The sequence below is a fragment of the Nicotiana tomentosiformis genome, chromosome 12, assembly GCF_000390325.3.
Source record: "Nicotiana tomentosiformis chromosome 12, ASM39032v3, whole genome shotgun sequence".
NCBI classification, from domain to species: domain Eukaryota; kingdom Viridiplantae; phylum Streptophyta; class Magnoliopsida; order Solanales; family Solanaceae; genus Nicotiana; species Nicotiana tomentosiformis.
In genome coordinates, this window is record NC_090823.1 from 105,158,889 (window position 1) to 105,230,977 (window position 72,089).

The 72,089-nt window shown below is 37.2% G+C and overlaps 4 protein-coding genes across 12 annotated transcripts; 3 read left to right on the forward strand and 1 right to left on the reverse strand.

Annotated features, from left to right (window-relative positions):
• Positions 1-20,867: 20,867 nt before the first annotated feature.
• LOC104105645 (uncharacterized) lies at positions 20,868-23,770 on the forward strand. Its single transcript, XM_009613994.3, has 2 exons — positions 20,868-21,157; positions 23,149-23,770. The coding sequence occupies exons 1-2, from the start codon at positions 20,990-20,992 to the stop codon at positions 23,692-23,694; spliced, it is 714 nt and encodes a 237-aa protein (XP_009612289.1). The 5' UTR covers positions 20,868-20,989; the 3' UTR covers positions 23,695-23,770.
• Positions 23,771-26,399: 2,629 nt separating this feature from the next.
• On the forward strand, positions 26,400-29,188 carry LOC104105646 (gamma-glutamylcyclotransferase 2-1-like). 4 transcript variants are annotated; one of them, XM_009613999.4, is made up of 9 exons: positions 26,406-26,556; positions 26,680-26,774; positions 26,998-27,138; positions 27,223-27,299; positions 27,848-27,904; positions 28,026-28,082; positions 28,276-28,316; positions 28,466-28,537; positions 28,628-29,188. In XM_009613999.4, exons 3-9 carry the CDS (start codon positions 27,030-27,032, stop codon positions 28,890-28,892), a joined length of 678 nt encoding a protein of 225 aa, XP_009612294.1. In that variant the 5' UTR covers positions 26,406-26,556; positions 26,680-26,774; positions 26,998-27,029; the 3' UTR covers positions 28,893-29,188. The 4 variants fall into 4 exon arrangements, with proteins under 4 accessions (XP_009612290.1, XP_009612291.1, XP_009612294.1 ...); XM_018773961.3 differs by having other exon boundaries at positions 27,003-27,138; XM_009613995.4 differs by lacking the exon at positions 26,680-26,774 and having other exon boundaries at positions 26,400-26,556.
• Positions 29,189-32,790: 3,602 nt separating this feature from the next.
• LOC138903165 (nuclear matrix constituent protein 1b-like) lies at positions 32,791-33,893 on the forward strand. The gene is made up of 2 exons (XM_070191088.1): positions 32,791-32,976; positions 33,051-33,893. The coding sequence occupies exons 1-2, from the start codon at positions 32,791-32,793 to the stop codon at positions 33,891-33,893; spliced, it is 1,029 nt and encodes a 342-aa protein (XP_070047189.1).
• Positions 33,894-46,919: 13,026 nt separating this feature from the next.
• On the reverse strand, positions 46,920-51,761 carry LOC138903582 (putative RNA methyltransferase At5g10620). 6 transcript variants are annotated; one of them, XM_070191961.1, is made up of 8 exons: positions 51,618-51,761; positions 51,503-51,537; positions 51,149-51,291; positions 50,240-50,306; positions 49,010-49,087; positions 48,644-48,789; positions 48,076-48,149; positions 46,920-47,457 (listed from the first exon to the last, which is right to left on the reverse strand). In XM_070191961.1, exons 1-7 carry the CDS (start codon positions 51,664-51,666, stop codon positions 48,110-48,112), a joined length of 558 nt encoding a protein of 185 aa, XP_070048062.1. In that variant the 5' UTR covers positions 51,667-51,761; the 3' UTR covers positions 46,920-47,457; positions 48,076-48,109. The 6 variants fall into 6 exon arrangements, with proteins under 6 accessions (XP_070048062.1, XP_070048059.1, XP_070048060.1 ...); XM_070191958.1 differs by having other exon boundaries at positions 46,920-47,772; XM_070191959.1 differs by having other exon boundaries at positions 46,920-47,799.
• Between the last annotated feature and the right edge of the window lie 20,328 nt (positions 51,762-72,089).

The window sequence follows — 72,089 nt, forward strand, 5'->3', positions numbered from 1 at the left end:
CTTGATACTTACCGGGCACCGCTGTGGTGTACTCACCCTACATTTTTGCACATTTTTGTGCAGAGCCAGGTATTGGAGTTATTGGACTTGAGAAGAATTATAGCGGGATCGTAAGGATTCAAAGTAGAGCTGCTTGATCGTCGCAGTCCCTTGGAGTTTTTCCATTTCACTGTACTGTTAATTTTTAATCAAACAGTATTGTATATTCGGTCCTCGTGATCAATCTATGTATTCAGTTAGAGTTCGTGACTCATTACTACCAGTCTTGGGAGGTTGCATATTGTAATTATTTCCACTGTTAATTTTGATTACTTATTTAATTAAAAAAGATGGCTGAAAAAATGCAATGGAAATCGGCTTACCTAATCTTAGAGACTAGGTGCCATCACGACTCCTTTGGTGGAATTTTGGGTCGTGACACCAACTCCACATTTGTTGATATATTTCTTTTACCCACTTCTCTTCAACTTTTACATAAGATTTTCTTCCTCTTATGCCACATTTTCAGACCCTCTTTAATTTCTTTTTCTCAATCATTCTCAGTAAGATTGTTTGTCAAGCATATATTATCGGTCCGCATTATATAATTATTGGCTAGATGGACAGCATACTTTGGCTAGCACCAACTGCCGACAAAGCGAACTATTTGATTCTCTATCAAGATCGTAGCTCACATACCAATATAAAGCAAAAATAATTTATTCAAAAATAATAGTTCTCTTCAAGTTCTCTACATTTTGTCACACATAAAATAGCTAGCAATACCCTTATTTATAATAGTATGACAACTATTTTAACTCAAAACATAAAAACCTATTCCTATGTGAATTTGTCTACAAATCTCACTTACCCACGAATTAAATAAACTAATAAATATGAAATCCTAAACAATTTAGGTTTCTCACTATAACTTTAAATTAGTTCTCTAACAATGTAAAATTCGGTAACCTAAAGGGACTAGAATTTTGAACCCATAAATTTCAAATCTTGATTCTGCCCCTAATCGTGTGCCAAACCAATTTAATACTCAAATTTTGGTGTCACCAATATAAATGTAAAGCTTATCCCACATTCAAAAGCTTAACTATCCACTTCAAAGCTTTTTCTTGTTTTTATTCAATAACTAGTTAATTTGCCCGCGCTTCGCGCGATCTTTAAGATTGATTACATATAATTTTATCGATATCCTTATATTTATATCAAATAATATCATATTTGTATCTCAAGAGCATTCAATGAATTATCAGGGAAATAGTACCCTTTAAACAATCTTATCTTTTGTATATTCTGCAACTCCAACATTATTATTGTACCTTACTAATCTAATTAACTGAGATCTGTATTGGATAAGCCCTTAATAAAACCCTCCCTATCAACTACCAAGAAACTTTTCACTGCAAATAAAAATTAAACGCAACTTTTCGTTTTATATATAGATGGGATATAATTTTGTATTTTATGATATTACATTAATTTTAAGAATACTATTTATAAAAAGAAATCTATTAACATGTGTTTTGGTACTGGTTGCATGAAATGTTGGAGATAAGTTTATACTAAGAAACGAATTGACCAATGATTTACCTCAAAGACAAAGTGAAACGTAGAAACAATTATATACTCAAACTACTCGTATAATAGTAAAAGACAAATATAATTTTTTTCCTCAGATTTTCAATAACAAAGTTAAAAGTTCCTTTCTCAACTCTCGCCATAAATAATACCCCAAACATGGCAAGCAAGTAACTAGAAAATTTGTAACATTAAAATACAAAACTTAAAATAGTGTGCATCACCAAGTTAATTTCTTTTGCCGTTTCCATGCATATCCTATGTTTCAGCTCCAACACATTTAATAATTTTCATAGAAATCATATTCTCAAAAACATCAGTCAGAATGAAGGAATATCTTGAAATTGATTTGATCTTTGTAAAAGCCATATGTCAATTTGAGATTAGACGACGTTTACATAAATGAGAGATAGAGGAAATACACAGTAATGAAAAGACGGAGAAGATCATGGGATGATAGGAAAGGCTACGACCGTCGATACATCAACTTTCATATTACTACATATTGTAAGATCAAAACTAAATAATTGCAGTGAATAGTTACCTGTTAGACAAATCCATAAGCTATAATATCTGCAAGAAGACAAAATAAAGCAAAAGCAAAAAGTAATTAACAAACATTTAATTGTCTTTTGCAGAAAGTATATGATGAGGTATGAAATGAAATATAAATTACTTTACTTACTACCATTATTTTTAAAATAATTACAATCGTTGCATAAGCTTACATTTTTATGGTTGAACTATCACATTCTTCCTCAACATTTTATTTTTTTAAAGGCCATAACCTCTAAATAAAGAGACGTGAGCTTTTGGATGTGGACTTTTTAAAATAAGTGAAATGAAAAAATGTAAGAAAATAGTTAAAAGATAGAGATAAAAGATAAATAGTATTTTTACACTATGGAACTGACATATCACCAATCATATTCCCAGTATATCCAGCACTATAAAATATGCAAGGATGTAGAGAACACTTGCTCAACATTTCTCTTCCGAGAAAGAAAAAATGACTATGTCCATGAGTCAGAAATGAAAGAAATAGATTCAACATTAATAAATCAAACATGTATACGATATTACTTATTTGATCATCATCTCAAATGCATCATAATTCACTCTAAAAAATATCTAAATAAACCATCACCTACGAAACTTAACAATTACACTAAACAAAATATAATTAACCAAAAAACTTTGGTGAAAAAGCAAAGCAGCCTCATAATTTTAAAACATATTTGAGAGAATTAGAGAAAATATAAAAGAGGGTGAAAAGATTGGCAGCGTATTTCCATTCTTCACATGTGTAGGAGGAAACTAAATATTAAAGGATAATTTTACCTTTAAATGTGGTAATTGAAAAGTCAAAAGATTTGGGTATAAAATTTTGAAACCATGCGTTTCTCTTTCCTAATTATTACTATGAAACTGCAATTAAATTTTGTTTTCCAAACTGCCTGACTTTTCATTTCTTAACCGTACAGAGTTATGTGTAATTAAGATTTTCAATGAAGGGGTGTGACTTTGAGTTTTTAACTATTAAAATAGGAGAAAACCTCAAAAAAAAAAAGGAGGAAAAAGATAAATCTAATTCCTAGCATTTGAGACATGTCACATCAACTTTCTCATTCCCACAATTATATATGTGATTCTAAATATTAGTTACCACACCAGTATATAGTAGTCATGCACCTCTTTTGTAAGACTTTATTTCTAGCTATTTGGTAAATCACCAAAATTTATTTTTCTAATATTCAAATTATTTTGATAGTTCCAAGATAAGTTGCATTTTTCTCTAATGAACTAGTCTTAGGGTGCGCGCGTTGCGCGTGTTCCTCATGTCAATAAGTAAATAATTTTAAAAAACTCACATGTGTAATATATTAAATAATATCTTTGATTTATAATAAAAATAAAATGTATAAATTTCTAATATATATATATATATATATATTGATCCCAAATCCAACCCAATGAAAGTCCTTAAGTTTTGTAAGAATATCTTACGAAAATTATTGCTATTTTTATGCCTTAATATAGAACAGACAAGTAAAAGCCAATTATTTTTATCACGATGATGTTGGCATGTAACTCCTATAAAATTTAATAAGTAAAAATATAAGTTTTAAAAATGACTAATGTTGAGTCAATGATTTATAATAATAAATTAATATATAGAAAATATAGGGAGTTATCATTTGTTCGAATATTTATTTTTTTAAAAAAAAAGAAAAAGAAAAAGAAAAATAATTAAAAATAACTCATTTAGATTATATGTCACGACCCCAAATTTCCACCTTCGAGACCGTGACGGCGCCTAACATTTCACTTGCTATGCAAGCCAACGTTAGAATATAATTAGTCATCTTAACAAAATTTTATTAATTAATAACAAAGAAACAAATGCGAAAGTAAAGTCTGAAATATAGTGAATAATCCATAATAATAGCGATGTCTAAATACCATCCCATAATTGGTGTCACAAGTGCACCGGCTTCTAGAATAATACAAATAAAGTTCTGAATAAAATTCAAGTTGTTTGAAATATAATACACAGCTGAGATAATATAGAAGAGGATTTCAGAACTACAAATGATGTGCAGTTATATCTCAAGTCTCCACTGGTACTTGTATCCGGGCAAATCTACAGTATGTCCCTGGGACCAACTCTGAAATCTGCACAAGAAGTGCAGAGTGTAGTATCAGTACAACTGACCCCATGTACTGGTAAGTGCTGAGCCTAACCTCGACGAAGTAGTGACGAGGCTAAGGCGGGTCACTTACATTAACCTGTACGCAATAATAATAACACGAATATTAGTAAGACTAGTAAATAATATTAATAATTAAAATCAACTCAGCAGTCACAATCCCTCAATATATTTCCATTGCGGCGTGCAACCCGTTCTCCCAATATAAACTTTAAATAAGTCTGTTGCGGCGTGCAACCCGATCCCGCAATATAAACTTTTAAATAAGTCTGTTGCGGCGTGCAATCCGACCCCCCAATATATTTTAACAACCCATAATTGTAACAAAGATTACTCCAATAAATATCACGTTCAATGAGAAATTATTAAGCATCGAGGCATACAATAATTATAATTCATTTATGAAACAAACAATGACAAGTAGCAATTAATTGTGAAAATCAGGGAGAAAGTAGGCAGTTTAATATTTAATATGCTAAAAGTCAAATAGAAATTAAGACACATAAGTCAAATAAGCATGTAACAATTATTGCAGGAATTCAAGAATTAATTTGTGACAAGGATATGAGTGAAATAATTATTATAACGATTAATTTGTGTCTTAAAGCAATTTAAGATGTTTAAATAATTAAGTAAATAATTAATTTGATAAAGTATAGGCACCCATCACCTTGCCTATATATCGTAATTCAAGGGTTCTATTCCCTCAAGTCAAGGTTAACCACGATACTTACCTCGCTTTGCAACCAATATTCAAGAATCCAATAAACCTTTGCCTCGCAAATTCGTGTCTGAAATCCATAAATCTAGTCATAAACAATTCAATATACTCAATATAAATCGTAGGAATTAATTCCATATGAATTTACTATTTTTTCGGATTAAAATTTGAACTTTTTCTCAAAAATCGACAGTGGGGCCCGCATTTCGAATCTCGAAAAACTTACGAAATCCGAACACTCATTCCGAGACGAGTCCAACCATACAAAAATTACCAAATTTCGATGTCAAATGGACCTTCAAATCTAAATTTTTTGTTTTTGAAAAGTTTTACCAAATTTTCAATTTCTTCCATTTAAATCCGAAATAAATTATGAATATATATATATATATATATATATATATATATATATATATATATATATATATATAGAGAGAGAGAGAGAGAGAGAGAGAGAGAGAGAGAGAGAGAGAGATTTATGAAATATAATCACTTTTGGTTATAGAACACTTACCTAATTCAAAGTCGTGAAAATCTCCTTTGAAATCGCCCAAATACGAGACTTAAAACTCAAAAATGAGTAAAAATGTTGACTTACGAATTTATGGGCTCTACCCAGTTTTTTTCGCATTTGCGGTGGACTTGACCGCGCCTGCGGTCTCGCTTCTGAGGAAGTAAATGCGCATCTGCGCTGCCTTCCACTTCTGCGATCGAAGGGTCTGCTTCTGCGATCGAATGGTCCGTTTCTGCGGACGCGCGGGTACGTTCGGGTTCCCGCACCTGCTGCTCTTTGCCCAGCTTACCCATGCCACTTATGCGAGGGATTTCTCTCTTCTGCGGCCAAGGCTTTGCAGAAGCGAAGGCACCAGAAGCAGCAAAATTTTAGATTTTGCTTAAGTCCAATTTTTGTTCCGATTTCAATTCGAATCACTCGGGGTACTCGGGACCCCGTCCGAATATACCAACAAGCTCCATAACATAATACGGGATTACTCGGGGTCTCATATCACGTCAAACAACGTTGAAATTACAATTCACACCTCGATTCGAACTTTTGAGTTTTCAAACTTTTCAATTTACAAATCTTGTGCCGAAACATGTTAAATGAATCCGGAATGACTTCAAATTTGGCACACAAGTCATAAATGACATAAACGGAGCTATTCCAATTTTTATAATCGGATTCCGGCCCCGATATCAAAAAGTCAACTCCGTGGTCAAACTTGGAAATCTTTAGCCTTTAAATTTCTAGTTTCCGTTAAATGGTCATAACATGAGTTAGGGACCTCCAAATTAAATTTCGGGCATACGCCCAAGTCTCAAATTACGATACGGACCTACCGGAACTGTCAAAACACTGATCCAGATCTGTTTGCTCAAAATATTGACCAAAGTCAACTCAGTTGAGTTTTAAGGCTCTATTTCACATTTTAATCAATTTTTCATATAAAAACTTTTCGAAAAATTATACGGACTGTGCACGCAAGTCGAAAAATGATGAATAGTACTTTTTGGGGTCTTAGAATACATAATTAATTATTAAATTTAAAGATGACATTTTGGGTCATCACAATATATTTTATTTTCTATTATTTCATCCTAATTGTTTCAAGTTTACATACGTTAATAGAAAAATAATTATTGAGTAAATTCTGTACATTTAAAAATATATTTTCAAGTCAAAATAATTATTGCGTGTAGCTTTAAATATTATATAAAATATTATTTATTTTAAAGTTCTAAATATTAAATAAAATTAACATGGAAGGTATTATAATTATGGTACAAACTTCGTATAGGTAAATAGTTTATTTAAACTAAAATCTTAATTGATTTAAAATTTAAAATATTAGAATTTTCTATATAATTCAAATAGAGAGTTGTTTAATATTAAAATTTTAGTTGATTTAAAACATTTAATATTAAAAAAATAATTAAATATCATGAACAAAATTTGTATCCAAAAATATAAAATAATTAATAAAGGAGATAAATTAAACTAACGTTGATATACGTAGAATGGGGGGGAGGGGGCTATAAACAATTGATTTTGATGCCCTAATATATAGGGTAATTTAATTGATTTTGATGCCCTAATATATTAAGATTTCCCGTGTAATCACGCAAAGAAAAAAACTGTAATAAGTAAAGTTTTAGTTGACTTCAAAGTACTAAATATTAGGAAAATAATTAAATAATTATTTTATCTAGTGTAAATTCTATTTTAAAAGGGTTAAAAAAATAAACGATATTTCGCTAATGGCCTTCGTATTTTTAATATAGACGAACATTATTTTGTTTAGTGTAAACTTTAGTCTTAGCATACACGCTTTGTACATGTACCCAATATTAATATGTACATAACTTTTATGAATTACAAGAATATTTTTACATGATGTATTTCGGTTATAAAATAATTTTTTTTTAATATAATGATGAATATTGATCTCATTTAGTTAGTTCATTATGAAAAAACCGTGCCGTAGAACTCCTCATATGCCTTATAATGATTTCTGAGAATTCTTTGGCAATATCTAATAAAAATTATTGCTATTTTGTAACTTAATACTCGAAATAAACAAGTGACACAAAAATAATTTATTACAGCTCTCCAAAGATTTGTCAAATAACGTAAATTAAAAAATTAAATCTTTTGGTCTTTTAGACATTTGGGAATGTAGATGTTGGCTCTATAGCTACTAGGGAAAGAAAAGTGACAATGTAAAGTTTAAAGTGACCAATATTAAGTTAATATTTTATAATAAATAACTTAATAAATAAAAAATATAGGAACTTATTATTTGTTGGACAAAATGCAAAGGAAAAAAAAATTAATAATCACTCGTTTAGAATATATTTTGTCTTTTACTATTTCATCCTTATTACTTTAAGTTTATATTTTTATCAACTTAACTCTCAATACTATATTGTAACTACTTTTATTTTTTTATTATTTCATTTACCATCAATACTATTATGTACCCTACAAGTTTTGCAATTACTTGTATGATGAATTTGTAAAATAATTGAATTGGATTTTCTAACTAATTAGTTGATTCAAAAACTTATTTTGTCAAATTAACTTTAAAAACTTAATTATTCATTCTGAAAATTAGAGAAAATAATTTTTCTTTATTCAAATTCTTAATATTAGCTCATCCTAAGTTTAATAGTTAACTATAATTATATTATTATCCAATAAGAATTCTATGTTCAAAGGATTAAAATATCTTCACATAGAGAATTTTAGTTATTTTTAAAACTTTAATTATTTGAGAGATAATTAAACTATAGTGGGTAAAAATATTGACCAACATATGATTATAATAAATTCTAAAATTTAATTATTTTTAACCACTCTATTAGAGTGTAAAAATCCAAACCCCACCCCACTCGTTTAAGTAAAATACCCAAATAAACAAGTGACTACAACTTTGAGTCATAATGTTAACACGTTTAAGACAAAAAAAAGTTAGGGTGGGATTAATCTACATAATTAAAATAAGAAACAATTTATTAATAAGTCAAGTTTTAGTTGATTTCAAAGTCTTAGATATTAAGAAGTTAATTAAATGATTATTCCTAAATAAATTAGGGACTTAAATGAATATTCCTAAAAATTAGAAAAATAATTAAATGACTATTTTGTCTAGTGTAAACTTTTATTTTGAAGGGTAAAAAAGGCGAACGATATTTCGCTAAGGTTTTCGTGCTTTTAATATAGCACGTATAGATTAAGCGGGAAAAAACTAAAAACTTGTTGCTTCTGCCTTTCACGGTCAAGGTGATGGGTTCTGTAGCACCCCCTTTCCCTCCCCATGTAATAATTTTTTTTAAAAATAAGAGCTGAGGGGATCTTTTATGATTTTTCAAGTCCACCTTTTATGGACAACCACACTATGGAGTATTTAACTTTATAATATTTAAAACTGAAATGATGGATGTTATCTTTACCTAATTTGATTAACCGTGCATAGAACGTGGATGATCCTTGTAATGTGTTTTCAATTTGCTCTAGTTTGTGTTAGCAGAATCCTTTATCTGCTTCATCTTGAAGTTATCAAGACGTGAGGTACTCTATTATGATTACTTTCTACCAGCTAGCTAGATTATATTTGTGAATGATTGTTTGCGTTCTTTCCATTCTTTTGTCAATTTGTTTAATTAAAAAACGGTGATTTAATCTTGTCAAATTTCACTATTGTCTTCTTTACAAAAGGGAGAACAAGACAAAGGCAAGAATTTTTTTTTAGGCATCAAATTTTTGTTAAAAAACCAAGCCAAAACAGAGTTAATATACCAATCAATTATACTATTTGCAATCACAAATTTAAAACTTGAGGGCCGTTTTGTTTGACGAAAAGGAAGAACAAGAAAAATGAATATGGTGGGAAGATTGTGTTTTTTAATTTTCTATAAAAATAATTATGTATAATTTAATGTGTCCTCTAGTGGGGATGGGTGTGGTGTATATGTTATGGATTCATTCGAACCTAACTCTATCCTTTAGTCTCTAACTTATTCGAATCCAAATCGTTAAAAGTTTGAATCCCAAAAAAAGGTAGGTTTAGAGAAAAGATGAGTGAACCATTAAAGATTGTGATGGGATGAATATGATTCAAATTTTGATCAATTCGAGCTTTAACAATGAAAAATTTATGATAGAAGATACTTCCATTTTCATAAACTTTACGCGGCACAAATTTAAATTAATTGAGACCTCAAAACAATCACAGAGACACTTACCAGAAATAAAGAAAAGAGAGGTGAGTGATAAGTTAAAAGGCAAATAGGAAAATATGAGAAGGTGCGCAATTCCAAAGACATTTAAAGGTGGGAGTAGAGTGAGACTCCAACAAGGAAAACTGTGTCCGGCAAAAAAGAGAGATAATGTGAGAGATAACAAAGGTGGCCAACCACGTATTGCACACCTCATATCCCTCTCTCTCTCTTCATGGTATTGATTGGGAAAAAGAAATGGAACTTAACGCAACACACAATGCCACAAACGCAACACACTGCTTACAACGTTGTCTCCTTTCGGTTTCTTTTGATAAACTGAATCATCAAGGCATGGTTACGTATTGACCTAATACGACGCTACCTACTCACCCGTTTAGCGATTCATTTCATATTCACATTCATTGATTCGACTAATTCAAATTTGCTTCGAATAAACTAGTAATTAAGAGGAATAAAGCACACTCTATCGAAAAGTTTTTATTACTAAAAGTCTATAATTTAAATTCGAGACTCAAATAGAGTTGAGAGTGGAAGGCGGGATGATTCAAGTTGTATCAGATTGTGGTGAACAGTGACGAAACCACCATAGGTTAAGGGGTGTCAGACAGCCCTTCGTCGAAAAATTACGTAGTAGAGCAACAACAATAACATATCGAGTGTAATTTTATAAAGTGAGATCTCTGGAGGGTAAAATGTACATGGACCTTACCCATATCTTGTGAAGGTAGATGGACGGTTTCCGATAGACTCAAGGTAAAAGTAAAAAAGAAGCATAAAATTATATTGTGTAGCTTAGTCAAAAAAATATTTTTATGCATATATACCATATGTTGACTTTTCTTAGCTTATTCGTGTGTTTACATTTATATATTTTGATATCCTTTAGTAAAATTTTTAGTGATAAAGTTTTTTGTATGTTCCCATCATTGGGTTTGGAATTGGGTTTAACTTATTTATAAAAGATTTTTTAGTTGTACTTCAACCGATTAAAAGCAAGTTAATCTCCAAAAATTAGCACAATTGCACGTTAGAATCTTTTTTCAATGGTGGGATATATGAGGATTTAAGAGGGAAGTTTGGGAAGAGGTGTCTAGAGAATTGAACTGACAGAATGTGAAGTAGGTAGAGGCGAGCTAATATGTTGGTTATGGGTGTGTCCGAACCCGATAATTTAATTTAGTTTAAACTTTATATTTGTCTTACAAAATTCATTGAATATTTATAAAATATTAATTTAAAATTTAATAACCAAAAAAAGTTAAAACTCTAAAATCAAAAACTTCAAATCCTAGCTCTGTTTCTAAAAATACGGCTGAGAAATCGGCTTTACATTAAGACATATGAAATGGAAACATCAAAATGTCATCCACTTTGACACACTCCAAACTTAAAAGTTATCGGCTTTACATTAACACATAGAAATCTGAAATCCTCCTTAGATAAATTTCTTTTGTTTCCTTCTCATTCTACTTGATAAGACAAGTAATTTCTACTTTCTAATTCCATTTCTCAAAAAGTTTAAACAGCCTTACTTTCAAAGTAAACACATATGAAATGCACTTCATAAAGTTCTCGATCGCTTCCTCTTTCTACTTCAAGATTATTCTGTATGGTTTTATCTTCATTAGTTTTTTGACCTTTTCCGCTAAACTATGTGAAGTAATTACTAACACAGTTAATAGCAAAGATACATTAATATATTTCCTCTTTTGTGGAAGTACAAGAGGAGAGGTAAATTGCCGATTTTTTATTTTCTATCCTAATTAGTTGACTAGTTTACTAATTAGTCGACTAAATTAAAGATAGAGTATAACTGAAAGCAGAAATAAAGTGTAAGAATTAAAGACACACAAATTTTTATATTGGTTCGGATTCAATGTGAATCTTACTCCAGTCCCCTTGGGTTGCAAGTGTATTCTCTCTTCAAAGCTCCTTAAAAGTTTCGTACAATTGTGTTGATATTATCTCCGAATACTAACTCACTTTTGAATCTAAATACGCTCATGATATTTTGGATACAATGCCTCACCGATATTTCTCTCTCTTTCTTCTCTCTACTGATTACACAATAAACTTTGCTAAGATTACAATTCTTGATTAGAGTATAACAAAGAGTATGAAATTGGTACGATCAAAGTATATGATTCTACCTTGACAGGCTTCATTGTATACTTGAGCGTGGCTTGACATATCTTTGGCAGACCGTAGATATTTGCGATCCCAAGAAAATTGATCCTTGGAATTGAATCTGTTATGATTCATTCCAAGAATAAGTGTGGAGCCTCTATAGATAGTTCATGATTGCCGGTCTTTTCCTTCTTCGAAAGAGGATCCCCTATAATTGGTCCTTAAGTTATTCCTTAATCCATGGGATTGATAGTCTTCCTTTTCGACACATATCTTGAGCAATCAGGGTAGGCATAATTTTAGTTCAGATCTCTGTGAATCTTGGGCCTTCCTTCTTTCCACCAATTATCCTGGTTGTCATATTGCTTTAATCTTGGACCTTCTTTTCTTGCTTCTGTTGACATCTTTTGCCTTGGTTCTTTTACTCCTTACTTTCTTGTCTTCATCCGTATATTATTAATAGATTTGCTCGCATCCTTCTTTATATCTCAAGTGATCATGCATACAATAATATGTCATTTTCATCATTGAAATTTACATCTAACAATCTCTCCATTTTTTATGATAACAAAATAACATATAAAAGTAATTTACTTCTCTGTTGTAGTCGACTCCCGTCATGCTGTAGTTGACTCCCCCTAAGCAAAACTCCCCCTCAACAGCCTCAACAAAACAGTATTTGCTAAATACTTGTAGTCGACTCCCCGTCAACAGGACAATTATAAATAGTTGTAGTTGACTCCGTAGGTGACAAAAAAATTGGCGCTACTTGTTTACCTGCACTATAAACTCATTTCTCCCCCTTTTGGCATCAACTAAAAGGATTATATAAACATAGAACAACAACAAAACATTACAGACATAAGTATTGCAAGCAAACTAGGCAACCATAAATGCAGTGATAGGCATGCAAAGATAGTAAGAGTTCAACAAAAAACAAAAAAAACATCCAATGATTGGTGAACCAGTCCAAAACAGCAAAAATAATTATCTTAAACATCCACCAATTCACAACAAAGGACGCATGAAGTAAGTGAGAGTGTTGTAAATAGCCTCCTTCAGACGATCAAAGCTAGCATTTAGTGAAATAGACACCCCATCGATCTTGTCATGCATCTCTTTGAAAGCTTTGACTGCAATTTCTGTTAATTTGAGAATCTTGACCCCTATCTTTGATATATTGGATCCTGTCTCCTTGGATATGGCATGAATATCCCCAATGGTTGATTGGATTGAGGCAAGAAGGTCCTTGATAATTGTCAGCTTGTTGTCAATGGCAGTCAATTTCTCTACAAGTCCGGGATTACTCATACCAATATGAGAACCAGAAGCTTTGGCCTTCGATTTAGTCTGAACAGTCTTGATTTCTCCTTCCTGCTTCTTCACCCAGGTACCCTTAACACACACATACCCCATACTGGCAAAAGCTCTAAAATTGTAAGATTTGGTGACAGAGACAAATGGGTAATAGGAAATAGAGATGTTATGGGCTCCTAGGCGATGAGTGATAACCATACCATAAGGAAGACTAGTAGGGTCATCAGCACTTTCAACCAAAATATTTATGACCCAGGAGGACAATTTGATTTTAAGCTTGGTCACTAGATAATAAACAAGAAAAGTATTTCGTTGAGAGAAAGTGGAGAATGAACCAGTGCGAGGGAGAAGGGTTATTGCTACAATGTGAGCGAGAACCCTAGTTTCAAAACTAACATCACTAGGACCTAACTGGTTAGGAAGAAAATCAGAGGGAGACTCAGCTATGCAGTGCTTTTCTTGATCAAAGATAATTTTAAAATCTTCAGGACATGTATTTTTGAAAAAGCATGGAAAAATCAAAACACTTACATTGAAAATTTGAGTCAAATAGGGCACAATCTAGAATAATGCGCTTCCCTAGAATTAAAGATTCTAACTTATCATGCTTATTAGAACAAATATTAGTATAGAACATCCTAACTAGGGATTCATAGACTTTAGGAGGAGGTAGAGAAAGGAAATTTGACCAACCTTGGAATTCAAAAAGTTCTTTTACCTTATAGTTGAGGGCTTCCATGTCATTCAGATCAATCACTCTGTTATGGGCAATGGGCTTCTCTTTGAGGATAATGAAGGAGTCCCTATATGGAGTATCCCATAAATTGAGTTTTGGCTCTAGAGAGCTTGAGAGGTCTATTTTGGATTTCTTAGGGGGTTCCATGGGTTGCTTTCCAAAGTCTTTCTCGTTCATTCGGTGAGTATAGTTAGATGGCTCTGCCTGGTAGGAGGCAAAACTTTCAAAATGATCGGAACCTAAATCTGCTGGTCCATGGAACGGGTACCCTTACGGGTGGAGGCAGAGCGATTTTCTGAGTGTTTCTCCATTGAAGAATTTAGGAGAATGGTTTCTGAGCGATATAACCAATGAATGAAGAAGGGGAGTGATTGAGAAGGTTAAAAAGAGGAGATTTGACAGTTGAGTACAGAAAAGGAAAAGGCGTCAATGAAAAGACACGATGATTGATTTTCCTTCCTAGAGAGTTGTGACTGATGGGAAAAGAGAGGAAAAACGGAGGCGCACAATTAATGAACTCTTACACATAAAAGCAAACATTAGCCATACAAAGAATTAAAATTAACACATAAGTCCTAATTTTTGAGATTAAGTAGAACAATGCCAAGTAATTCTCTCAAAGTGCAGAATCTATCTTCAAGCAAGGGCTTTGTAAAAAATATCTGCTAATTGATCAATAGTGCTAACAAACGATAATTCTATATCTCCCTTAATGACATGATCTCTGATGAAGTGATGCTTAATATCTATATGCTTAGCTCTAGAATGATGCACATGATTTTTTGAAAGGCATATAGCACTAGAATTATCATAAAATATTTGAATAGGTTTAAAAGATAATTCATAGTCACCAAATTAATGAGACATCCAAAGTAATTGTGCATAATACTATCCAATGGCAATGTACTCTGCCTCAGTTATGGACAGTGCAACTGAGCCTTATTTCTTGTTGTTCCAGGATATTAATACCTTTCCCAATAATTAACATGTTCCACTGGTGCTTCCTATCTTTTTGATCCCTTGCAAGATCAGCATCTGAAAAAACTTCAAGCTTAAAATTATTAGATTGTGGATACCATAGTCCGTAAGAAATAGTTCTGATAAGATAATGATTTATCCGCTTTACTGTTATCAGATGCGGTTCCTTAGGAGCTGATTAAAACCTGGCACACTTAAACACACTAAACATGATATCTAGTCGACTAGCAGTTAAATAAAATAAAGAGCCAATCATCCCACGATATTTTGTTCCATCCATTGAATTTCCCTTATCGTCTTTGTTAAGACTTGTTGATGGACTCATTGGTGTACCAATTTCTTTAGCATAGCTCATGCAAAATTTTTGAATCAATTCTTTTGTGTACTTGGTCTGACAGATAAAAGTTCCCTTCTCAAATTGTTGAATTTAAAGTCCAAGAAAAAATATGAGTTCTCCTATCATACTCATTTCGAACTCACTCCACATGAGATTAGAAAACTCCTTGCACTGGAGAGAGTTAGCACTTCCAAAAATAATATCATCAAAATAGACCTGGATAATGAGATTATCTTCAAATAATCTTTTGATAAATAACATAGTATCTACTTTACCTTTTGTCAATCCATGATCAATTAGGAATGAACTGATCATTTCGTACTATGCTCGAGGAGCTTGTTTGAGTCCATACAAGGCTTTAGTCAACTTATACACATGGTAAGGAACGTGTGAGTTTTCAAAACCATGAGGTTGTTTTACATATACCTTCTCGTCAATAAATCCATTTAGGAAAGTACTTTTAACATCTATTTGAAAAAGTTTAAAACCTTTAAAGGATGTATATGCAAGAAGAATACGAATTGATTCTAACCGAGTTACCGGAGTAAAGGTTTCATTATAGTCGACTCCTTCTTGTTGTGAATAGCATTGAGATACTAATTTGGCTTTGTTTCTGACTACCTTTCCATCCTCATTTAACTTGTTTCTGAACACCCATCTGGTTCCAACAACAATAGCATTTGCTGGCTTAGGTGATAGTTCCAAGACTTGATTCTTGCCAAATTAATCGAGTTCATCTTGCATAGCTTGTACTCAGCTAGAGTCTTTTAAGGCTTCATCAACTTTCTTTGGCTCGATTTGAGAAATGAGTGCAATGTTTGCCTTCTTCTTGAGAGCTCCCTTGGTTTTCATTCCTTCGCTTGGATCGCCTATGATAAACTTTTAAGGATATTCTGATTCGCTTCTCTATTCATTTGGTCGCGTTCCAACTATAGGAGTAGTTGACTCTTTTTGTAGTTCAGTATGGTTGCTAACAGGTTCACTAGTCGACTCTGTGACAATGTCTGTACTATCAGTCGACTTTTGTGACTTGTTTGTCTGTGATGCTTCTTGACTGACATCTTCATCACCTGCAATGATTCCTTTATCGACCATAGTGTTATTGTCATCAAATATAACATACACTGATTCCTCTACAAAGAAAATATGTTTGTTGTAAACTCTAATGGATCTACTATTAATAGAATAACTAAGTAAAATACATTCATCACTCCTTGGATCAAACTTTTCAAGACTTTACCATTATTGTGGATGAAATATTTACTTCTGAACGGATGAAAATAGCCTATATTAGGCCTTTTGCCTTTCCATAATTCATATGGAGTCTTCTTCAAAATGGGTCTTATGAGACATCTATTGAGGATATGACATATTGTGCTTACTGCTTCTGCCCAAAAATAATTTGACAGTGAATGTTCTAATATCATTGTTATGGCCATATCTTGCAGAGTTCTATTCTTGCGTTCAACTATACCATTCTGTTGGGGTGATCTTGGGGCTGAGAAATTGTGAGTGTATCCTTGATCGTTGCAGAATTCTTCAAAGGCTCTGCTTTTAAATTCTTCTCTATGGTCACTTTGTATGGTTGAGATGAGATACCCTTTTTCTCTTTCAATTAGAAAATCTCAAAAAAAATTCAAAGATTCATCTTTATGAGATAAGAAAATTACCCATGTAAAACGTGAATAATTATCAACAATAACAAAAACATATCGTTTACCTACAATACTAGCAGTTCTAGTAGGTCCAAACAAGTCCATGTGAAGTAATTGTAAGGGCTTGGTTGTGGATACAATGTCTTTGGCTTTGAAAGAGTTTATAGTTTGTTTGCTAATCTGGCATGCATCACATACATGATTTCTAGAAAATTTGAATTTAGGAAGGCTAATAACTAGATCATACTTGGAGAGTTTTTCAATTAAATGCATGCTTGCATGGTCAAGTTTTTTATGGCATAGCCATGGATCATTAGATATGGATTCCAAACAAATATGACCATATAGATTTTTTCAATGCCGTCTAAAATGTATACATTTCCATATCTTTTTCCCGGGAGAATGACTTTACCTGACTCATCTTCAATGGCACACCTTGTTTTCTTGAATTTAACTTCATATCCCGAATCACATAGTTGACTTATGCTTAAGAGATTGTAGTTGAGTCTATCCACAAGGTGTACTTCTGTAATATCACAGTTATTACTGAATGGAACTGTACCGGTACCAACAATATTTCCTTTTGAATCATCACCAAATTTAATATTTCCTCTATTTATTTTTGTGACTTATTTGAATAGATTATTGTCACCTGTCATGTGACTGGAACACACACTGTCTAAGTACCATTTTCCTTTGCGACTTTTTATACGGCGTTTCTGCAAAATAGAATTATCACCTTCTTTTAGATACCCATGCTTGCTTGGGTCCTTGTTGGTTAGTTCCACTAGGATCAGGATTGTTTTTTGATTTCCAAATCCATCCTGAAATATTAGATTTACGAAGTCTACAGAAAGAATATTTATATCCAACCTTGTTACAGTAATGACACACAGGGGTTGATCCAGTTTTTGATCTACCACTTGTATTAGTACTTGTAGACTCAGTTCTAACAGGTCTTTTTCCTGTTGACTTGTAAGTCGCTTGGTTTGACTTAACAGAACTATGACTGGTGGATTTGCGCATGCCATTAAGTTGCATTTGCAATTCTTGAATCTCATTTTGAAGAACGTCTCTTTCGATTTCACATACTTCAAGTTTAAGTTCCCAGTCCTTCTTTTTCCTATTGAGCCTCTTTAATTCATTTAGCATTTTTTGAGACTCCTTTAGGGTAAGGTCAAGAATATCCTGTAATTCGTTACATCTATCACAGTTATAGAGTCTTACCTCGCTTGTTTCACCACGTGCCATGAAGCAATTTTCAGCATCTTCTTTGCATTCATCGTCTGATGCATCTTCATCAGTTCAGTAACCAAAATATTTGTTCATATCATTTTTCAAAAATAGTCACGAAACACAGGTTTGTTATTTCTTCATGTTTTGAGCTATCTTTATCACTTCAGCTTCCGAATGATTTATTTTTATTGAACCCTCTGGAGACTTTTCTTTTAAGATCTGGTCATTCAGCTTGAATATGACCATACCTTCCACGTTCAAAACACTTTCTATCATTTTTGTCTTGTTCAATGTATCGCCTGGTTCTTCTAGATTATATCCTTCCCTTTTTTTTGTGTTTCTATATCTTCTCATCAATCCATTCATGTTTCTCGACACCATGGCAATTTTTTTTTCAAGAGCTTCTGCGTCATCATCAATATCGTTTTCAGGTCCCTTAGTTGTAGTTTTGAATGCAATTATTTTCTTCTTCTTTTCCTGGCGCGTCTTCTTGAGATATATTTTCTCAAAGGCTATGAGATCTCACGTAGTTCATCATATGATAGTTTGTCCAAATCTTGAGATTCAAGTGCAACTAATATTGTCTGCCATGTGGTAGGCAAACTCCTCAGGATTTTTCGAACTTGATCACCACTTGAGTAAGGTTTATCAAAGGCTTTCAGATCGCCAATGATTTTGCTGAATCTTGCAAATATTTTCTCAATGGATTCACCTTCTTTCATCTGGAAGAGTTCATAGTCGTGAACCAATAAATTTATCTGAGTCTTTTTCACTATGTTGGTTCCTTCATAAGTAACTTTTAGTTTGTCCCACATTTCCTTGGCGGTATCACATCTTGAAATTTTCTCATATTCTTCTCCACTTATAGCATTATAGAGCAAGTTTTGTGCCTTAGCATTAACTTGGACAGCAACCATTTGCTCGTCAGTGTATTCATCTATATCTTCAGAATCAGTGGGTGATTGTCTTGCTACTGGAAGTGGATAATTTCCCTTTTTTATAACACGTCATAAGTTGACATCATAGGACTTTGCATAAATTTCCATGAGCACCTTCCAATGAGAGAAGTGTTGTCCATTGAAATATGGTGGCCTTACTTGCGATGTCCCTTCTTGAAAGAGTGCTCCACTAGTTACTTGATTTGACATGATCTTTTCTCACTAGCTGTTAAGCAAAAGATAAATATGTGAGACCTACTATGATACCAATTGAAAATACAAGAGGAGAGATGAATTGCCGATCTTTCTTTTTCTATCCTAAGTAGTTGACTAGTTTACCAATTAGTTGACTTGAAATAAAGATGGAGTATAACTGAAAGCAGAAATAAAGTGCAGGAATTAAAGATAACTAGATTTTTATACCGGTTTGTATTTAATGTGAATCCTACTCCAGTCCCTTTGGGTAGCAAGGGTGTTCTCTTTTCAAAGCTCCTTGAAAGTTTCGTACAATTGTGTTGATGTTATCCCCAAATACCAACTCACTTTTGAATCTAAGTACGCTCGTGATATTTTGGATACAATGCCCCACCAATATTTTCCTCTCTTTCTTCTCTCTACTAATTATATAGTAAACTTTGCTAAGATTACAATGCTTGTTTAGAGTAGAACAAAGAGTATGAAATTGGTACGATCAAAGTATATGATTCTTCCTTGACAGACTTCATTATATACTTGAGCTTGGCTTGACGCATCTTTGGCAGATCGTTGAGATATTTGCGATCCCAAGGGAATTGATCCTTGGAATTGAATCTGTTATGAATCATTCCAAGAATAAGTGCGGAGCTTCTATAGATGGTTCATGACTGTCGGTCTTTTCCTTCTTCGAAAGACGATCTCCCCTATAATTGGTCCTTAAGTTGTTCCTTAATCAGTGGGAATGATAGCCTTTCTTTTCTACACATATCTTCAGCAATCAGGGTATGCGTAATTTTAATTTAGATCTCCGTGAATCTTGGTGCTTCCTTCTTTCCACCAATTATCCTGGTTTTCATATTGCTTTAATCTTGGACCTTCCTTTCTTGCTTCCGATGACATATCTTTTTCCTTGGTTCTTTTACTTCTTCCTTTCTTGTCTTCCTCCGTACATCATTGATAGATTTGCTCGTATCCTTCTTTACATCTCAAGTGATCCTGCACACAATAATATGTTGTTCTTCATCATTGAAATCTACATCTAACATTTTGGAAGTTCCTCTTTTAGTGTTTAAGTAGCCACTAATGCTTGCATTATGTTAGGTTGTCTACATCACACCGCTTAGGGTGCGGTCTTTTTCCGGACTCTGCGTGAATGCGGGATATCTTGTGCACCGGGCTGGCCTCCCTCTAGATCAGCAATCTTTATCTCATAATCTCGTCAGCCGACGAAAAAACAAATTTAATACTACAACTTGGAAAAAAACAGTAACAATGCATGCTTTCCCTTTTGGTTGTTGCATTTCAACATGCAGATGAGATTATATATATATATATGTTGAATGCTGTAGACATCTTTCGATTGGAAGTATTCTTTTTCTCTCAAAAAAGCAGAAGCAAAACCTGAAGATAAAAAATAAAAGTGAAGAAACAGACAAATAATTTCGGACTCATGATTAGAAGCATGTCTCTAATTTATAACGTAGTGGAGCTCTACTTTTTAATTTTAATTTTGGACACCTTTTTTACTTTAATTTCGTACATAGCACCCAAAATAGTCTATGTTCATTTTATTGGTAATCTATACATATAGTGCATGCTAACACATAAACCCGACAGAAGCACAAGAGAGAAAGTAACTCATTCTTCAACAAGAGAATTAAAGACACGCAAAAAAACTCACTCTACTAAGAAAAGAAAAGAAGAGCAGGAAAGCAAGAGAGAAATGGAATGGAGGAAGTGTTATTTGGATGTAATATTGGTGCCATTGGGTTTTATGATATGCATGGGATATCATGTTTGGTTATGGCATAAGGTTAGAACTCAACCTCTTACTACCATTATTGGAACCAATTCTAGTGGAAGGCGTTTGTGGGTTTCTGCTATCATGAAGGTAAATTCTTCTTCTTTTTTTTAGAGACTTTTTCTGTCATATATATACCTTTAGTCTATGTTGTTCGGACCTTCAAACATGCACTCGAGTACATACATGTTGGATTCTCCAAAAAAGTAGTGTATTTTTTGAGGAAGAGACAATATTTTTGGAGAGTTTAAGCAACATAATCTTTAAGTAGAAAGAGACTAATTGCATTCAGCAAGGGGCTAATGGTACCATTATCTACACAAGTTTTTTACTTGCTCTAGCTTCTTGCAAGTACTGTTTTTGAAGAGAAAAAAATACTTTCTATTGCATTGTGGGATTAACGAAACCGAAGGCGGAAAACAAGAATTGAATTTAATTACTCATACATCTTGTGTGACAGGCTCTTACGTGTTACCATTAGACTGTAAGCCTCGATAGTAACTTCTTTAAAATGAGTTGTTTGATGATTTATGTTTTCCTCCAAAGGGCCATTTTGCATTTAGCATTCTTTGATGAGAATGCACTTTGTGGGCAGTATTTTCCAAATGTTTATGTTCCTTCAAAATCGTTTTATACTTGAAAGCTCAACAAACTCAAAATTTGTAATCACATTCTCCATCGACTCGATTAAAGTTTTTTTCTTTGGAAATCGTGTTACGTCTAACTGCATATTTACAATATAGTCGTGGTGATCAATTGGATCTTTGTTTATAATTTACATCTCTTTGAGAGAGAGAAGGAAGCATGTATTGCTTGCTATGTTAAGGGTTTCATCAAAATTCATAAAACATAAGAAAATCACCAAACTGCATGTCTGAAAATCCGTTTCCAAGGCTTCCTTCTTTTCGATTTTTCTTTTGATGAGGGTTTGTTAGAGTTGTTACAACATGATAAAAGCATTTCTCGTGTGTAGCTAATACTGTAACGGATGAAGGAAGAAAAGAGAAGCAAGTAATTGCTTGTAATGTTCAAAGTTGTCCTATAATTAATAGTTTTATGAGATAAAGAAAAAGTTTACATTAAAGGTGTTAGGCTTCCTACTAAGTAAGCTTGCCTACACTTGTGTTTTCTTTTATAAAAGTGGAATGACGTTTGGCTTTTAGCTTTAGATTGGCTTAACAGTTACAATTAGTAGAATTCTCAATAGTGTTTAAGTTATATACACCGAGAGCTTCAAATATCATCAGATCATTTTTACATGTTGTTGGCGTATATGTAATCTATCTTATTTTCAAGACTACAAATATCATATCTTAAGAAGATTTATCTAAAGATATGGTTTGATTAATACTTGATAGTGTAGATAATTTTTTATATTGACGGTGTGTATAAGTTAAACTCTTTTCCATAAGTTCTTAGCTGCTATTAATGTTAAACAAAGTACTTCAAACACAGAGAAACCAGGAAAACAACAAAAGAAAAAGAGCAATATATAGACTTCCATTATACGATTTTTATCAACTTAATTAGGAATCAAGGTGTGATATCCAACTCAACTTCATTATATATAAGAAATCAAGGTAATCTTCTTTGCTTCCACTCATTAACCAAAGGGTTTTCATCTTTTTGGACAGTATGCAATCATCTATGTCACTACTGATTTACCATTCAATCCTCGTCAAAAATCCAATCATGTTGTCCTTAACTTACACTAAATAATCTTTCCATTTAGGATTTAAGTTATATGTGTGACAATGTAAAGAATTATTACATGCTATAACATGTTACCTATTATTTATTACATATTACCAATTAATGATTACTAAATAGTGATAAAACATAGTAGTAAATAATTTGTATACCATTGATCAACGAATGCATAGACTTAAACCAACTTTTTGTTTCCTTTTCAATTCATGACCTTAAGTTATAATACATAGACACCGATAATATAAAGAATTTATATGCTCTCAATGTGATTTAACTGGTTATAGCAGGCCAAGTTAAAAAATATGATAGTGTAAAAATTCTTTTCAGGTACTCATCATTGTACAAAATATAAACTATTTTCGACTTTGCAGGATAATGAGAAGAAAAACATCTTAGGAGTTCAAACACTTCGAAACACAATTATGGGAGCAACCTTAATGGCAACCACATCAGTCCTTCTCTGTTCAGGCCTTGCAGCTGTAATAAGTAGCACTTACAGTGTCAAAAAACCATTAAACGACGCCGTTTATGGGGCACATGGAGAATTCATGGTGGCACTAAAATATGTGACAGTTCTACTCATTTTCCTATTCTCATTCATTTGTCACACTTTATCTATAAGGTTCATAAACCAAGTGAATTTCCTCATCAATTGCCCAGCAGACAATTTGGGAATAGTGAGTCCAGAATATGTCTCAGAGTTATTAGAAAAGGGGTTTTTTCTTAACACTGTAGGTAATAGGTTGTTTTATGCTGCTTTGCCTCTCTTGCTTTGGATTTTTGGGCCTGTCTTAGTCTTCTTGTGTTTTATTACTATAGTTCCTATGTTTTATAATCTTGACTTTGTGTTTTGTAACGCAAAGGGTAAAATGGACCCTCCTCAGAATGGTAATGGTACTGAATTTGTATCTGTGTGAGAAAAGATATACCTAACTGATGGACTATATATTATCAATATCATTGTTGTAATTAATCAGTTTGATTTAGTTTGAACTTCGTCCAATCTATATTAATTCTGCATTTAATTTAGTACTATAAATATTTACTAAACAACAACAACACACCCAATGAAATTTCACAAGTGCGGTCTTGGGAAGGCAGTGTGTACACAGATCTTACATCTACCCTGAGACTATTTCCGATAAACCATCGGCTCAAGAACTATAAATATTTACTACCTATAACTATAATTAGTGTTTGTCTTATTGCTAGAAAACTTCAATTGCAAGAATCAACTCTATTTTGGAGTTACTTTATGAATTATTTCATTTAGCACCCTTAACATTTTGTTCTTGAGAAACAACACTACCCCTTTTACCTTTTGATGGGAAAGAGAACCATGCTTAACCTTAATGAATTAAGGTTAAATATCTAAAATATATTATCGTCTTTAACCAAAAATAACAATACCGATGACTATATAAGCTAGAAAATTCAATTATAACTAATAAAACAAGCGGAAAGCGACTCCGCTTCTAGGGTGATTTGCACAAATAGGACACTTCAGTGCCACTATTGATTTTTTTACCTGCTTACCCCAAGGGCGGAACTTCAGCTTTAACAAGTGTTATATCTCGTTTGCCACATGAACAACACTTTTAACTTCTAATATTAAAGGTTTGGTCACGAGACAAGTGGGAAATCAATACCATCTATTTTTAAAGACATTGGGTATAATTTCCAGTGGCTTCTATATATACAAACCAGCTTGTTGCGTAATATTGGCCTATTTTCTCGGTCTACGTTTTGCTATTCTCGTTATTAGTTGGGTCCAGTTACAGAAGCCTTTGGACAACAAGAATATTGGCCCCAAATCAGTAATCACAAAGCAGCTTTCAATCTTGAAGCAAATCAACTCCCAAGAAAAATAAAAAGGAATTGCTTCTTGTGATTTTGATTAATGCAATTTATTTTAAAAAGGAATAAATCAAACCGAACAAGTAAAAAATCTAAAGATTTACTTTGATTGATCTGCTAATTAAAAACCGAAAAATGCCATTTGTTGGACCTTTGCAAGGATCTTGAAGATGGAATAATGGATTTTTTGAAGTTTGAACCGCACATGTTATGTTAATTGATAGGACAAGGATGGTCTATACAAAAAAAATATCCATGTGCAATGGCATCAATTTTTGTACCTCATGTCCCTTTTCCTTTCGTCAAAGTTGATGTTACTCCTACTAATTTTGATTGTGTTCCGATTAGTTTTCGTGCACATTTAATAATTTATTGTATATATATTATTTTTTTATCAGTACAAAAATCAAACTCGTTAATGTTTGAACTTTGAATAAATATAAATAATCATATAGCTCCATTTATGCTAAAAATTGAACATTAATCCATAATATTATTACCTTAATTCTTTAAATTCTTTTTCTATTTGTCTAAACCTCTCTTTGTCGACTAGATTCAATGAATTTTTAATATGTTTAACAATAGTCTTTAAAGTACATTTATGGATAAGATTTTCAAGAATCTATTGAGCGACTTGTTTTCAGTTCAAGATTTTTCCATGAAATTTAACTTCCCCAATATCACCGCATTAAATTTTGATAAAAAATTGCGGAAAACGAGTGAATTAAGGAAACTGTCCAGGTTCAATGAACCTAGGCTTTTCCTTTTTTTTTTTTTTTTCTATTAATATTTTCTTTCCTTTTCTTAATTTTATTGAATGGTAGTACTAAGTTGTAAACAACGTTTGTGGACTCAAAAAGGCATTCATTTGTACTGCTCTTTCATATCATGCAAAAATGCCATTAACATACATACATATACATATATACAAGTTTGTTGACTCACTCAAATGTCAAAGATTTGAAGAGATGGAAAATATAATAAAATAGTACTTGGGAAATACTATTAAAATACTGTTGTCACGTACAAGGCATGACATTGATTTTGATAGAGTTAGGTGAAATTGGTTTCTTTTGGCATGATCTTTGAATACAGGAACTTGTTCGAGTTAGGTGAAATTGGATTTTGCTATACTAACATAATTTTTAACAAAATGCATTTTACTGGCGTTGATCTTATACGAGCATATTGCAACGACATGGCATGAAAATATGACATATAATGTGATTTATTCTGGTATATTTACTAAAACTCTAATTGCATAAACAAGATCTTTTATAACCCTTAAGGAAATGAAACTGGAATTAAATTATGCCTATTGTAACATTTTATTGACATAAATAGAACCATTTGTACTTTGTATAGGTACAACTAGGGACAGAGTTAAATGGGCGGATTTCGCCCGAAAATTATACCGTGCATATAATGTAAATAAAATTCATGTAAAGATATTAAATGTTAAGCCCCATTATCTTTTTGCATGTTTAATTTTTTCATTTTTTGAATTCCCGATAAAAATTCTACCATTGGTGCAACTAGTTTTGTTTCTTCAATAGTGCTATAGCACCATCTTCTACGCGTATTTCATTCATCTTTATTAAAAAATAATTCAGTAAGAATATTCAAAAGTCAATAAGGATTTTCTCCCATTTTTTTATTTGTGGAAAGCATATTTCATGACACATACATTATACACGCTCATAGATTCGTACATACATATACAGAAAGGTATAATACATAATTTCTATAAATACTTTATTCTCCTCCTTCTCCCTAAACGACACACAAAGAGTGATAGATACAGAAAGAGAGAGAGAATACCCACATTGCTCTCTCTATTTGAACAAATTGTGTACAAGAGAGTCAACATTTCATTTGAAAGGCATTGCCTTTTATTGATTTGAACATAATAAGATTTATTGGTTAGTATTTTATTTGATTTCCATTTTTCCCCCTTTTTCCTTATTTAGATTTTTCTCTTTTCTGGGTGTTCATCACATTTTGCAATTTTATGCATCCCCTTAAGTTTCCTACGATTTTCACAGTTTTTTCTCTGTTTATCCGTCGGAAGGTGCATAATCATGTTGTACATTGAGCTGCAACACTTGTACTATCCTCTTGTTTTGACCATCTTTTGCGAGTGAGTATAAGCTGATTTGACCTTTTCTGATACCTCGCAATGTGACAACTAGAAAACCCAGTTGGTCTTTTCTTTTATGACCTATTTTATTTTATTCTAACTCTATTTTTTTCCCACCATTTTCAGAAATTAATGGTTGTCTGTATTCCTTTTCGCCTGACGGAGAAAAATAATTGGCGGATAATAAGAAAAATAATAAATTAATTTATGTTATGGTTAATAGTGCAGGTATTAAATTGAGGAAGATTCACAATCATGGTATTTTGGATTTTTGGGTATGGTTCATTGGTATGGAACCCTGGATTTGATTATGATGAGAAATTTATTGGTTACATAAAGGATTACAGGCGTGTGTTTGATCTTGGTACGTTATTTTCTTATTGTTGATTTCTATTTGTCGAAGTGTGAAATACTAAAATTTCATGATTTTTGTTGAATATATTATCAGCTTGCATTGATCATAGAGGTACACCTGAACACCCTGCAAGAACTTGCACTTTGGATGAAAGCAAAGGATCCATTTGCGTAAGTTGATATTAGCATCCATTTACTACCTTTCTGAACTTCTTCTCTGAAGAGTAAGTTTTAGACATATCGATTTGCATATTCTAAGGTAATCATAAGTAAATCTTTATGACAATCATTAATATATATATAATATGTAAAACCTGATAACAGTGGTAACTAAAACTATACTAAAGGGCAGCCCGATGTACTAAGCTCCCGCTATGCGCGGAGTCCGGGAAAGGATCGGACCACAAGGGTCTATTGTACGCACTCTTACTCTGCATTTCTGCAAGATGCTGTTTCCACGGCTCGAACTGATGACCTCCTGGTCACTTGGCAGCAACTTTACCAGTTACGCTTGGCTCCCCTTCGTAAAACTATACTGCGGTGTAAAAATTCTTTTTTTTTTAAAATTAGTGGTTGTGTAAAAGAATCGTTACACTTTATATTAACTTAAACCTTTTCCATATGTAGCCTAACATGTTGAAATTGATCTCACAAGTAAACTGAAGTTTTATATTAATTCATAGCCAATCAATTCAACTTATTTGTGGATTTTCTTTCAGTGGGGTGCTGCTTATTGTGTGCGAGGAGGACCTGAAAAAGAAAAGAAGGCAATGGAGGTACATTGACTCTGAGCTTTAATTTTTTTTTTTTTTTTACATACCCTCTCAACAGCGAATTTATTTTTCAGAACATATATTGTTTGGAAGTGATCCTGATAGTTTCTTGTTTGGTTTACAGTATTTAGAAAGAAGGGAGTGCGAGTATGATAGCAAGACTTTGGTGGACTTCTTCACTGTAAGTCGATAATCCTTTGATATTTTGTTTGATATCTGGTCTCATGTTAGTAAAGCTCTTAAAATACTGTATGTTATAACTTGAAATTCTGAACTTGTTATCCTGTTATAAAAGGGCACAGAACACGTGACTTAAGTTAACATTGAATTGCATGTTTGGCTTAGTTGAAACATATTTGTTCTTTCTATTTCAGGAAGAAAACTCCTTACATCCAGCCTTAACTGGAGTGATAGTGTAAGTTCTTTGGCTGTTGTCCTTTTATATCTTTCTTTCCTATCTAAGCACTATCTAATAAATCACTATGAAATGCAAATCAAAGAACACAATAGATGGTAGAGAATTAGTATATATGGTCATTGACTTGATTCAAATACTTATTTCAGGTTTACATCCACTCCTGACAAAGTAAATAATAAATACTATCTTGGTCCTGCTCCACTGGAAGAGATGGCTAGGTGAGATTTATCCTTCTGTTATCTGCTCCTTCCTTCAAATATTTTCTGAGATAAATCACTTTTAATACATCCTAATTTTACATATTGCAGGCAAATTGCAACTGCCTCTGGACCATGTGGAAATAACAGGGAGTATATATTCAAAATGGAGAAGGCTTTGTATGATATTGGCCATGAAGATGATTACATCATTGAGCTGGCTAATGAAGTGCGAAAAGTTCTTGGAATTGTGGGATCTTTCCCAAAGGAGAAGAAGTTACTTGGTCCTTCCCAAATTCCACTCAGATCTCACATTTCACCTGTGAAAATCCGCCCCTTGCCAGAAGCTATAGCTGCTGCTGCTGCAGACTCCTGACGAAGGAAATGATCCATTGTTCTTTAGGACGATGAAGTTTTCCTTTTCTGACCTGACTAATCTAGTTAACTGCTAGAGTTATGTCTTCCACAAAATGTTACATATCCAGTGATCTGTTTTTTAAAGTGTCCCCTGTGTTTTCTCTTTTCCTTTAAATTTAGATTAGGAAGCTAGAAAGTGGGGTAGGATAACGAGTTGAGTTGACATTCTAACCAGCCAGACGAATTTGTGGCTAGCGTGAACATGGATCTTGAGTTATTTTGAGCCCGATATTATGAAATTTGATTAGTAGCTTACATGTTGTGAGTACATGATCAATTCAAGAACTAAGATGGGCCATTTCTTTCCCTTATGCAGGTTGACAATGATCCCTTTCTTTCTTTAAATTATTAAAACATATTAAATTCGTAATTAGTTACAATGTTTACCGCCTGCTGCAATGAGCTCTTGAAGACGTCTAAAGGTTAGATACTCTAGATATTGTTTGATCATATTCATGCCGTGCTTTTGCGGCGTTCTTCTTCTTCAGGTTGTGTAGTTGTGGCTATCTGGCGGAATAATGGTCGGGAAGTGAGAGGGAGGAAGGCAAAAACTTAAATGTGCAGAAGCGTAACATGAGTACACCACAACAGTACTCAGTAAGTATCAAGTCTAACCTCGATAGAGTAGTGACGAGGCTAGGTCATGACACCTACTAGGACAAGATAAACCGACAAAGTATAATAAAGACCAATAACGGAAAACGAGAAAATGAATGATAACAAAGCAGTACAGTATAATGTAGGCTAATGACAGAATTTAAGGCAAGGAAGGCATCGAGAAGTGAACTCGTGATGAGAACAATAAGTAATCAAATACGGACAAATACAAGACAATAAAGAAAATAACAAGAAATGTTCAACCAACAAAACCTTTTTAACATGAAATGTACAACAACAATCACTCAAATGTAATTATGAAACACTTGATTTGCATGTCAGCCTGAGTGGTTCACTGGACATGCCTTTGTCAAGCATAGGCGTATCTGGTTAGCCGTTAAGATGTAATGACTAACTGACAAGTTTGATTGGCTATCATGTAATAACTAGAAAAATTTACCTTAGTAAGAAATTGTGAATTTCGGGCAAAGATATGAAATTTCTTATCTGTCAGCAACGTTGTAGTCGTGAGTTTCATCTCTAACTTTACCTTCAGCTGAATCAACCTGCAAAAACAATTACATATGTTAAATGAGAAATTAAATTCTAGTTGTTGCCAAAAAGAAGAGGCAAGTTCTGTTTAATACGTGTTTACCCAAAAAACGGATAGAGTTGAATTTATACATAGTTCTAAGGATACGTGGTACAACTTGGTACAAATCGGAAAGTAAGTAGAAATATATCGAATATTGACTTGTAAAGAATGAAATACAAACCAATATTGAATCGGGAAGCGATTTTATGAACTAGCAAGATGAATCAATGTATAAAGCTCACAAGAGGATAGTCTCTACTGTATTTATCTGAATATAAGAGTGTTTGTATGCCTGAATGTGTCCTCCTTACAGAAATAATAGTCATCCCTCTTATAGTGGAGGGATCCTACTTTGGATATAATTTTAAAAAAAATAGTGGGGAACCTATAATAGAATAGCTTTTCCCAAATTTCCGCAGAGATTCTCTCTCCTGAGTGCGTTTGTAACGGCTCTTGTCTCATGGCTCGATCTTGATCGGACTTGGTATTGGTTGATTCCCAGATTTAGAGCCCGATATTGACTCGGGCTCGATATTGACTTGGGGCCCGGTATTGACTCGAGCTCGGTACGGGTCGGTCTCTGGCTCTAAAGCTCGATAACGCCGCTTCGCATCATAGTTCGATTTTGATTCGAGCTCGGTGATGACTTCGAGTTCGGTATTTGATCGGTCTTAGAAATTTGAGCTCGGTATACTGGCTTCGGATCTCATACCTGATATTACGAGGATGACCCTCGGTCCATCATGTTCCAATCTTGACTAATCATATGAAGGTCGAAACCGGTTTTGACTGTATACAGATAGTCCCCTCATTTCTCGGGAAGAATGTGGCGAGAAACGACATGATTTTCTAGTGGTATGACTCGATACAAACTGACGTTTGCATCGAGTCATACTACTGGAAAGTTTGCATCGAGCCCGACCGTGACGTACGTGATAGCTGTCCCGTCGTTTTAGTTTACCAAGGCATTAAATGCGTGTCAGGCGATGGTCGGCCATTGTCGACACTGAACCGTCATTTCCAACCCTATAAATAGCCCCTTTTTTTTTAATCATTTTTTACTTTTACATCTCCAAATTCTCTAAGTTCCCTTTCGCATCTTCTGAGTTCTTCATCTGTAAATTTGTATTATTTACTGCAAAATCCCTCTTTAGAACACCAAACTTTGTCATCTTCCTCTATCCTCAATCTTCAAATCCTAATGGCAAAAATGTTAAAAACCGTTCCTCAAAAAGAAAAAGTTTCTTCTTCGCGGCCCGCCGGCGACAAAACACCGGTGGAGCCACGACCTGAGGAGTGTGTTCCCGGGGGGTGTGTTCTTACCTCTGATTTTAAGATCGACAAAGCTTCGCCGGTCCCTGGTTGATGTGAGCCAGTATCGAGATATATGTGCTCGATAACCGAGGGCCATCTTAAGCAATTAAGGAAAGATTGCAACTGGGAGGACATAGAAGTGATAATCCCGACTCCCGAAGAAGATATTACTACCCATGTGAAAGGGTTTTTAAGTGTGTATACTTACCCTTTCACGTTGGGCCCTCTCGACCCTGTTGTCATCGATTTTTGCCGCCAATATCAAGTAACCCTAGGCCAAATCCATCCTTCTTTTTGGCGGATCGTTATTTTGATTCGCTTCTTCGTGAACAAAGTCGAGGGGATGCCTTTCACCCTTGACCACCTCATTAGATTGTACAGCCCATGCCTCTATCGAGGTGGGTTAATAAAACTCCATTGCCGGGCTACCAAAGTGATGTTCTCGAGCATAGACGAGGACAAAGACCGGGGCTGGATAGGCAGGTTCATTCGAGTGAGGACTTCGGACCTAATCCTGGTCGAGAAGATGTCATTTCCCGAAGAATGGAACATGAAGCGTAAGTATAATTCTACTGTTAGCTCTTATTGTCTTGCTCATTCGTTTCTTTCTCACCGATATCTTTTTTGTGATGCAACGGTTGATTGGATGCCCGGTGCAGTTCTTGACCTTAAGAGCTAGGTACGGGACCTGGCTTCGACCTCTGCATATGCCGAGCGCTCGTGGTACGATTTATCGAAAGGCCGATGGGAGGCCAAAAACCATGGTAAGACTCTTTCCCATGTCTTTGATGGTTCGAACAAAATGTTATTCTTATACTTATAATCAATCTTTTTATGTGTAGGCTTGGGCAAAGATGCGGTTATGAGGCCCCCGTATGGCGAGGAAAAGACTTTGGCCCCGATTCCAAAATCGGCAAAGGACAACAAAAGAAAAAGGGCCTCTACCTCCGAGGATATAATACTTAAGACGAAGACGGCTTGTAAGCCGAGGAAAAATATCATCCCTCTGACCGAAGAATCAGTTCGGCGCCTAAGGGGTGAAGACGAAGAAGAAGATGATGACTCCGGGCTGATGTCCCGAGTGAAAAAGAGCGCTGAGGCTCCAAAGTCTACTGAATCGATGATGGCCGTAAAGATTCAATTTTGTAATGGGGGAGTCTCGGCAAGAGAACTGGTCGAAGTCCCCGAGTCATCGAGGATCGAGGCTACCTCCCACCATAATGAGCCAATGGTAGGTACAGCTGTGGAGGCAGGTCTCAAGGCCCCTCGAGATGGAGAGAACGCCCTAAGTGATTCACTTGGGGCAATAGAAATTGGAGGTTCCTCGCTGCTCCCCTCGTTTTTCTAGGAAATGATTCGAGAGGCTCGGGCCTTGAAGACCCTTTCTGTCGAAGGAGGCCACAGAAGGGAGGATCCCTTTCATGATTATTTTACTGGGGTCGAAGATGCTACCCGCATGAGCGATTTGGAAGTCTCGAGGAAGGACTCGGGTGAGGCATCGGGCCTTTTTAACGAAGTACAGCGAGCTTTGAATCGGGTAAGCCTTAACTCTCTTGGTTAGTATTATCTCTGTGTTTGTTTTCATCTTCTAACTTTTTTTTTTCTGAGTAGGCCTCAGTGCTTCATCGAGAAGAATGTTCTCGGTCCCGAGCTGAGCTTAGTCGGTACGAGGCCGACCTCCGAAGGCTCACGGAAGAGAGAAATGCCCTTAGACTTCGTTGTGAGCAAAGAGAAGAGGAGATCAAGGACCTCCGAGCCGAGTTGACCAAGGCTCACCAAGATCAGACCTATCTGATCGAGCAGGTAATGAAAATCTTAAAAACTCATGGGCTCGATTCAGGATCAGAGGCTAATATTTCGATCTCACAGCTGCAGCAGAAGCTCGAGATGATCGAACAGCTTCGTGAGGAGGTTGATATAATAAAGGCGGAGACTTTGGGGTGGAAAGAAAGCATGGATCGCCTTGCTGCAGATAAAGAGGTTGTTCGAGCCCAATTATCTTTGGCCGAAAGTCAACTTCAAGGCATGAAGGAGAGGAGCTCGGTTCAAGCAAGAAAAATAGAGGAGCTTGAAGCTCGGTTGACTTTCGAACTTGCCAAGGCCAAATCTGAAGCTGAAAAGGCAAAGGCCGAGGCGGATGCATTCGTGGCTGTCTATCGGGCCGATGCCGAAACTGCTCAAGTACAAGCGAGAAAGGCATCTGAGACCTCTCAAACTCGAGCATACTGGGTTGTTGAACTCGCCAAATGCCAATCTCGGAGGGAGACCCTCGAGGAAATCCATGCTCGAGGTTTCGATCTCACCGAAGAGATAAAAAAGGCTAAAGAACTTGAAGCCGAAGCTGGAGCCTTGGCTTCCGATGATGATGATGATGATGAGAGCAAGAGCAGGTCTGAGAGTGGGGAGGAGCTCGATGGAGAAGAGGCTTCTCCCGGAGATAATCAGGAACCTTAGGGTTTTTTGTTTTTGATCTTTTTTTTGTGTAGAGTCCTGATCGGACCTTGTAAATACTCATATATATAAAGATCCTTTCCTTTCCCGATTTGTCTTTGTTTCATATTCTTCCTTGTGAAAACTTTGTTTCAGTCATGCCTTATGAAAAGTTTGTTTCAGTCATGCCTTTAGGCAATTTGATCGAAGCCGGATCTTGAAGTCTTTATAACTGAGTGAGTGATTGCTCGAACTTGAAGTAACGTAGCCCGTAGGATTTTAATAGTCGAGTGAGTGATTGCTTGAACTCGAAATAAGATTAGCCTTTAGGCTTAATGGTCGAGTGAGTGCTTGCTCGAACTCGAAGTAATGTAGCTTGTAGGCTTAGTAGTCGCATGAGTGATTGTTCGAACTCGAAGTGACGTAGCCCGTAGGCTTTTAATAGACGAGTGAGTGATTTCTCGAACTCGAAATAAGATTAGCCCTTAGGCTTAGTAGTCGAGTGAGTAATTGCTTGAACTCGAAATGACGTAGCCCGTTAGGCTTTTAATAGTCGAGTGAGTGATTGCTCGAACTCGAAATAAGATTAGTCCTTAGGCTTAGTAGTCGAGTGAGTGATTGCTCAAACTCAAAATAAGATTAGCCCTTAGGCTTAGTGGTCGAGTGAATGCTTGCTCGAACTCGAAGTAATGTAGCCCGTAGGCTTAATAGTCGAGTGAGTGATTGCTCGAACCTGAAGTAATGTTAGCCCTTAGGTTTAGTAGTTGAGTGAGTGCTTGCTCGAACTCGAAGTAATGTTAGCCCTTAGGCTTAGTAGTCAAGTGAGTGATTGCTTGAACTCGAAATGACGTAGCCCGTAGGCTTTTAATAGTCGAGTGAGTGATTGCTCGAACCCAAAGTAATGTTAGCCCTTAGGCTTAGTAGTCGAGTGAGTGCTTGCTCGAACTCAAAGTAATGTTAGCCCTTAGGCTTAGTAGTCAAGTGAGTGATTGCTTGAACTCAAAATGACATATCCCGTAGGCTTTTAATAGTCGAGTGAGTGATTGCTCGAACTCGAAATAAGATTAGCCCTTAGGCTTAGTAGTTGAGTGAGTGCTTGCTCGAACTCAAAGTGATGTAGCCCGTAGGATTAGTGGGACTTGATCTCGTTGATTTTTCGGTTGGCAGTCCCCAATTTATGGGGTAATGGTCGGCCCTTAAACTTGTTTGCATAATAGATCACGAAATAGAGGATGGATTCTGAGATATGAGATATCGGTAAAACATTCTCTTTATGTCATTATACATGTGTTTATGTTCTGTACCAGGGATTGAGCAAACAATATGAGCATGGTTCGTTTTGACCATTTGGCTCTTATAATTTTTCCTATCAAAACCCTGTTGTCATGAAGTAACTTTCTTGCTTCGAACTTGATAATCGAACTTGATATATTCGAGGGTAATGCCCCCCAGTATTCGGGGTTGATTGTAAAGAGGCCCCGGATACTATTGAATTGTTCTAAGTTAGCACGATCAATGGTTGCCTCATTAAAAACCTTGCCGAAAAACTCATTTGGGACAAAACCGGTCTAAGGGAAAAAGAGTACAACGCGTGCTTTCAGGCCTAAAGGCTTCGAGTTGAATAACTCATCCCTGTTTCTGATCGAATACCTGCAAGGGTTAATTTTGAGAAATAAATGAACATAGGAGGGTCGTACCTCAACAGTAGTATCGTTTTAGGTACGACACGTTTCAATTGCTTGGTAGTTATTTGCCGTTTATTACACCGAGCTTGTGGATCCTTTTTCGATGATTTCGAGAACCTGATACGGTCCTTCCCAGTTCGGACCCAGTTTTCCTTCATTTGAATTTCGGGTGTTGAGGGTAACTTTCCTTAGCACTAAGTCCCCGATTTTAAAATATCAAAGATTGGTTCTTCGATTATAATACCTTTCGATCTGCTGTTTTTGGGCGGCTAATCGGACGAGAGCTGCTTCTCATTTTTCGTCCATTAATTCTAGGCTCGTGTTCATCATCTCTTTATTCGACTCATTTATTGCATATTGAAACCTGATGCTGGGTTCCCCGACCTCAACCGGGATAAGAGCTTCGGCACCATAAACCAACAAGAATGGTGTCACCCCGGTGCTCGATTTTTATGTTGTGCGGTAAGCCCATAGGACTTCGGGTAGTATTTCTCTCCATTTTCCTTTAGCGTCAGTTAATCTTTTCTTAAGATTTTGGATGATGGTTTTGTTGGTCGATTCGGCCTGTCCGTTTCCGCTGGGATGATAAGGTGTTGATAGGATCCTTTTTGATTTTGTGGTCTTCGAGAAATTTGGTTACTTTGCTTCCGATGAATTGCTTTTCATTGTCACATACAATCTCGGATGGCATCCCGAACCGACATACGATGTGGTCCCAAATGAAGTCTATTACCTCCTTTTCTCTGACTTTCTCGAAAGCCTGTGCTTCAACACATTTAGAGAAATAATCAGTCATAAACAAAATAAATTGAGCCTTACCTGGGGTCGATGGGAGGGGGTCGACCGAGTGGAGAAGTTCCCCAGGTTGATGAATCATGGGTGCATGTCTTTGACATTTGTCGCATTTTCGAACGAACTCCCTTGCATCTTTATCCATATCGATCCAATAATATCCCGCTCTGATTATCTTGTGGACTAATGAATCGGCACCGGAATGATTCCTACAAGTGCCCTCATGAATCTCATGTAGGATGTAGTCGGTATCTCCTGGTCCCAAACAATTTCCAGTGGACCATCGAACGTCCTTCTAAACAGCGTTCCATCATTGGATAAGGTGAACCGTGCAGCTTTCGTGGGTAGAGTTCTCGATTCCTTTGGATCCGGTGGAAGTTTTTCGTTCTTGAAGCACTCTATATATTTGTTTCTCCAATCTCAGGTTAGACTAGTGGAGTTTATCTCGGCATGACCTTTACCGATTTCATGAGTTGCACGACAGTCCCTGAGTTGAGTTCATCATCCTCGAGGGATGACCTTAAGTTTGCAAGAGCGTCGGCCTCACTGTTCTGCTCTCGAAGTACATGTTGCAAAGTCCATTCTTTAAATCAATGTAGAGTCTCTTGCAATTTATCCAAGTATCTCTACATTCGATCTTCCCAGACTTCAAAAGTCCTGTTGAATTGATTTACCACGAGGAGGGAATCATATTTAGCCTCCACGACCTCGACTCCCAAATTTTTAGCTAGTTCGAGACCTGCAATAATGGCCTCATACTCGGCCTCATTATTAGTCAATTTTGTAGTTTTAATAGACTGTCTAACTATATTACCCGTGGGCTATTTTAATAAGATGCCAGTCCGGACCCCTTTGCGTTCGAGGCACCGTTCGTAAAGAGGGTCCAGATTCCCGAAGAGGTACCTGATTTTATCAGTAATTCCTTTTCGATCTCGAGTATGAAGGTCGGCGTAAAGTCAGCCACGAAGTCCGCTAAGATTTGGGATTTGATAGCGGTTCGAGGTCGATACTCGATGTCGTACCCGCCGATCTCTATGGCCCATTTGGCCAACCGCCCTGAAAGCTCAGGTTTGTGTAAAATATTTCGTAGAGGATAAGTTGTTACAACATGTATCGGATGGCACTGGAAATATGGTTTTAACTTCCTAGAGGCACTTATTAAAGCACGCGCCAATTTTTCTAAGTGTGGATATCTAGTTTCGGCTTCGCCTAGAGTTTGATTGACATAATAAATAGGGAATTGAGTACCTCGCTCTTCTCGAATTAGGACTCCAATTACCGCTACCTCTGAGACAGCTAGATATAGGTAAAGCTGTTCGTCGGCCTTTGGGGTATAAAGCAACGGAGGGCTCGATAGATACCGTTTTAGCTCTTCCAAAGCCTGCTGACATTCCGGAGTTCATGAAAAAGTGCTTTTCTTTTTAAGCAAAGAGAAAAATCGGTGGCTTCTATCCGAGGATCTCGAAATGAATCGTCCCAGGGCGGCAATCTGTCCTGTTAGCCTTTGTACGGCCTTTACAATATCTACCACTGTGATGTCTTCGATTGTTTTGATTTTATTGAGGTTAATCTCGATTCCTTGATTGGACACCATGAAACCGAGAAACTTGCCCAAGCCAACCCCGAAAGCACATTTTTCGGGATTGAGCTTCATATTGTACTCCCTTAGTATGTCGAAAGTTTCCTGCAAATGCTTTAAATGGTCCTCTGCTCGCAGGGATTTAACCAACATGTCATCAATATAAATTTCCATTGATTTTCCTATTTGCTTTTCGAACATTCTATTTACTAGGCGTTGGTAAGTTGCACCAGCATTTTTTAGGCCAAATGGCATTATATTATAATAGTAGGTCCCGTACTTGGTGATAAATGAGGTCTTTTCCTAATCCTTCAGGTTCACCTGTATTTGGTTGTACCCGGAATGGGCATCAAGAAAACTAAGAGTCCCGTGGCCGGCTGTGGCATCGATCATACGATCGATATTAGGCAAAGGAAAAGAGTCCTTAGGGCATGCTTTATTCAGGTCTTTATAATCTATACATATTCTAAGTTTGTTCCCCTTTTTAGGGACTACCACCACATTTGCTAGCTATTCGGGGTACTTTACTTCCCGAATGGACCCTATTTTAAGAAGTTTGGTTACCTCGTCTTTTATGAAGGCGTGTTTGACCTTGGACTGGGGCCTCCTTTTTTGTTTTACCGGGTGGAATTTTGGGTCCAAGCTTAGCTTATGAGCGGTGATTCCCGGTGGGATCCCTGTCATGTCAAGATGGGACCAAGCGAAACAGTCTATGTTAGCTATAAGATATTGAATAAGCTTTCTCTTGAGCTCGGGATCTAACCCCGTGCCCATGTATACCTTTCGTTAGGGCAGATATTCGATTAGTATGACTTGCTCCAGTTCTTCGATTGTTGATTGGGTGGCGTCGAAATCATCGGGAACCACGAAAGATCGAGGGATCCTATGTTCATCATCTCCGTCAGTCTTCTGATTCTCTAATTGGGTCGAAGCTGACATTTGTAATTGCTATTTGGTATTCCGTTCCTCCTTCGAACCCGATCCTCTTGCTGATGATAATGATGACATCGGAATCACTTCATCGACGGCAAACATTTCTTTCGCGGCCGGTTGCTCCCCGTAGACCATTTTGATTCCCTCCGATGTTGGGAACTTCAAAACCTAGTGGAGGGTCGAGGGTACAGCCCTCATATTATGGATCCACGGCCTTCCGAATAGGGCGTTGTATCTCATATCGCCTTCAATCACGTGGAACTTCGTTTCTTGGATGGTTTAGGCCACGTTAACTGGCCAGATTATTTCGCCCTTAGTAGTTTTACATGCCATGTTGAATTCGTTTAGTACCAAGGTTGCGGGCACGATCTGGTTCTGTAGACCGAGTTGTTCTATGACCCCCGATCAAATGATATTGGCCGAACTACCTGGATCAATCAACACATGTTTAACTTGAGTTTTATTCATAAGTACAGATATTACCAGTGCATCGTTATGTGTTTGCATGATTCCTTCCGCGTCTTCGTTATTAAAGGACAAGGTTCCCATTAGGGGCGTAATCCTGAGTCCGAGATCGCTTTTCTCTTACAACCGTCATCTTAGTGCGTTTAAGCACCGGCCCCTGGGGTATCGATCCCACCAACAATCATGTGGATAATGTGTTGTGGCTCTTCTTGTTCATTTTGTCTATTGAAATTCCTGTTTTTGAAATGGTTTTTGGCCCTGTCACTTAAAAATTCTCGAAGGTGCCCTTTGTTAAATTACCGAGCTACCTCCTCTCTTAGTTACCTGCAATCTTCCGTTCTGTGGCCATGAGTGCCATGATATTGGCATATTTGATTAGGATTTCTCTGGGCAGGATCGGTCTGCATAGGTCGAGGCCATTTAGTATCTTTGATGCGTCCGATAGCCATTACGATAGCGGATGCATCGATGCTGAAGTTATACTCCGATAGCTAAGGTGCTTCCTTAGGTCTGGTATGCCTATCGTACCCATTCCTGTTCATCAGCCCCCGAGACCCTTGGCTTCGATCATTTCTCTTTTCGCCTCGTATGGGGTTTCGTTATGGTTCGCTACCCCTACGATCTCCGTTATACGGCCGGTATCGATCCTTGTTTGACTTGGTTCTCGATCGCTATCCCTTTTAAAATCGGACCCAGAACCCAACTGGTCGTCTTCGACTCTTATTTTGGATTGATACCGATTGTGCACATCGGCCCAAGTAATAGCTGGGTACTCGATCAGGTTATGCTTCATCTGCCGTGAAGCCATCGAGCTTTGTTCGTTTAGACCTTGAGTGAAAGCGTGAACAACCCAATCGTCTGTGGCTGGTGGTATATCCATTCGTTCCATTTGGAAATGAGATACGAATTCTCTTAACATCTCGTTATCCTTTTGTCTTACCTTGAATAGGTCTGACTTCCTGGTTTCAACTTTTATAGCCCACGTATGTGCTTTTACAAAAGAATCTGCAAGCATAGAAAAAGAATCAATAGAGTTAGATGGTAAATTATGATACCATATCATTGCTCCCTTTGACAGGGTTTCACCGAATTTTTTCAATAATACAGATTCGATCTCATCGTCCTCTAGATCGTTCCCTTTAATGTCACATGTGTAAGAGGTGACATGTTCGTTGGGGTCGGTCGTTCCATTATATTTAGGAATCTCGGGCATGCAAAGCTTCTTTGAGATCAGTTTAGGAGCCGCGCTCGGGGGGAAAGGATTTTGTATGAATTTTTTGGAATCTAAGCCTTTCAGTATCGGTGGTGCCCCCGGGATCTGATCAACCCTGGAGTTATATGTTTCCATTTTTTTTCTCATTTGCCTCGATCATCATTTCTCCTGACTCTATTCGTTTTGTCAGTTCTTCAAGCATCTTAACAATTTCGGGATTAGTCCCCGATTCTTGCTCATTTGACCTTACTATAGCTGGCCCCATTTTGTGGGTGACTTCTTGGGGTGGACTGGGCTCGAGTCTGGTCGGTGCCTGGGTTTGGCTCTGCAACTGGGCTATTGCTACTTGTTGAGCCTGCAGCATCTCGAAGATCATACGCAAACTGATTCCATTTTCCTCAGCGTTTTGGGTATTTCGAGCTGCAAACCGAGTTCCACCATGAATGCTATTTTCAGGGTCGGAACGTTGGTTCGCCTCGATGGCCGCATATGAATTGACGTCTATTGGCTCTTCGACCTGAGCTCCAACGGGATCGACAAGTGGCCTTTCGCGCCCCCGGTGGTTAAGTTGTTATTCTCATCTTGAAGGCCAGCTTCGTTGTTGATAGGTAGGGCCATTAATTGAGAATTCGTCGTTTTCGATCTGAAATCAAAGACACTTCCAAGAGCAAGTGTAAAATGGTGTGTTATGTGGAGATTCGTACCAAACAACCACTGTTATCCTTAGCCCCACGGTGGGCGCCAAACTATTTACCCGAAAAATGGATAGAGTTGAATTTATAAATAGTTTTAAGGATACGTGGTATAACTTGACACAAATCGAAAAGTAAGTAGAAATATATCGAATATTGACTTGTAAAGAATGAAATACGAACCAACATTGAATCGGGAAGCGATTTTATGAACCAGCAAGATGAATCAATGTATAAAGCTTACAAAAGGATAGTCTTTACTGTATTTATCTGAATATAAGAGTGTATGTATGCCTGAATGTGTCCTCCTTAGAGAAATAATAGCCATCCCTCTTATAGTGGAGGGATCCTACTTTGGATATAATTAAAAATACATAGTGGGGAACCTATAATAGAATAGCTTTTCCCAAATTCTCGCTGAGATTCTCTCTCCTGAGTGCGTTTGTAACGGCTCTTGTCCCAGGGCTCGATCTTGATCGGACTTGGTATTGGTTGGTTTTCAGATTTAGAGCCCGATATTGACTCGGGCTCGATATTGACTTGGGGCCCGGTATTGATTCGAGCTAGACATGGGTCGGTCTCTGGCTCTAAAGCTCGATAGCGCCGCTTCGTATCATAGTTCGATTTTGATTCGAGCTCGGTGATAACTTCGAGTTCGGTATTTGATCGGTCTCAAAAATTTGAGCTCGGTATCCTGGCTTCGGATCTCATACCTGATATTACGAGGATGACCCTCGGTCCATCATGTTCCAATCTTGACTAATCATATGAAGGTCGAAACTGGTTTTGACCGTATACAATACGTCATGCCAATAGGTGTATATAGAACTTGCATAGATGAATTAATAAGAATGTGCTAATAAGTCTTCGCGTTGTATTTTCATTTGTTAGTAAACTAAACAATGGTTCTAATTTTTGGTACACTTCCTGGCATTTTTGTGCCTAAGCTTTTTCAATTAAGTTATTACTTTAACAAAAGGAAAAAAAAAAAAAAACTGAGCTATGGTTTCCATGTATTACATTATCTTTGCACAAACTCTGCTGAGTTAAAAGTGTTTTGCTTATATATAGTTTTGGCATGCATGTAACCTACACTTGTTTTAACCTTAAAAAAATAGGTCGGAAGCATATTCTCTAATTTTTATTACATTTTTTAAGGACGTGTTACACCTCATGTTTTAATACGTAAAAGTACGTCGTAAGTCAATTGATGTAAGCTCGAAAATATCTTTGAAAGTACATAAAGTAAGTTAATTACGTTACCTTGGAGGTTACAAATATTTAAGATCATGAACTACAAGTACCAAGAGGGTTGGAAGGTTTAGAAGCTAAGTGAATCGAAGAAAATAAGTTTCGTCGAAAGTCGACAAGTTGGGAATGTTATAACCATACTTTTGGGGTGAGACTAGGGTGCTTAACATGATAAGAAGGTGATATTATGAGCTATTTTAGTTGTATGATAGTCGTGTGCTAAATTTTAAAGTCAAGCGAGTTGTGAAATAAAAGTCGATGAAAGTCGTCACAAGTTACGTTCATAAATTGAACTGAAATTTGGGTCTAATGTCACTTCATTTTCCTACCAATATAATTGGAGTTAGGGGGTGATCCACCCACCAAATCCGAGTCTAGTTTCCAACGCATTAAACCGTTTGTAGATACAATATCAGAGTAGAGAGATATTCGCATTTTTGCAAGACTGCGCAAGCAGCTCCCTTTGGGACCCACAAGGTCGGTTGAGAATTATCTTGCGATATAAAGTTGTGGACTTCGTCTCCAAGCCTTATTTCAACCCAAATCAGATCTAAAACTCTTTAGACCTCCTAAACTCATCCTTAGGGTTTTGAAGCAATTCCATCATCCCCAATTCAAAATCAAGAAGCGAACACATCAACGTGATCCTTATGACATAGGTAAGACATTGGCGTCCTCCTTTCTCCTTATAACTCAAGTTTTGGAAAGAGCATCATGTCTAAGCAAGCTTGTCACCTATGTATTTTATCTATACAAGCATAAGGAAGGGTGTGGGTTAAAGGGAACAAGGTTTGGAAGCAAGAATACAAGAGGTATGTAGGGTTTTCGTTTCGTTTTCGGCATGATTTGGTTTAGCTATGTTCTAGTCTTTCTTTTTGATCTTTTAAGAGTTGTTCAAGAAAAATTTCAGCATGTATTGTATCCTCGTATAGTATTTAATTCCATATGTGAAGTATGAAAGAAACTAATTTAGGTTAGAAATTAAAAACACAACAAAAATAAAAAGGGCGAATCGCCCATGTGGCCTATGCCATTCGGACTTTCGTTTGTTCCGTTCCTTTGATGTTTTCATGTATACCTAACGCCCATATGATCCTAATAACTTCATTTAAGATTATATAAGATTAATTATCATGTGTTTATACTTAGATTATTCCTAAATTATATTTATACTTTCACGTCACAAGTTAGCCGCTATGAGTCGACATTACACTCATAACTCTATTTTGTCGATTGTTTGACACTATTGTAGATAATTGGGTCTCCTTTAGTTTGATGTTATCATATTGGCCGGGTATCCATTCCCGTGTATATTGTAGTGCTTGTTGTTGTTTTTGGAGATCATCTAGTTTTGGGAAAACTCTGCCGAAATTTTTAAAAATTCGAAAAGTTGGACAAATCTTGAGTTTCTTGGTTCTAAATTGATTCTAGAGGTATCCTAATGAGTTAATTAGCCTTAATATCTCATGTACATACTCAGTTTCTCCCTAAAATGGGGATAGACTCCTCCGTCCAACTTATGGACGACGAGCATTAGATTGCGTTTGTGATTCTGTTTATGGTTTCCTTTATGATCTCTTGAGTCCATATGATGTTGCCACATGTGTTATGCCTCATACATGCTTACATTGATTATGCTGGGAGGATATATCCTATAATGCCAGCGAGGCCTATTGATTATATGCTAGGGGGATATAGCCCATAACGCCAGCGATACCTATTGATTATATGCTGGGGGAAGATAGCCCATAACACCAGTCGGGCCTGTTGATTATATATTTACCTGCTGGGGGGATATAGCCCATAACACCAGTCAGGCATGTTATATACGTGTATTAGCTACAGTTTGTATTGCATGCCTATACATGAGGCTAGTTCAGATGTACGGTTATCTGATTGGGAGGGGGATATAGCCCATAACACCAGACAGGTACCAGTTATCTCCTGGAATCAAACTCTTTTTACTTTAATCCCAAAAGTAAAAAATCCGAGTATAATTAGTTAATTTCGGCCTATTAGTTTGTGCTTTACGGTGTATAAATTATTACTAAGATTATAGCAAGAATGAAGAAGTATTTGCCTAGTATTATCTCTCCTAACCAATCTGCCTTCCTAGGGAGTAGGCAAATTGTTGACAATATTATCTTAGTACATGAGTTTATACACTTGTTAAAAAATAAGAGGAGAGGGAATCAAGAATATATCCTGAAGTTGGATATGGCAAAAGCTTATGATAGAGTTGAATGGATATATGTCCAAAATTACTTTTGAAAATGGGTTCCCATGATACTTTTGTAAGTTGGATTATGCAATGTATCACAACTCTTAGTTACAGATTTAATCTAAATGGTGAAATTATTGGGGATGTTAAGCCTAGTATAGGGGAATAAGACAAGGTGATCCTTTTATCATAGTACCTATTTATTTTATGTGTTGAAGGACTTTCTAGGCTTTTGGACCAAGCTTAAGTCCAAGGGGAAATACAAGACATAGGCCTAAAAGGGTAAGTCTTATGGTAAACCATCTTTTCTTTGTTGATAATTCCTTTATCTAACGAAACCTAAAAAGTATCAATTTTTTTTGGTCGGTTTGGTTCGATTTTTCGGGATTTTATGAACACTACCTGCAGGCAAAGAAGTGATGCTTAAGTCGGTTCTCTATGCTATTCCTTCTTATGCATTGTCTTGTTTTCAATTCCCCGATAGCTTATGTAAGGAGATTACTACTATTTTCTGACTTTTGACGGGGACGAACCGAGAAAAAAAAGAAACATGCACTATGAAAAATGGCAGGCAAAATCTAAAGGAGGTCTTGGATTTAGGGATTTGAAATCTTTTAACGGGGCCTTGTTGGCTAAACTCGAATGGAGGATTTTGACCCAAGAAGATTCGTTACTTCATAAGCTGCTAAAATATAAATATTTTCAGAACACTTGTTTCCTTAGTGCAGGATGTCCTTCATCAAGCTCTTGGATTTGGAAAAGTATTATTTGGGGCAAAGATTTACTGAAGCAAGGAATTAGATGGAGAGTTGGGGTATGAAGAAAGCATTAAGATTTGGACTGATCCATGGATTCCTAACTCTAATGGTTTTAAACCTCTACAAGGGCAAACACAAGTAGAAACTCAGATAGTATGGAAATTGTCTCCCATCAACCGGCCTAATTTAGAAATACTATCGATTTTGCAAAATGGTGGAATGATTTGTTTCGCAATACATATCAGTATCCAAATTCATTGAGCTACTGAGGTTAAGTGTTTCTCTTTTATGGCAAATGTGGAAATTAGCTAGAAACTCTCTATGACATTGTTGACAAGGCTTTATTTGATTTACATGAATATGATGATGTTTTGCAAGTTTCCCCTATTTTGACTTGTACACCTAATAGGACTAATGATGAAATTTTCTCAAGTGGGGCGAAGCTGGAATTTTATCCAATAGCATATAATATGAATGACAGCTTACATAACTGTACAAAAAGAATGAAATATAAATTTCAATTTTTTGTTGAGTCCGCGGTCCACAGGTTTAGTTTCCTGCTGATGGAAGATTGCTTGGTTTTCCCTGTCACATCAGCTTAATTCAACATTGATCATTCTTAGGTCTAAGATGATACAAAAAGTTTAAGACAGACCCTTTAGGAAGGATAAAAGGACTATAGTAACCACTTAAACAATGATAATCAAAGTTTGATTTCATATCACTAATTACTCCATTTTGACTAAGCCTCTTAAAATATATTTATATGTATGAATGCTTACAAGAGAAGCTCTTGTTTATCATTTGTATAGATTTCCATGAGACAATTCCTGAAACTTTCTCCTAGGTTGTAAAATTCCATGGTCTGTAAAATTGTCTCAAGCTATGTGCTCTAGATGATAGAATCATTCATTAAATGAGTATTCCCTGTTCACAAGAGGTTCTGGTGATGCTATAGTTATCCTACCTGTGACATCATTTTATCTGCAACTGATATTTCTGCTCTCGACTATCTGAGTATAGGTCTATGAACAAGGCTATTGCTGAAATTGGGTTGTCAAAGCTTTTTTCTGATTTTGGTGTTAGTACCTCTCTTCCATTCCTTTGTATTGTGATAGCCAAGAATCTATTATATGAAAGGACAAGTGACAACCATATAGAGTTGTGGAATTGGAACTCAAAACTGGTGAGCCGTGACCAGATCCACTACTCACTAAGCCGGCCTCTAATCGCTTACTGAACCAATTAACAGGCAATCAAGTAATATACTCAATACAATGTAATATCATAATTGAGACTCAAAGTTGTATGAAAATAATCAACAGACATCCATAAGCAACCAGAACCCACTCCCAACAAGTACATGGAGCATCTAAGCAAAACAGAGTCAATCTAGTCAGTAATGCAGCCCAAGAAGCATAATGTGATACAAGTAAAAACAAAGTCAAGGCCTCCCAGCAGTGTGGAACGTGTCAAATGATCAATAACAATAAATCTCAAGCGTCGCAGGATGTGCTTCAAAATCGTACATAATAGTTTGGCAAATGTTTCAACGAAATAAATACCTTATCACAAGAAATAAATAGTTGTCTAACTTCTCTCCGAAAACCCAGAAGGATATAAATGCATAAAACCTAACTCCATTCATTAGAAATAGTGGCGATGACATAATGAATTAGATCATTTTAGTGCCTAAGATATGTCAGGTCCAGGCTCATCAACATTCCAATGTCAGATTCGGACCGGCTAAGCCCAACTAGCAGGCATGACATGACACACCAGTCTATAAACGTTGCATGACACACAATCACGATAGACGTACCGTCCGGTTTCGCAGACCCATCATAGACCAAGTTAAGCATCAACAATTTGGACAGTCACAACCTCAACAGATTTCTAAGATCTAAGGATGTGGTTCCGCTCACTTCTCAACCACCTCTTCCTCTTTAGGCGGGTGGTTAGGCAAGTCCAGTATCTATAAATGAGGGCCAAGGTCATCCTGAAAAGACATTTCAAACCTGAGTTAAGTTTGGTTCCTCTGATGGTGATTGAATGAAATTTGGAAGTCATTCAATTCTTTTAATCCAATCCAAGAAATAGAAATTCTGAAAAATCAGTCAATAAATTATCGACCCAATGGTATGAATGGTAATTTCTAGTTTGATCAGGAAAACTACCAAAAATAAATTTACTAATAAAGGCAACAATAAGTGGTAGAGTTAGTGAAACTTAGCTTTATCTTTGTCACCGTTTGCATTGAGTTGGTCTGAAGTTATTCCCAGTTTCCCACAGTATAATTGTGAGTGATATTTCTCTGTAGGCATTTAGCGGCAATTACATGCTAGTAAAAAACATGGTGTTTAGCCAGGGTATGACATGCTAATGCATTTAACTTTTTTGCTATGTAGTACACTTGAAATAGAGAAGCACGATGGGTAATAAAGCTTGTTTTATTTGAATAAGTAAATAAAGCATCACTCTCCAAACTCATTATTTAAGGCCAATGCAGCACATTTGCCAAAGCTCGATCTATTAAACTTAAATTACATGGCACCAAGTTCAGTAAGGAAATAGAATAGAAGTTCAAATATTTAGGACGGGAAAGTACTACCTGTACCTCTGTCGCTTTATCATAGTTAAGACACCGATGTCTAGTGATGGTAATTCTGTCCTTTAAGAATGGTCCACGCTCTGTCAAAATATTCAGAGCAGTGTATCTATTAGGTTTCTGGAAATTCATGTATGGTCATGATACGATAAACAATCAGATTTGACAAAAAAGATTTAACGCCAAGACACTTCCCACATAAGTGGATGAAAGGAACCTATAAAGAAGGGAAGGAAGGAATTATGTGGCTAGCCATTTTAACACTATGTCTGCCGTAGTTGTAGAATACATGCCTCAATCTCGTTTATGGGACAGTGTGTAATACAGAAAGGGAATGAGAATATATGTTTGCTTTTTAGTTCGAAAGATATATAAGAGCTCTTTAAAGGAATAATTTTATGTTATCTTCCTCTTAGGAAGTGGATAGGTAATGAGAACAGTATGACTAGGACGCATGAATACTTCAAGTTATGAAACTATTTTCTCAAACAATCTTCTGAACATTGAAATTTTTACTGACAGAGAAAATAGCAGCACCAATACTTTAAAAGAAGAATAGTCTGTTTCAGTCTCTCACCTGTAAAGTTGCTCTATCAGTACAACCACGGCAATCTCATGATTTAAGACTAAAGATGACAATTTGACTGATATGTTAGCTCTCTCCCGCAATTGTCTTCCATGTCCATAAGGTCCACCTATGCAAAAGAGTAAGCTTGATGCTCCCTACAAGACAGACAGGAGTAGAATCACACAATAATTCTAGTGTCTATCTTTTCCGAATAGATCCTCATCCTACTGAGGAAAGATGTCGTATTGATCAAATGTTTTTGACAGTAGGCAGCAGACCTTTAAAGAACTTCCATTTCCCAAGGGAGATTTGCTGCTAAACCATGACAGATAATACCATGAACAGAAGACTGTGCCATGATGATGCATCACTCACCTTGTTTCCAGCATCTCCAATTAAAGAAGCCATCTGCTCAGATCCCACATCATGACCACGCTCATCCAACATTACAACCTGGTTTTAAACAGATTAGGGACAGTGAGAATTCAGAAAGAGAAAAGGGGGAGAATGTAACCATTAATTTTGTGAGGGTCAAGAGAGTGCAATTATTGTGTTCCATCTCCCAGAAAATTGATTAATGTTGAGGCATGGAAAAAATACGAAGATATCAACAGCTTCAACAAGAATGAAAAAGCTTCTGAACACCCCAAAGACAGCAAAAAACCCGCTGAACAAAATCATTTAAACCTGCCTGATATCAAACCACTCAGATGTACAATAGTAAAACAAGGTAAAATTTCAGTAAAACTAGTCAAAAATTGCATGCAGCCTAGGAATTCTTTTCACAACTCGAGATATAAATGAATTTTGTTACTCCCTTGGAATTCGCCCCAAACGCAACATCACTACAGGAATCCTGACAGTTGGTCCTCATAGCCATAGGTCATCCACCAGTTAGTCTATTATGCAATTTTATTATATATCAAATTGACTCAATTCCTTTCTCCATCTTTTCACCAATATAAGCATTCCTTAATAATACTTCTTTATGGATTACTTTGTTTCAGCAACCGTCTTCTCCATCCAGGTTGTCACTTCCATTCTATTTAAATTTATACTTCCTCGTGTTGGAGAATCTATCCAAATTTTGTAGAATGTTCCATTTTTTATTTTGCAAATTTTATTCCAAAGTTCTTCCCCCATTTTTGCTCTGAAGGCGAAAAGTGTTGGTGTGAATACCAAAATTCTAGTTTTTAAATAGACCACATTGGTCACTAGTTCCTTCAAGACATGACTAACTATTACTGGAAGTAGCCTTTCAATCATAAAATGCTCGGATAAATTATTTTTTAAATACAATGTATAATATAACAGGGATCGTTTTGTAAGTCAGCTTTATTTAGACAGAATTCTTTCACAACTGTTGTCAGCGCGTGGTCATTCTTCAAAAAGAATAGTTCGGCAACATTTAGTTTTGTCAGTAAGTTATATATCAGTTAATACATAGAAGGTTCTATAAGTTACGAATTAGAAAGAGTAGTGTTCCAAGCAGTTTGTTCAGCTTTCACCTTTTGCAAATTGAAGAGAGTTTTTTGACAAGTAGAAGAAGTAGATCCACACAGAAAAGAAAAACTTTCAGTGAGCTAAATGCTACTGAACTCTTACCCATTCATCAGGCCTGATGTGGCCCATAACAGCCATGTCCTCATGTTCAATTTGAGCCACTACATCACTGTAACAAATGTAAATAACAAGCTTCAAAATTATATTCTGCTTAACAAAATGCTGAAGGTTAAGCATCCAACGGAAGTGAAATTTACAATGTAGATAGATGATAATCAATCAAGCCTCTATATCTACCAAAAAGTACAAAGACTATGAACTAAAGTTACTCAAATATGTCAATATGGCCATTACAGTAATACAACAAAGAAATCCGACTGATTCCATCAGTGGCCCGACGAAATAAAATGAAACTTAAACATAGAGCATGATAGTGATGTGCTGATTTAGATCATAGCTTACTGGTATACAAGTTCAAAACTTAAGCGAGAAGGACCACCACATCTAGCTAGGGTGTGTTTGGTATGGAGGAATTTTTTTTTTTTTTTAATTTTCCCATGTTTGATCAAAATGTTCTCGAAAACATTTTCTTAAGGAAAACAAGTTCCTTAAATATCGTGGGAGTAGGGAAAACAAGTTGCATAAGTGGCATTCCACACTGATTGTCTCCTCCCACCCCACTACCCCGCCCTCCAACCCCTCACCTCCAGCCCCTGCCAACCCACTGACCCTCCTCCCATGCACCCTACCCCCACCCCAACCCCAAACCGGTACTCCCACCATCAACACTCACAGTGTTTGCTTAGATTATACATAAATGCTCCTGAGACAATATTTTTTGCTTACTTACCATTACTTACCAAACACCAGAAAATAAGTAACAAAAAATCACTTACATTTTCCCTAAAAATCTGTCACACAAAGACGAGAATTCACAAATTTTCACCAACATTGCAATTAAAATTTGAAATATACCAACTTGGCAAAAGAAAGGGCAGAATTCAAACACACCGTGCATTTCTGGGATTAGACTTAATCCGTACATCATCAACACTACAATAATGCTTGAGCTTCTTCATATACTCATCAACTATTAGCTGCACCCCTTGTGACCGCTTCTTTCCAACCGTCAATACGCGTATAGGTATTGCTCTCTGTATAAATCCAGCAAAAAATGCAAGCAAATGTACACACATTAGGATTCATGGTTCTAGATTTTAGAACAACAATTTTAAAAGCTATAAATTGGATTCTAAATTTAATATTGGTAAATAGTTAAGGCTAACGTCATTCGAGCTTAGTAGGAGTCCTCTTTTTCGTTTTTTAGCTTAATTAAGAAAAGGAGAGAAATTAAGGAATTCATACCACTGATTGGCCAGCGAATTTGGTCTGCTGCTTTCCTGGATATATTCTAAAATATTAAAACCCAAAAATACACAAAAATAAATAAAATTGTGATTTCTGTGGAAAATTTACGAACCTGACGGAATTGAAAGGTTGTTGAAACCGGCTAGAGGTGACACTGCCATTTTTCAGGTGAAAGGTCTGAATTATCTTATCACACTGATGCTGGGTTTATTTCAGGGAGCATTTTCTTAGTTTAAAATGATATTTTAATGGAAAAAAAAATATTACATTACTATACACTATTTGAAACCTTAACTACTCAAGTTTCAATTTAATTATATAGTCATATACAATTTACCAATTATATACATTATAAGAATTAAATGAGATATCAATTAACTCTTATAATCTCGCTAAACGTACATAACTCACTCCCTCACGTTTCTCTGTCCATACCCCACGATTCTGATACTCTCTCCCTCCGTTAATGCTCTCTTACATTTTATTCAAAAATCTTTTATAATATCTCTCTCAAACTTTCTGATTCCTCTCTCAAAACCCTACGAAATCAGTATCAGTTTCAAATTTTCCTTCCCTTACGATGAAGAAGAAAGGATTTCTAAAAAATAGCCCTAAAAAGCTAATGTTGATGATATTCCTACTTTTGATTTAGGTGTTTTCTCACAAGATTCACCCAAAAAAAAAATAGTGAAATCGAGACATGCAAAATCAGAGACAAAGTCCAAGCTTTCCCCTCATGAAGCTAGGGCAAAAGCGCAAACAAAATTCAAGCATGACAGGGATGCTGGTGAAGTTTCGACATTTGCTAAATCAGTAAAGCGGAAGGGCAAAGAAATTGCTCGTGATGATGATTTCGTCGAAGAAGAAATTATCCCAAAACCTGCAAAAAAAAATCAAAGTTTCCCCTACTATCAAACCTTCAAAAAGGAATAAGGTCAAAAATCTCCTTAAAACATACCCCCAACAGTCATTAGAGAAGGTAAAATTGTAGTACTTATAATTTTTGCTCTTTTTTTAGTTACAAAATCTATTTTTATTCTCATGACTATACCTATTTTTTGTTTTTATATATTTGTAGAAATTTTATCTACATTGTGTATATTTGTTGTTGGTTATCAACTTTTCTATATTTTTATGGAAATTGTAGATTTGTCGTACATTATTTGAAATAATTTTGTTAGGGAATGTACTACATGATTTAGTTGATTTTATTGGTTATTTTTTGTTCTATTTGTAGATGTGAGTTTCATTTTCTGTAAACAAATTGTATATATTATGTTTAGTTGTTAGTTTCTACTTTCTTGCTCTAAACATAAATTTGTCAGTGCATTTGTAGCTTCAATATAATTCAGTTGTAATATATGTATACGGTCGAAGTCGAGCTCAACTATAACTTGGTGGATTAGGCTTGGAACGTGGCGACCAAGAACTGAAGATCGACCTTGAGTCCCGTCGAGCTAAAACCCGAGGTCGAAAAGCCTGCCTTCGAGGAACATTAAGTCTGGCGTCGACCTTAGCCTCGAACAAGCTCGGAGATAACTAACAGAAGACTGAAATATCCGTGACCGGTCGGATATTACGGCGAGAATCTTGGCACGTATCAGCAAGGAACCGCCAATCGGCAAATCAAGAGATTTTTACTTTTTATAGAAATGTACTTAGGGTAGGACTCTTCTACTATATAAAGAGTGGTCTGATAATTCATTCAAGACACTATAACATGCATCGTAAAGCAATATATTATTATTTCTAGTTCTCATTATCTTGTCATTCTGTTCCGGCATCAATAAAAGTATTTCTGACTCAAGGGTGACTAATCTTCAAGGCTAAGATTGTTCAACTTGTATGGTTTGCATTTACTTTTTTATCGTTTATTTCAATATTAATCTAATTTTTCATTTTGTATCAAGTTAGATCACGTATTCTTAAAACCACGTACAAATTCAATTGTTATTCGATTTTGAGGGTAAACAGTTTGGCTCCCACCGTGGGGCTAAGGATAATATTGGTTATTTGATACAAATCTCAATAACACACACTACTTTACACTTGCTCTTTGAAGTGTCTTTGATTCTAGGCTAAAATAAAAAATATCGAACTCTCAATCAGCACCCCTGCATGTTGACAACGAGTTCGGTCATCATGGTGAAAATAACCACCTGCTGATCCCATTAGAATTCCGATCGCAGATCCGATTGATGCTAATTCACATGTGGCTATCGATGCAAACTTGCCTACCGACCCCGAAAATAGCGTTCGTGGCAGAGCCCGATCGGCAACTCGAAACACACAAAATGTTAAAGGAGACGGGATTAGTCTATGGGTGATCTTCAAAATGCTGCAGGCTCAACAGGTGGTGATAGCTCAATTACAGAACCAAAGTCGTGCACCGAGCAGGGTTGAGCCTGATCCGCCCAAGGAAGTCACCTGCAGGGATGAATCGGTCATAGAAAGGTCAAATGAACATGAATCGGGAGCTAACCCCGAGATTATAAAGATTCTTGAGGGGCTGGCAAAGCGGATAGAATCAGGGGAAAAGAAAATCGAAGCTAACGACAAAAAGGTGGAGACCTACAACTCCAGGATAGAACAAATCCCGGGAGCACCTCCCATATTGAAAGGACTGGATTCCAGGAAATTCGTGCAAAAACCTTTTCCTCCGAGCGCGGCTCCAAAGCCGATCCCCAAAAAATTTCGTATGCCCCAAATACCCAAGTATAACAGAACGACCAACCCAAACGAGCATGTAACCTCTTATACATGTGCCATCAAAGGGAGCGACTTGGAGGATGATGAGATTGAGTCTGTTTTGCTGAAATAATTTGGGGAGACCCTGTCAAATGGAGCTATGATATGGTATCACAACTTACCTCCTAATTCTATTGACTCATTTGATATACTTGCAGACTCTTTCGTAAAAGCACACACTGGTGCCATCAAGGTCGAGACTAGGAAATCGGACCTTTTCAAAGTCAAACAGAGGGATAACGAGATGCTCAGGGAATTCGTGTCCCGATTTCAAATAGAACGAATGGATCTGCCGCCGATCGCTGATGATTGGGTTGTTCAAGCTTTCACTCAGGTACTCAATATTCGAAGCTTGGTGGCTTCACATCAGCTGAAGCAGAACCTGATAGAATACCCGGCCGTTACATGGGCGACGTGCACAACAGGTATCAATCGAAAATCAGAGTCAAAGATGATCAACTCCGGGCCCCTTCGGGGTATGTCTATCCCGTCAGAACCCTCGACAGAGTCAAGAGAGACATCGATCACGAACCAAAGCCAAACAGGTATCGGTACCAGCCATATAATGGAGATCGGAGAAGCAGTGGGTCCGCGCTGAACTCCATGAGAAACGAAATGAGAAATGACCGAGGTCAAAGAAACCGGGGACTCATGACCAAAAATGGCTTCGACAGGTCCGTCGGGCCTAAAGAAGCGCCGAGGCTATCGGAATACAGCTTTAGTGTCGATGTTGCCGCCATTGTATCAGCTATCGGGCGCATCAAAGATACCAAATGGCATCGGCCTCTACTATCCGATCCAACCCAAAGGGATCCTAACCAGATGTGCAAATATCATGGCACTTACGGTCACAGAACGGAAGATTGTCGACAGTTGAGAGAGGAAGTAGCCTGACTATTCAACAATGGGCACCTTCGAGAATTCTTGAGCGACCGAGCTAAGAATTATTTCAGGAACATGGATTCTAACAAACAAGTAGAACAAGAAGAACCTCAGCACGTCATTAACATGATCATCTGTGGGGTTGATGTCCCATAGGGGCCGATGTTGAAACGTACCAAAATATCCATCACTAGGGAGAAACGTACTCGAGACTACATACCGAAAAGAACTTTATCTTTCAGCGATGAGGATGCAAAAGGGATCGTACAACCCCTCAATGATGCACTAGTAATATCTATACTCGTAAATAAAATTCGAGTTAAACGTGTGTTAATTGATCCAAGTAGCTCGTCCAACTTCATTCGATCGAGGGTCGTGGAGCAACTCAGTCTACAAAACCAAATCGTGCCTGCAATTCGAGTTCTAAATGGATTCAACATGGCGTGTGAGAACACTAAGGGTGAAATAACGTTACTAGTAAACACCGCCGGGACCATCCAGGAAACTAAAATTTATGTGATCGAAGGAGACATGAGGTACAACGCTTTATTCGGAAGGCCGTGGATCTACAACATGAGGGGGTGCCCTTGAGACTGCACCAGGCACTGAAGTTCCCAACACCTGGTGGAGTCAAAATAGTTTACGGTGAACAACCGGATGCAAAGGAAATGTTCGCGGCGAGGAGGTGATACCTGCGTCTATAGTCTCAACATCTAAGGATCCAAACCAGATGGTCAGAAACGGGGCCAAATAGCAATCACCGATACCATCCTCGGCAGATTCGGACAAATAAAAGGAAGGAGAGGATGATGATTATGGGGTTCCCAGATCTTTTATAGCCCCCGATGATTCCGACGCCACTAAATTAACAGTCGAGGAGCTGGAACAAGTCATATTGCAAGAACGCTTGCCCGATCAAAAGGTATACCTAGGCACGGGGTTAAGCTCCGAGCTCAGGGAAAAACTCATTCAATTTCTTATAGCTAACGAAGATTGTTTCGCTTGGTCCCACCTTGACATGACAGGGATCCCGCCGGAGATAACCACTCACAAGCTAAGTCTGGACCCGAAGTTCTACCTAGTCAAACAGAAGAGGAGATCACAGTTTGAGATAAAGCATGCTTTCATCAAGGACGAGGTATCTAAACTCGTTAAAATAGGGTCTATTCGGGAGGTTAAATATCCGGATTGGTTAGCAAACGTAGTAGTAATCCCTAAAAAAGGGAATAAACTAAGAATGTGTGTAGATTACAAAGATTTGAATAAGGCATGTCCCAAAGACTATTTTCCTTTGCCCAACATCGATCTTATGATCGATGCCACGACCGGCCACGAGATGCTCAATTTTATCTACGCCTATTCCGGGTACAACCAAATACGGATGGACCCGAGTGACCAGGAAAAAACTTCCTTCATCACTAAATACGACACATATTGTTATAACGTAATGCCACGGATTAAAAAAAAAATGTCGGTGCCACATACCAACGCCTAGTAAATCGGATGTTCGAGGAACAAATAGAAAAATCAATGGAAGTTTACACTGATGACATGTTAGTTAAGTCCCTACGAGCAGAGGACCATTTAAAATATATGCAGGAAACCTTCAGCATACTGAAGCAATACAATATGAAGCTGAACTGGGAAAAATATGTGTTTGGAGTTGGGTCGGGTAAATTCCTCGGATTTATGGTATCCAATCGGGGAATTGAGATCAATCCCGATAATATCAAAGCCATCAAAGATATCACAGTCATGGACAATATAAAGGTCGTGCAATGGTTAACCGGACGCATAGCCGCCCTGGGGCGATTTATTTCGAGGTCATCCGACAAGAGCCACCGATTCTTCGCACTATTGAAGAAGAAGAATAACTTCTCGTGGACCTCGGAATGCCAACAAGCTTTAGAGGAACTCAAGAGGTACTTATCGAGCCCGCCGCTACTTCGCACACCAAAGACAGACAAACAACTGTACTTGTACTTGGCGGTTTCGGAGATAGCGGTAAGTGGAGTCCTAGTTCGAGAAAAGCAAGGTACGCAATTTCCAATTTACTATGTTAGTAGGACCTTAGGTAAGGCCGAAACTAGGTACCCTCACCTGGAATAACTGGCGCTCGCTTTGCTAAGCGCCTCTAGAAAGCTAAAACCATACTTCCAGTGTTACCCCATATGTGTCGTAACTACTTACCCGTTGAGGAATGTTATGCATAAGCCCGGACTCTCGGGCCGGTTGGCCAAATGGACCGTAGAAATAAGTGGGTACGATATTGAGTACTGACATTAGACAGCTATTAAGTCTCAAATTTTGGCAGACTTTATGGCCGACTCTATGCCGGCCCTAATACCCGAGGTCGAAAGAGAGTTATTGGTTTGCTCAAGAACTTTCTCAGGAATCTGGACCTTCTTTACGGACGGCGCCTCAAACGCAAAAGGGTCCGGACTTGGCATCGTACTAAAGCCACCAATAGGTAATATAATTAGACAATCTATTAAGACTGTGAAATTGACTAACAACGAAGCCGAATATGAGGCCATGATTGCAGGCCTTGAACTAGCCAAAAGCTTCGGGGCTGAGGTAATCGAAGCCAAGTGTGACTCCCTCCTTGTGGTAAACCAAGTTAATGGAACATTCGAGGTCAGAGAAGAACGAATGCAGAGACACTTGGACAAGCTACATGTGACATTACATCGGTTCAAAGAATGGACTTTGCAACATGTACCTCGGGATCAAAACAGCGAGGCCGATGCCCTCGCTAACTTGGGGTCGTCGATCAAAGACGACGAGTTCAACTCGGGAGAAGTCGTACAGCTTACAAAATCGGTGGTGGAAGAGATCAACTCAATGAACCTAACTTGGCACTGGAGGAATAAGTATGTGGAATATCTCAGGACCGGTAAACTGCCTCGGATCCAAAAGAATCGATGGCCCTGCGTACAAAGGCAACCCGATTTAGCATGTCCGAAGATGGAACCCTGTTCAGAAGAACATTCAATAGCCCACTTTAAATATGTCTAGGGCCGGGGGATGCTGAGTATGTTTTGAGGGAAATCCATGAAGGTACCTGTGGAAATCACTCGGGCGCCGAATCTGGTTCGCAAAATAGTCAAAGCTGATTACTACTGGATCGTCATGGAAAAAGATGCAAAGGTGTTCGTTCGAAAATGTGATGAATGCCAAAGACATACTTCGATGATTCATCAACCCGGGGAGCTGCTGCATTCGGTTTTGTCTCTATGGCCGTTCATGAAGTAGGGAATGGATATCATTGGCCCCATTCCATGGGCACCCAGTAAGGCTCAATTTATATTATTTATGACTGACTATTTTTCTAAATGGCTGGAAGCCCAGGCGCACGAGAAGGTCAGGGAGAAGGAAGCCATCGATTTCATTTGGGACCACATCATATGCCGATTCGGAATGCCGGCCGAGATTGTATGTGATAATGGGAAACAATTCATTGGCAACAAAGTAACCAAATTCCTTGAAGACCACTAGATCAAAAGGATTATGTCAACACCCTACCACCCTAGTGGGAATGGACAAGATGAATTTACCAAAAAAAACCATACTCCAAAACCTTAAAAAGCGGTTAACCGACGTTAAAGGAAGATGGAAGGAAATACTACCCGAAATCCTATAGGCATACCGTACGACCTCGAAGTCCAGTACCGGGGCTACCCTATTTTCTTTGGTTTATGGCGACGAAGCTTTAATATTGGTCGAGGTCGGAGAACCAAGTATAAGATTCTGATATGCAACAAATGAATCAAATGATAAGGCTATGAGTACGAGCCTGGAGCTATTAGATGAAAGGCGCGAAGCCGCCCTTGTCCGGTTGGCCGCCCAAAAACAGCGGATCGAAAGGTATTACAATCAAAGGGCCAACCTTTGACACTTCAATACCGGGGACTTGGTTCTAAGAAAGGTCACACTAAGCATCCGAAACCCGAATGAAGGGAAATTAGGACCGAACTAGGAAGGACCATACCAAATTATCGAGATCACCGGAAAAGGATCCTACAAACTCGGAACAATGAGCGGCGAGCAACTACCGAACAACTGGAATATAACTCATTTGAAGCGATATTACTGCTAAGGTACGCCCCATTCTTTATTTTATTTACATTTTAAACTAACGCTTGCAGGTAGCCAATAAGGGACGATACGAGATTTTAGGTCTGAAAGCACGCGTTGCACTCTTTTTTCCTTGAATCAGTTTTGTCCCAAATGGGTTTTACAGTAAGGTTTTTAATGAGGCAACCAATAAATCGTGCTAGCTTAAAATTAAAGGCCGGTTACGAATCGGTGACGATTATCACAACAGCATTCGAGGCCTTTCTTCGATAAACCCCGAAAAGTAGGGGGATTACCCTTGGATATTGACTTTAGCATGGAAAGAGACTTCAAGATTGAAGGGTCTCGATCGATAGGATCCATTGTAAGGGACAAATAGCCAAATGAACTATGCTCACATAGACTGCTCGAACCCTGGCACAAATCATGTACACATGTATAATTATTATGTACAAAAACAAAAAGAAGTCTCTTTCTTGCAAACATCTTGTCCTTTAAAATTTTTTCTTGCATTTCTTAACGAATTTACTACATCCGATCCCCTAAAGGTATCGAGCCCAAGGGCCTCCTTAACCCGAGTTCGAACAATAACTCTCTCACTCGAGGACTGTCGTCCGAAAACAAACTCGGACGGTTCAAGATATTAGACTTCAGGGGCATAAGACCTATTAGGCAACGTCCGAATTTCAAAGGCCACGGCCGCTCTCACTCGAGGACTATTATCTTAGGGAATCCCGGATAACTCGGGATAGCAAGCCTACTAGGCAACACCCGAACTAAAAAGGCTACATCTATATTAACACGGCTCGGAGACGTCCGAGACCCGTAATAAAAACAAGGCCTTCATAAAATGTCATAACTGGTTCTAAAGGCTACCCTCGGCAAACTATAATCTAAACTACTTTGAGAAAAACGTTTCTGGTGATAATGAATCCCCACGATGCCTTAAAACATAATAATGTTAAAGGCAAGGTTTGTTTGAACCTTCGAACATAACCTAATTATTTCATGCTAAGGCTTTTCGATCTTTGCGAGTGAAAATAATAAAACAAAGGAAAAAATACAAAAGTTGTGATGGGGGGAAGCCTTATATATTCATATCCAAAATTCTTTTTACAAGGGCCAAATAGCTCCGATACAAAATTTTACAAAGGCCGAACGGCCTCGAAAAGCAAAGACAAAAACATCTGAAAGGATCCTAAGTGGCCTAGTCTTCATCGGGGGTCGCATCATCACCTTCGGGTCTCCGCCGCCTTCGGACTCACCCGAATCTTCAGACCCCTTGGAATCTTCCTCCTGGGATAAGCCAGCTTCCTGGCCTTGGCTTCGAACACCTTGGCATTCTTGATTTCAGCCAATAAGTCAAAACCCCGAGCATGAACTCCCTCGAGGGCCTCTCTTCGAGATTGCTACTTCGTATGCTCCACTATATTTCTCACTTGGTCTTGAGCCGCCTAGGCATCGGCTTTGTGCTAGGCCACCCTCGCATCAGCCTCGGCCTTGACCACGGCGACCTCTGACTTGGATGCCTCAATCTTCTTGGACATATTTTCTTGACCGGAGACCGCCGAGCTCAGCTGAGACAGGAGCTTCTCGATCATTTTGTCCTATACCGAGGCCTTTACCTTTGCAGTCTGGAGCTGGACCTCAACCGAAGCTAATTGTGTCCGGGAAGTCTCCTTTTCCTAGTCTAGGTGGTCCATGTTTCTTTTCCATTCTTCGGCATCGGCTTTTATCGTATCCACATCCACCTGGAGCTGCTCGATCTGGTCAAGTTATTTTGAACCTGCAGGTTTGGACCGTTAGCCACTGTGTCTGACTCATCGTCACTAACTTCAAAAACTCTTCTTACCTGCTTGACCAGGACGGCATGCTCATTTCGAGCCGCTTCTAGCTCAGTCTGGAGTTTCTCACTGAGAAGCTTGTAAGCATCCCTCTTCTCAGCAAGCTCCCGAGTCTAGGCCTCGTGATGGTTTAATTCTTCCGATATCGGAGAAAAGTCTCATGATGAAGCACCGAGGCCTGCAACCACAAAGAAAAATGTTACGATTGTTTGTGACTTAATCTAAGTACATAAAAGAGGCATCCAAAGTTACCCTATTTAATGTCTGTTGTGCTTCGTTGAACAAGTAGGGTGCTTCCACTTCGTCCATCTTGGCTTGATCCTCTTCGGTCACCAGGCACCGAAGATAACTAGCAACCCCTACGGGGGCTGAGAGAACCTGGGCATCCTTCAAGATAGACATAATGATTGACTGCTTCCGGTCAGGATCTGCACTCGAAGCTAGGAACCGATTTACTAATTTCGGACTTGAAGAAGGGCCAATGGCTCTCGAGGATGGTATCTTATTTGGCACCGGTAAGTCACCCAACCCGATGATGTCCTCTGAGGCAGTAGAAACTAAGCCGTCAAAGAAATTGTTAAAAGAGTCTGTCGCCCCTCATTTGGGAGTCCTTCAGCATCTGGGCCTCGTTGATCATTGAGTTAGTAAATGAAGGCGACTCGGAGAGACCTATCACCCCAAGTGCATCCTTCGGGGCGTTATCCTCTACCCGAGAAGCACCGGTCGTGGTCTCTTTATCGACCTCCCCAGTTCGGGGCAAAACAGCCTTGCCCCTCTCCGGCTCAGAGGCCTCGGCCACTACCCCTTCATCAGCCACCCCGGTTTGAGGCAGTTCGGTGCCGCTTCTCACGCGGGTCATCAATTCGGAAGCTTCTTATTCTTCTTCGGACTCGTCCCCTAGTCGATTGAGTGAGTCCGATAGGATTTTCAGGGCGCTGGTGCTTTCAAGCTCAACTACAACTTGGTGGATTAGGCTTGGGAACATGGCGACCAAGAATTGAAGATCGACCTCGAGTCCCGTCGAGCTAGAACCCGAGGTCGGAAAGCCTGCCTTCGAGGAAAATTAAGTCTGGCGTCGACCTTAGCCTCGAACAAGCTCGGAGATAACTAACAGAAGACCAAAATATCCGCGACCGGTCGGATATTATGGCGAGAATCTTGGCACGTATCAGCAAGGAACCGACAATCAACAAATCAAGAGATTTTTACCTTTTATAGAAATGTATTTAGAGTAGGACTCCTCTACTATATAAAGGCGGGTCTGACAATTCATTCAGGACACTGTAACATGCATCATAAAGCAATATATTATTATTTCTAGTTCTCATTATCTTGTCATTCTGTTCCGGCATCGATAAAAGCATTTCTGACTCAAGGGTGACTAATCTTTAGGGCTAAGATTGTTCAATTTATGTGGTTTGAATTTACTTTTTCTTCGTTTATTTCAATATTAATCTGATTTCTCATTTTGTATCAAGTTAGATCACATATTCTTAAAACCACATACAAATTCAATTGTTATCCGATTTTAAGGGTAAACAATATACGTTTACTAATTTTGTAACTTATTTGTATGAAATGTATTAATGTCTTTCTAGATGTAGCTAAATGTAATAGAATTGTTATTATTTTGTTTTTTTCTCATTAAATATGTTTTATTAACTTATTGTTTCTTTTGGTGCAAAATCAGACATTTTTTGCACCACATAATTTTGATTATGGCACCACTAGGTTCCAGACATTATCCGACCCTGCTGTTCCTGCCCAAATCAAGGTGTTATTGTCTGAAAATGGGTTAAAGTTGTTTAAGAAGACATGTTTTTGGCACTTTCTTTACATGCCCAAAATATGTATCCAAAATCAGACAATTCACCTTCTCATGAAGTATGAATTGAACGCATACGGTTCTTATTTTTTTTTACAGCAAAGATAAAGGGTGAGAGGTTGAAATTTGGTTGAGGGAGTTTACCCTTATCACTAGCCTTAGATATTTTACAGAAGTAACGGACTTTGGTTACACAACTAAGTATGATAGTAAAACAATGAGGAGCTATTTTCCGAACAAGGAAAAAGTTGAGAAGTTATACTTGAAACAAATTGTAACCAGCCGTAGTTGGGTGAATGATGAGGATGCAGTCAAGCTGTGTATTCTCTATCTGATAGAATTCGTCCTCTGTCCTTCAGAGAAAGATAATGGTTTGATAGACCAATTTAAGTTCTATTTGGTGGACTCGGGGTAGTATGCAAATTTCGCATGGGGTATCGAAGCTTATACACAATTGCCTCAGTCTGTTAGGCATAAGCTGAATCTTTTGTGCATTTTTATCTCATTCTAGGTTTTCCACTCCCTATGCAAATTCGGTTGTATGAGTGTTTCTCTACAGTCAATACTGATATAGCTACAAGAGTTGGTAATTCGATCCTCCGCATACTTAACTGGACAGCTAGTAAGGACAAGATATGGATTTCTGCATTGGAAGAGAGGATGATTAAACCATCATGGATCAAGGTAAATGTTTTTCACTTTTGTATAAGGTATCTCAAAATATTGACATACTTAACACAACTAAACTTTAATTTTATGGTACAGACAATATAAATACAAATTATCTACATATTTTATATATATATATATATGATGACTAGGTCCCTCACATTTTTATTTTACTCAGTTCACCAACATGATTGAAGCCCGAGAAGAGCTTTCTAGAATGACTTTGCCAGACAAAGTTAAATACATTCTTGAAAAAGCTGAAATGCAGGCTGAGCATCTGACAGATGCTCCATCTTCATCTACCAATAAGCAAGCAATGAGAATAGATGGCAAGAAAGATATTCTGAAACAACTAAAACAAATTAAGAAAAGATGTTGATAAGGTAACAACTAATGATATTCCTAGTTGGTTTCTTTAATTTATGTTATGCAAATTATTTCATTAACTCTTTCTATTTTTATACTTAGGTTGGTTCAGACCTTAGATTGTTCAAGAAAGAGGTATACCTAATTCTTGATTTTTAGTCTTCTTTATATATCTGTAAGCCTCTTATTGTCGGATACATTATAAGTATTTTTTGTTCTTTAGGTTTTTGAAGAACTAGGTAGCATTCGAGTGTTACTCAATGATTCCATCAAGTCTATGTTGCATGCAATAAAAAATCAACAGGATACTAACATTGATGCTAAGGTTTCATTTAAAATATATTCATTTTGGAAAACATTTTTTACCATGTTTATGTTTATATTAGCATTCATAAAATATATAGTCTAACAAATTCTGCTTGCAGTTTACTAGCAGTTCAGCGAAAAATGATGAGCATTACAAAGAAAAAGAACAAACAACAGTATCATGGCAGTAGTGCTAAACAAGTGTTGGGCAGCAGCAGAAAAAGAGGTATTTTAACAGTTTTAACACAATTTAATGACAAATAATCTACATTATATATACATATAGCCTAAATTATCGACAAATAATCTACATTATATTAATTATTGTCTTAGATATAGGATACATGTCTAACATTCAAAAAGATGAGAATGTTCCTATATCATGCCCGGTAAGTATTGACTTATCTTACCAATTTTTAGAGGCATTGGAGGAAGAAACTGCAGTTATAATTTAGTATATTTTATCTACATATTTCATAATACATATTACATCTCAGCTACATGACAATATTTTAACAAATTAACTACAATTCAACTACAATTTATCTATAATTTTTATTTGAATTTACTACAAATGATCTACAATTCTCTTAAGTTGTACACACTTGTTGTCACAGAGAAGGAAACTATGTATGTGCACTCTCCAAAATATGATGCAAATGTTGGCATACAAGGAGAGCATTTCAATGAGGAGAAGTAGACTATGCATTTGCAATCTCCAATTCAAGAAGCAAATGTTATACAACAAGGAGAGGATTGCAATAAAAATTTCAGTGGTATTGTATATTACAATATAATTGTAGAAAAAATAACAGCTTTCATATCATTTACAGTTTCCCAACATTTCTGATTCAAAAAACATACAATGTTATTCTTTTGTTTTTAACTTTGTATGTGGAACAGTCGACTTCATAAATGTAGATGACTCGGACAATGACTCAAGGTTTGGAAAATGAGCAATAACACTTGATGATTTGAGCTGCACGAGAACTTCTCACAGATAGTTAAGTTCGACGAGGTTAATGAAGATGAAATAACCCCTGTCCATCAAGGAAGAACAAGGTTTCCTGAAAAGCATGCCAGATCCCCCTTTCTCAGTTATTTCAGTTCTGGTGGAAGCACTTCTGCTAGACCTCCTCCAATTTTCAACATCAAGCATCCATTTACTGGGTTATTGGTGACGATGTTGATCCTGATTTGTTGGAAGAATTAAATAAATGGTTATATTTAGGTACCGACACGGTTTCAAAGAGGTTAGATTATATACTTCTTTGTATTATCGAGTGCATAGAATTTATGGATTTTCAATTGCAACTACATTTTAATTGTACTTGCTATGTCTTTAAATAGGAAGAAGGCGCCTTATACTATAAAAGATAACCAGCTCAACCTGTGGTTTGATCTTGGAGTGGAGAAAGTTGATAAAAATGACTGTTTTTATACTTTGGCATATCCCGGGCAAATTCTCAACAACACGGTGCACTCATACTCTGCCAGAATTTAATGATTAGCCGAAGTATTCTATTATTTTAGATATATGTAGATTTTTTATTTGAAAATTATAGTTAAATTGTATGCAGCAGCGAGAAATAATGATTTTTTTTTTGCAGCACATTTATGTTATTTTATACTATTTGAGAAAGAGAGGAAAGTATGACCCTAAAAACAGAACACGGTTTACAACCACTGACTGTATGTTCAAGATTAGAATAGAACAAATTTATGAGAGGTACACTAATGCCTCTGCCGATAAGAAGCTTGCTGTTGTCAAACCCAGGACGTCGTATCAGAATACATATTGGGATATCGATTACTTGCAAATATTGCATGGGACAAAGTTGACTTTGTGATTATGCCCATAAACATTGTTGAGAAATTTCATTGGTTGTTGGTTGTGCTAAACATTACCGATATGGTTCTATATGTTTATGATTCTATGGTATCTTCACGTAATCACAAACTTGTTGAATCTGTAGTCGACAAGTTTGCTATTATGATCCCCCTCTACTTGTCATGCACCTGCTTCTATGGCAAGCGTCCAGACATCAACTATAAGAACACAAAGGCATACATTGAAAAATGTATTACTGACCCTCTTGACATTCAGTGGTTGGTCGGTGAGATACCCCAGCAAAATGAGGGATCATTTTATGTGCTGCTTTCCCTTCAGTTTAACTAATTGTATTTTACATTGAATGCTAAATCTTTTCCACTATTATTTATTGCAGTGATTGTGGTGTATACGTGGCGGCATTTATAGAATATGTCACTGTCACGACCCAATTTCAGTTATAAGTTGTGATGGCGCCCAACACTATAGCTAGGCAAGCCAATAAATAAATTAAACATATATCAATTATTTTCAGAATAATTTTCTAAGTAATTTTATTATTTTTCTAGCACTATTAAAGAAATAAAAAGAAATACTGATTAACTTAAATCCAAGAAAATAATACAATTCCAAATTCCACCAATGTGTGTGCCAAGAACTGGTGTCACAAATGTATGAGCATCTAGTAGATTATACAAAATCTCAAATATTGTCTGAAATAAAAATATACAGAATAAAAATACAAGGAGAGACAATGGTAGCTGCAGAACGGCTCAGAAAGGCAGCTCACCACTACGCCTCTGGATAACATAGATGTACGATGATAGGTCCTCCACTAGTACCTGCCTCAGATCCTGCACAAAAAGTGCAGCAAGTATAGCATGAGTACGTAAACAACGTGTACCCAGTAAGTATCAAGCCTAATCTCAAAGTGGTAGAGACGAGATAGCCGACTTTGACACTCACTAAGAGTCAATAATAATAAATAAAATAAAAATAGCAATATCTAGATCAACATGATTTATAGAATTTACAATGATTTTCTTTAACCAGCAAAAATAATTAAATTCCTTCAAATGCAACAATTCTTAATATATTGATTAACCTCATTTACAGGGATAACAATAATTCCTTAACAAGCAGAGATAATTAATTTCTTAAATTTCAAAGATTTTAAATTTATCAATTAGCTTCACAAGTTGCAATAAACTATCAAAGTATCGTGTAATTGTTATTATTAGGCACGATTTCTGCCGAGATCGTACGACCTGATCCAGAGTGTCGTGTACACTGCCGAGGGATGTGCGGCGCGATCCATAGATGCATCTATCCTGCCGAGGCATTCGGCCCGCTCGACAAGAAATGAGGACATTTTCTTGTGTACCTCCGGATGGAGAGTATATTTATTATAAGATAAATTCGGGAGGATGAATAATTCTTTTAACAATTAATTAATTTAAACAGAAAATTAAGCATATGAAACTTTCATCTTTTAATATTTTTATCTAACAATTCACAATATATATATATATATATATATATATATATATATATTTATACACACACACACACACACACACACACTTAATCAAATAATTTTTAATTAAGTAAAGAATACAACTTGCACAAGTAATTCATGCTTTTGAGTTCTAAACTACCCGGACTTTAGCATTAATAGTAGCTACGCACAGACTCTCGTCACCTCGTGCGTACGTAACCCCCACAATTAGCAATAATTATTGATTTAATTACCTATGGGGTAATTTCCCCCTCACAAGATTAGACAAAAGACTTACTTTGTCTCAAAGTCCACTTTCCGATTATCACATCGCGTTAATTTCTCAATTCGATGCCGAAAAATCCGAAGCTATCCAAATATTATACAAAATAATTAATACATGTTCAATAATTCGAATTTAGGCTATTATTAAATTACCATAACCAAAATAGTAAAATTTCTAAAATTTACCTCAGGCCCACATGCCCGGATTTTAGAAATTTTCGGATGAAAACGTTACCTATAATCTCAAGAACTCAAATATATAATTTCTACCCAATTTCATAATCATTTTCGTGGTTAAAATTCCGTTTTTATAAAAATCTAGATTTTTTTTTATCTAAACCTTTGATTTCTAAGATTTACTAGTTATAATCTACCCATAATCTATGTGTTTAACTCAAGGTGTGTAGAATTAACTTACCTCCAAGTTATTAGTTGAACTCCCCTCTCAAAAGCTCTGAAATCGCTCGAAAATGGAGGAAAAATGGGCAAAAATGGTTGATTCCCGTTCTTTTAAGCTTTCTGCCAAACAAGCCTTTCGCACATGCGGAGGTGGGAACGCACCTGCAGCTTCGCACCTGGGGAAAAGCCTCGTAGGTGCGAGTTCCACTCGCCTAACCAAGCCTCGCATCTGCGCGCATAGCCTCGCACCTACGCGTTCGCAAGTGCGCCAAAGTTCTGCAACTGCGATGGCAGGCATTCCCTCCTCCTTCCGCTTTTGCGCACAAATGTTGCATCTGCGATGGTCGCACCTGCGACTGTCCAAGGCAGGTGCGATCGTACTAGAAGCAGAAAGCTTCAGTTCTTCCTTCAAATTTCAAAATTAATCTTAGCCTCGTCCGGTTAACACTCGGGGCCCCCGGGGCCCCGCCCGAACATACCAAAAGGTTTAAAATCATAAAACGGACTCGCTTGAATTCTCGGAACGTGTAAAACAACATTGAATCTAAGAATCATACTCCAAACCAAATTGATTCAACTTAGAAATCTCAAGTTCTTCAATTTACTTTCAATGCGCCGAAACGTACTTAAGCTACCCGGAATGATACGAAATTTTGTGTGCAAGTCTTAAATTACTATACGGAACTATTCCCAAACTCGGAGTTCCAAACGGACTTCAATTACTCAAAAACCTACTCCAAACCAAATTTAAAGAACTTTAAACGTTCAAATAGTTGATTTTTACTATTAAGCGCCAAAATGCTCCCGGGTTATCCAAAATACGATTCGAACATACGCGCAAATCCGAAATTATCATACAAACCTATTGGAACCGTCTAATCCCAATTCCGAGGTCGTTTTCTCAAAATGTTGACCGAAGTCAAACTTGGCCCTTTTAAGGCTAACTTGAGGAACCAAGTGTTCCGATTTCAACCCAAACACTTCCAAATCCCGAACCAACCATCCCCACAAGTCATAAATCATTAAAAGCACATACGGGGAGTTTTATTTTAGGGAACGTGGTTCTAAAAGTTAAAGTGACCGGTTGGGTCATTACATTCTCCACCTCTTAAACAAACGTTCGTCCTCGAATGGGTTTAGAATTATACTTGAAGTGCTGAATAAGTATGGATATTTGCTCTGCATGTCCTCCTCGGCCTCCCAAGTTGCTTTCTCGACTGGTCGGCCCCTCCACTGGACTTTTATTGCAAAAATCCTCTTGGACTTCAACTGACGAACCTGTTTATCAACAATGGCAACGGGCTCCTCTTCATAACCCAAGCTATTATTTAGCTGAACTGTGCTAAAGTCTAACACATGTGATAGGTCGGCATGATACTTTCGGAGCATAGATACATGAAAAACCAGATGAACTCCCGATAGACTGGGAGGCAATGCAAGCTCATAAGCAACCTCCCCAACTCGTCTCAACACCTCAAATGAGCCTATAAACCTTGGGATCAACTTGCCCTTCTTCCCGAATCTCATGATTTCCTTCATCGGTGAAACCTTCAAGAGAACTTTTTCACCCATCATAAATGATAAATCACAAGCTTTCTGATCTGCGTAACTCTTCTGTCTAGACTGTACTGTACGAAGTCGGTCCTGAATCAACTTTATCTTTTCCAAGGCATCTTTTACCAAATCAGTACCATATAACTTAGACTTATCGACCTCAAACCATCCGATGGGCGAACGATATCGCCGACCATATAAAGCCTCAAATGGAGCTATCTCGATGCTGGATTGGTAACTGTTATTATAAGCAAACTCGACCAAAGGCAAGAAATGATTCCACTGACCTCCAAAGTCAATCACACATGCCCTGAGCATATCCTCCAAAATCTGAATTATCCGCTCTGACTATCCGTCGGTCTGCGGATGAAAGGCTGTGTTGAGCTCTACACGGGTCCCCAACTCACTTGGTACTGCTCTTCAAAAATATAAAGTAAACTGAGGACCTCTATCTGATATGATGGAAATTGTCACACCGTGCAACCGAACTATCTCCTGAATTTAAATTTGGGCCGACCTCTCCGAAGTATACGTAGTCACAACCGGAATGAAATGTGCCCACTTGGTCAACCTGTCAACAATGACCCAAACTGCATCAAACTTCCGCAAGGTCCGCGGCAACCCAACTACAAGGTCCATAGTGATGCGTTCTCATTTCCACTTCGGTATAGTCATTTGCTGAAGTAGGCCACCTGACCTCTAGTGCTCATATTTAACTTGCTGACAATTTAGACACCTAGCCACATACTCAACTATGTCATTTTTCATTCGTCTCCACCAATAATGCTGCCTCAAATCACGATACATCTTCGTAGCACCTGGATGAATAGAATACCGAGAACTGTGTGCTTCCTCTAGGATCTTTTTCCTCAGTCCATCCACATTAGGAACACATAGACGATCCTGGAGTTGCAGAACACCATCCGCTCCAATAGTAACTTCCTTGGCACCACCCCGTAGTACCGTTTCTTGAAGAACTATTAAGTGTGGATCATCATACTGCGAGCCTTGATCTGTTCAAATAGTGAAGACTGAGCTACAACACATGCAAGAACTCGACTGGGCTCTGAAATATCCAGCCGCACAAATCTGTTGGCCAAGGACTGAATATCTGAAGCCAATGGCCTCTCCTCTGCTGAAATGAAAGCCAAACTACCCATACTCTCCGCCTTTCTACTCAAGGCATCTACAACCACACTTGCTTTGCCCGGATGATACAAGATAGTAATATCATAATCTTTTAGTAACTCAAGCCATCTGCGCTGTCTCAAATTTAGGTCTCTCTGCTTGAACAAATGTTGCAAATTGCGATGATCAGTGTAAACTTCACAAGACACCCCATAAAGATAATGCCTCCAAATCTTAAGAGCATGAACAATCGCAACTAACTCCAAATCATACACTGGATAATTCTTCTCGTGGAGCTTCAGCTGTCGGGAAGCATATGCAATAACTCGTCCTTCCTGCATTAATACACAACCCAAGTCAATACGTGAAGCGTCACAATACACTGTATACATTCCTGAACCGGAAGGCAACACTAACACTGGTGCTGTAGTCAATGTTGTCTTGAGCTTCTGAAAGCTCACCTCACAATTGTCAGACCATCAGAATGGAGCACCCTTCTGGGTTAATTTGGTCAAAGGTGCTGCAATAGATGAAAAATCTTCTACGAACCGACGATAATAACCTGCTAAACCCAGAAAACTCCTGATCTCAGTCGCCGAAGTGGGACGATGCCAATTCTGAACTGCCTCAATCTTTTTGGGATCAACCTTAATTCCCTTGCCCGATACAATATGCCCCAAAAATGCTACAGACTCTAGCCAGAACTTACATTTGGAGAACTTAGCATATAGCTTTTGTTCCAGCAACGTCTGAAGCACTACTCCCATATGATGGCTCCTCCTTACGGCGCGAGTAGATCAAAATGTCATCAATGAAGACAATGACAAACGAATCAATATAGGGCATGAATACCCTGTTCATCAGATCCATAAACGTTGTCGGAGCATTAGTCAAACCGAAGGACATCACCAGAAACTCATAATGACCATATCTAGTTCGGAAAGCGGTCTTCGGGACATCCGAATCCCGAATCTTCAACTGATGGTACCCCGACCTCAAGTCGATATTAGAGAACACCCTAGCACCCTGCAACTAGTCAAATAGATCATCAATACATGGCAATGGGTACTTGTTCTTAATAGTGACTTTGTTCAATTGGCGATAATCAATACACATCCGCATTGTTCCATCCCTCTTCTTCACAAATAATACCGGTACGTCCTAAGGCGATG

Excerpts from the sequence above, each read along its gene's own strand:
- LOC104105645 (XM_009613994.3), top strand. The coding sequence starts at position 20,990 with ATGGAATGGAGGAAGTGTTATTTGGATGTAATATTGGTGCCATTGGGT. Across the intron at positions 21,158-23,148 it reads GGGTTTCTGCTATCATGAAG|GATAATGAGAAGAAAAACAT; the intron begins GTAAATTCTTCT and ends TCGACTTTGCAG.
- LOC138903165 (XM_070191088.1), top strand. The coding sequence starts at position 32,791 with ATGATTCGAGAGGCTCGGGCCTTGAAGACCCTTTCTGTCGAAGGAGGC. Across the intron at positions 32,977-33,050 it reads TACAGCGAGCTTTGAATCGG|GCCTCAGTGCTTCATCGAGA; the intron begins GTAAGCCTTAAC and ends TTTTCTGAGTAG.
- LOC104105646 (XM_009613995.4), top strand. The coding sequence starts at position 27,030 with ATGGTATTTTGGATTTTTGGGTATGGTTCATTGGTATGGAACCCTGGA. Across the intron at positions 27,139-27,222 it reads CAGGCGTGTGTTTGATCTTG|CTTGCATTGATCATAGAGGT; the intron begins GTACGTTATTTT and ends ATATATTATCAG. Across the intron at positions 28,538-28,627 it reads CCACTGGAAGAGATGGCTAG|GCAAATTGCAACTGCCTCTG; the intron begins GTGAGATTTATC and ends TACATATTGCAG.
- LOC138903582 (XM_070191961.1), bottom strand. The coding sequence starts at position 51,666 with ATGGCAGTGTCACCTCTAGCCGGTTTCAACAACCTTTCAATTCCGTCA. Across the intron at positions 51,292-51,502 it reads AATTCGCTGGCCAATCAGTG|AGAGCAATACCTATACGCGT; the intron begins GTATGAATTCCT and ends GGATTTATACAG. Across the intron at positions 50,307-51,148 it reads TCTAATCCCAGAAATGCACG|TGATGTAGTGGCTCAAATTG; the intron begins GTGTGTTTGAAT and ends CATTTGTTACAG.